This window comes from Hesperophylax consimilis, chromosome 9 (assembly GCF_061612785.1).
Source record: "Hesperophylax consimilis isolate HC1 chromosome 9, BYU_Hcon_1.0, whole genome shotgun sequence".
Classification (NCBI taxonomy): Eukaryota; Metazoa; Arthropoda; class Insecta; order Trichoptera; family Limnephilidae; genus Hesperophylax; species Hesperophylax consimilis.
In genome coordinates, this window is record NC_142844.1 from 12,414,620 (window position 1) to 12,486,708 (window position 72,089).

General features: G+C 34.9%; 3 protein-coding genes, 1 long non-coding RNA gene and 2 other non-coding genes across 6 annotated transcripts; 2 read left to right on the top strand and 4 right to left on the bottom strand.

Annotated features, from left to right (window-relative positions):
• The first annotated feature begins 2,209 nt into the window (after window positions 1-2,209).
• Window positions 2,210-4,513, top strand: LOC149420927 (uncharacterized). Its single transcript, XR_016302601.1, has 3 exons — window positions 2,210-2,636; window positions 3,900-3,985; window positions 4,315-4,513. It is a non-coding gene; the product is annotated as an uncharacterized LOC149420927 (long non-coding RNA).
• Window positions 4,514-18,526: 14,013 nt separating this feature from the next.
• Window positions 18,527-21,538, top strand: LOC149420928 (lysine-specific demethylase 5-like). The gene has a single exon (XM_089635295.1). It carries the CDS (start codon window positions 18,869-18,871, stop codon window positions 21,263-21,265), a length of 2,397 nt encoding a protein of 798 aa, XP_089491421.1. The 5' UTR covers window positions 18,527-18,868; the 3' UTR covers window positions 21,266-21,538.
• A 9,354-nt stretch (window positions 21,539-30,892) lies between these two features.
• Window positions 30,893-47,326, bottom strand: LOC149420929 (synaptic vesicle 2-related protein). Its single transcript, XM_089635296.1, has 13 exons — window positions 46,953-47,326; window positions 46,694-46,853; window positions 46,360-46,456; window positions 44,771-44,895; window positions 42,738-42,801; window positions 42,438-42,563; window positions 42,282-42,353; window positions 40,278-40,417; window positions 38,762-38,919; window positions 38,450-38,561; window positions 37,266-37,350; window positions 32,071-32,160; window positions 30,893-31,991 (listed from the first exon to the last, which is right to left on the bottom strand). Exons 1-13 carry the CDS (start codon window positions 47,080-47,082, stop codon window positions 31,845-31,847), a joined length of 1,506 nt encoding a protein of 501 aa, XP_089491422.1. The 5' UTR covers window positions 47,083-47,326; the 3' UTR covers window positions 30,893-31,844.
• LOC149420930 (5S ribosomal RNA) lies at window positions 34,585-34,703 on the bottom strand. Its single transcript, XR_016302648.1, has one exon. It is a non-coding gene; the product is annotated as a 5S ribosomal RNA (ribosomal RNA).
• On the bottom strand, window positions 35,027-35,145 carry LOC149420931 (5S ribosomal RNA). Its single transcript, XR_016302663.1, has one exon. It is a non-coding gene; the product is annotated as a 5S ribosomal RNA (ribosomal RNA).
• A 13,957-nt stretch (window positions 47,327-61,283) lies between the features above and the next one.
• Window positions 61,284-66,324, bottom strand: LOC149420932 (uncharacterized). Its single transcript, XM_089635298.1, has 3 exons — window positions 66,164-66,324; window positions 64,239-65,354; window positions 61,284-63,746 (listed from the first exon to the last, which is right to left on the bottom strand). Exons 2-3 carry the CDS (start codon window positions 65,346-65,348, stop codon window positions 63,639-63,641), a joined length of 1,218 nt encoding a protein of 405 aa, XP_089491424.1. The 5' UTR covers window positions 65,349-65,354; window positions 66,164-66,324; the 3' UTR covers window positions 61,284-63,638.
• Between the last annotated feature and the right edge of the window lie 5,765 nt (window positions 66,325-72,089).

The window sequence follows — 72,089 nt, forward strand, 5'->3', positions numbered from 1 at the left end:
AGCTCCCCCCAGCAGTGTAGCCAGTGAGCAATTATTTAGTGCAGCTGGTTTAATATATGAAGAACACCGAAACAGACTCAAAGGTGAAAAAGCAGCCAAATTACTTTTTATAAAATATAATTTACCACTGTTTAATTTCGAGTACTAAAAGTACAAAATCCAAATTTAATTAAACAAATCTTAAAAAATAAAATTGTGCTTTTTCTTCATAGTATTAACACTTCCGCTTCCGTTTCCGCTTCCGCTAAGATTTACTTTTGACATCTGTTTCCGTTTCTGCTTCCGTTAAGACACTTCCGTTGCATCACTAATATGAACTACCAATATTTTCTCAATGCATATTTTTTGGCTGCTATCTTTATACGTGATGGCAAGATTCTACCCGAACTTAATTACAATCTAAATAGTATATCTGGTAAACATATCCATTTTTTTTAATATGCGACATCTTTTTTGATTTTGTCATAGTTAAGTCTGTAATGAATATAAAATATTTTTATAGTGGTATAACTTATTGAGTAAAATCTCTAATTGTAATATTTAATAATAAATAATAATGTTAACAACTCTCAAACGAAAAATATGGAATAGAGAAAGATTTGGTTGCATATATGAATTTATCTTCAAGTTTTATCCAAAAAGTATACATCATAAACACATTTAAAAATATATTGTTTTAGAATTTTTTACACATTACTTGAGATTTAAATTATCATGCTGTTTCTTTGCACTATTCTAATTTTTTTTTAATAAATTTTAATCTTCTATATATCTATAGTAAATCAGAGGTTCCCAAATTGGTCTATATGGACCCCCAGGGGTCGATATCGACATGCTGGGGGTCTATGTCTCCTAGAAAAATATTTGTGGTACACGAAATTTAAATGGGGGTCCATACGGGCGGACCCCCATTTACCTCAAGTCAACATTTAGGAGTTCCGTAAATGACACAATAGACGTAACACAAATATAATAGACTGAGAAATTACTTATTTCATATTTGTATTATTATATTTCTTAAAGTTGTAAATTGAGGTATATAAATAGAGTCTACGTTCCTTTTCTCGTCAGAATTAATACAGTGTGTATCGGCAAGTACCCGACAAACTTTAACCAGCTATTCCTCAGCACATTTGGAGTAAAAAATGTTATGGGCGCTTTGCTGTCCGGTAACATTTTTTTTCCATTAAAACCAAAAAATAAATAAAAAATCCACACTCCGTCACTGTCATTTGCATTGTATCTCGTGTTCAACAGCTGTTATTAGCAAGTGTGTCAAAAAGTGTCCTCGCTCTTTCGTACACACTAAATAATAATAGTTAAAAATGAGACGAATGGTGCCGTGCCATTTCGTTGTGATTGTAAAAGCGCGCCAACGTAGGTACGTACGTACATTATTCAACGAAATTCGAACAAAATATTGCCAGACGGGTTTTCAAACTTTGACAAAGGATAAAACATTGGTGACATGTGGTGAAAATATGAATAGTAAATTTTTTATTTAAAAAAAAATGTTACCGGACAGCAAAGTGCCCATAACATTTTTTACTCCAAATGTGCTAAGGAATAGCTGGTTAAAGTTTGTCGGGTACGTGCCGATACACCCTGTATATTCAAGCAAAACATTGCACTTTGGAAGCCGCGAATTTTCCTAGTTCCCCAACTTGTTTTTGAAAAACGTCCAGGGTAATAATGACGTTCAAAATTTAAATGCACTTCACACAGATTTCAAAACTAAGTTTGAGGACATTTTGACCATGGAAATGCAACGTTGAAGAATCGGATATCATGTAACAAAAAGAACTCACCGGAATAAGCACTGACAAAGAACTTAAGGGGCAATTCTGTAGGGCTAGCTACAGAAACAAATTCCCGTTGCTTTCCTGCTTCTTTTTGATTTGCTGTAATACCTCACAAGGGTGCCCCTGTCTGCACAATGTAAATACAGAGCAACTATACCGCCACCCGGTTGTTGGGCAGGCAAGGGAAGGGAATATTTTACTAAAAAAATAAACAATTATCACATGGAACGTTAAGGCGACACAATACCCTGATAACGGGGATTTGCCCCGACGCTCACATTTTAATTATTTCTGATGAGCTTATTACTAAAATCTTAAATGTTTCTAGAGGGATTCGAAGGGATGCAAGTTATTTATATTTAAGATTAATAAAAACAGGACCTTACAATTAAATATATTATGTAAAACGATAAGTACATTTTATTAAATGTAAAATGTTGTAAGATAAGCGGCAAGTACCAGATTTTATTTTTCTAGACGATGAATTAGTAACTTCCCGACGACTCCCTCACAAAAGATTAGAGATTTTATTAATGTATTCATAAGAATTAATTAAAATAAAAACACTCGCGAAAATCCAATTTCTGGCCAGATACACGAAAAACGACCGCCAGTACTTCAAAACTCTCTATTGTGCGTAGTATATTTGTGTGCGGGTTGACAAGGAGTTACTACGTATTGATTCAGACGCCGCGAAAGTTCCGGCCTGTAAGGTTGTGTCACCCGGCCGGTCGCTCCGGTCATTTCTTTTACGTATTTTTTTATTTAATCAAACGATACTTTGAAATCTATTAGTGAAATTTTCTGTTTTTTATAATTTAACTTCTTCCTCAAGTGAGTAAAGGTTTTTTATATAAATAATAAATATAAATAATAACCAATACAAAAGAATACATTGTTAAATGCGTAAATGTGTAGGCACTTGAGAAAAAAGGTGACACTAAAGTATTGTCGTTATGTTATTATATATCATTTCTAGCCCAAGTAGACTTTTTTACTATTAATCTTTTTTTTCACGCGACGCGGCTGTCTGTCCGGTTGTCACAACCAGCGGCACAGAATGTTATAGAGTGCCCCTTCACTAGAATCGTTTTCCTAGTTTTATTTATTTACGCCCTACTGGGCTTTTACATTAATTTCTAATTATACAGTCATGTTAGTTGTAACAATGGAATATCTAATAAATTATGGTAAAATAAAAGGAGTTTTTTTACTAAGGAGTGGTATTCTCTTATATTTCAATAAAGTGTTTGTGAAGAGTTCGTTTCATTACTAATACTCCAGGGCAATTACCGATTCGCGATCGTAATTATTCCGGTAGTCCCAATTTTTTTATATGTTTTATAAACTGGTCCCCTGATGTAAAATCTGAGTTTCCGACCTTGGCACACCTGTGCTCGCGCCGCCATTTTGAAAAAAACCGGCCGAAATCGCTCCAAAATCTAGTTTTTCCAAAATATCTCATTCCCAATGCAAATTTCGGCTAAATTAGCTAAACAATTAAAGTAGAACATAAAATTACTTACTACTTTTGTGTAAACAATTTTCTTCAATCTCTAATAGGTACCGAGGTAGAAAGTCGTAAAGGTGCGTATATTTTTGAAAAAAACAAGTTTTTTGCGCGACTAGCTTTTGTTTTTTGTAAATATCTCGTTTCCAGTACAATTTTGTGAACAAAATTATTGATACTAATTTTGTAGAAAATAAAATTTCATAAAATAAATAGGTATTTAATTTATGTGTTTTAACTCTAATATGTATCCAAGCTCTTATCCACCAAAACCAGTTAAATTACCCAACAACAAATTTTTGAAATTCGAAAGTTTTTTTCCATAAAACAAAAACTCTACATCGAAAGATTTTCTCCATACAGACAATTAGACATATGTCACCTATAAAGTACCTAAAGTCATTCGAATATTAAAAAGAGTCATTAATCTTTTAAGTTTAGATTGTTAGATCATTTGTTGTAGATAGAATTGTGCAATTATCTCCCCAAGTTACTGCACTTACTTACGTTGAAATGATTTTCAAATTTAAGGTAAAATTGAACCAATTTATAATAAATCTCTTGGCTAATATATACTTACGTTTCAGTTAAATATGGGAAAACAGAAGACAAAAGGAGTTTTATCCCGAACAAAATTACGGCACCAAGGAAAATGTTTAACGGAATGGAGAAGGTACTACTTAAATACACACATAAAAATAGATCTTTGGGATACGTTTTTTACAGAACATAATTGTACAATGTCAGCTTAAATAATTTTATATATGTAGATATATACATATATACGCAGTCGATAAACTTCTGAGCATATTGAATTTGGAATATAAGAAGTAAATTAATTTTGATTTCCGGTGACATATTTTTATTTTTACCGAAATGCATTTTTTACACCAAATAAGCTCAGGAATTGTTGGTGAAAGTTTGTCGGGCATGTCTTAATACATCTCTAAATAATTAGGGAATAGAGACAGTATAAATAATTAACAATATTTCTCATTTTAGGAAAAATTCCGCAAGACTTCATCCAGATAATATTGCAAATAATAAAGAAAATACGAGTATTGTGTTAAACACTATACCGACACTCAACATGGTAATTTTTTCACAATTTCTGTAAATATAAAGTAAATAATATTAATTTTATATGATTAAATAAGCGCTCTAAAAAAATTAACAAAAACTGACATTATTTTTCAGCACGGACCAGAGATGAATGAACCTGAAAAGTTTTCACTATTTGCTGGCTCTAGTTCTTATGACACTAACGTGCATGCCGTTTCCAGCCCCTTATAGCTAGGTCTGACGCAGGCATGATGATTGTTGTCAACTGATATGTTCTCACAACAATAATTGTTGAAGAAAAATAAAATTAAGGAATGAAATTTAAAACACTTTACCTCTGTTTCAATTTTTGGCCTGGTTTTGGTGGATTAGAGCTTGGATACGTATTAGAATTAAAACACATAAATTATATACCTATTTATTTTATGAAATTTTATTTTCTACAAAATTAGTATCAATAATTTTTACACAAAATTGTACTGGAAACGAGATATTTACAAAAAATCAAAGCTAGTCGCGCAAAAAACTTGTTTTTTTCAAAAATATACGCACCTTTACGACTTTCTACCTCGGTACCTATTAGAGATTGAAGAAAATTGTTTTCACAAAAGTTGTAGGTAATTTTATGTTTTACTTTAATTATCTAGCTAATTTAGCCAAAATTTGAATTGAGAATGAGATATTTTGGAAAAACTAGATTTTGGCGCGATTACAGCCGGTTTTTTTTTAAATGGTGGCGCGAGCACAGGTGCGCCATGGTCGGAAATTCAGATTTTACATCATGGGATCAGTTTATAAAACATATAAAAAAATTGGGACTACCGGAATAATTACGATCGCAACCCCCTTTTTGGCGCTATGTGTACTGGCCTATAATACGGAATCCCCAAATATATCGACAACATTCTCACATTTATAACCCAGATAACATGTAGGTACGTTTATAATCAACAAATCAATACAAAAACCGACCAATATCATATAACAACAAAGGCAAAGGCATATGGCAACAAAGAAAAAAAGAACAGGTATCCGCTAGTAAGCAGGGTGAAAAAAATCAAAGGCAGAATAAAGAACACAGAAAAATGTGCAATTAATGCTTGCTTCTAGACTCAGCAATATACCACTTCTATCTATATTACAGCAGGTAATTTATACACTTGTATATACCCGTCTATACGTACTTATACGCTCGTGTGTATAATTCCAAAATTTGATTGAAAAGTGAATTAACATAATGTTTCTAATATTGTTTTTATTTAATCACGAAAATACTTAATATATCAATAATCCGATGCCGAAAGGACCGATTTCACCGGAGAAAAATTCTGATTTAAACATATAATTTTATTATGAACGTATTGAAGTCGTAAAAAATTTTCAAATACATATTTCCCATACATATTGTTTTCAATTATATATCCGTAATAGAAATTTTAAACCGTTAAATATTTATGTTATAAACAGAAAGCCTACCTCAAACATTAACGAATTCTTAATGTATCATGAATCTATTTTAAATAACTGTATAGATGATACCCTTATCTTTTGTGATTTCAACATTGACATTCTTCAAAAAAATAATACATCTCTTAAATACATCAACACGCTAGACTCATACAACTGTTTCATATGTAACACATCCTATCCTACACGAGTAACAGATACCTCTACTTCTCTAATAGACCATATCATCTCAAACAGACAAAATATTTCCTCAACTACTGCAAATATAGATGCCTACCTAAGTGATCATAACATTTTGATATTAGATTACCAAAACAGCTTGAAACATCACACTAATAATAGAATACATTCTTTTTCAAACAACACCAAAACCGATAAAAACATGTTAAAAACATATGTAGAATCCCACAACTTTCCACACGAAACCACCAGTAATGCCAATGAAATCTATAATAATTTTAATGAATACATCAAAACAGCAATAAAATCATCCCAACATAAATCTGAGTTACGCATAGGAGACCAACGGAGGGGTAATACTCCATGGTTTGATGCAAAATTAAATGCACTTATCAAACAGCGCAACAATGCGTTTAAAATCTGGAAAAAAAATCAGCAAAGTGATATATTCACAGCACTGAGAAATAAAACAAGAAATCAAGTTACCAACTATAGAAGATATGCTAAAACCAAATACTACACGACTATATTTAAAGAAAACCTGCGTTATCCGCGACAGACATGGAAAATAATAAATGCAATTCTAACAAATAGCTCGACACCCCAGAAAGATGAAATTGAATGTCTTCTCATTAAGAATGAAGAAATAACATGCCTAACACAGATAGCTTCAACTTTTAACAACTTCTTTATATCAGTTGGGGAAAACTTAGCAGCTACAATTGCATCATATCCAGATGATTCTATCACTATAAACACGGATCAAAAAGCAATCCAGTCCTTATACATGGCCAAAACAAATAAAACAGAAGTTCTCAGTATCATCTCTCAACTAAAGTCTAATGCATCTCCAGGTTTAGATGGAATTACACCAGTGTACCTGAACTTTTGCAAAGATATATTAGCTGACCACCTTGTTTTTCTTATTAATCAATCCCTGAATAGTGGAATCTTCCCAGATCAACTAAAGATAGCAAAAATAATTCCGATTTACAAAGATGATTGCAAAAAAAATCCTTCTAATTACCGTCCTATATCCATCCTCTTTGTCGTCTCTAAAGTTTTTGAAAAGGTTATTAAGCTTAGGCTCACTAAATATCTCCTATCAAACAATTTACTCGCATCCCAACAGTATGGATTCAGAAACCAATCTAACACAAAATGTGCTGCCTTCGATTTTGTATACGCCCTCCAAAAGCATATAGACCAGGGTAAGCATGCTGCAGGCTTATTTATAGATTTAAAAAAGGCTTTCGATACGGTTGACCATGGGATACTACTAAAGAAGCTAGAACACCTAGGCATAGTAGGCACTCCCCTGAAGTTACTGTGTAGCTACCTCTCTAACCGACACTGTCAGACCTTTGTTGGAAAGGGGACAAGCAGCATGGGAACGATGAAATGTGGCGTGCCTCAGGGCTCCGTACTTGGACCATTACTATTTTTAATATATATAAATGATATTGCTAAATGGGGACTTAAGGGTACAATACAACTCTATGCAGATGATACAGTGATTCTTTATCACAATAATGATTTAAACGAACTTGAAAAGGAAATGGAAAGTGATGTAGCTTGCCTGGCAAACTGGCTGCGATTAAACAAACTTAGTCTAAACATAAAAAAAACACATTACATACTGTTTGCAAATAAAAAAATGTATGTCTTAATATAAGTCTTGATAATAACCGCCTTGAAAGGGCTGATGTTACAAAATATCTTGGCCTTTTCATTGATTCACAACTCACATGGAATCACCAATTTAAACATGTTCTATCCAAAATTACTCATATAACTGGTGTTTTATATAGACTTCGCGGGTTACTTCCTCCCTCTCTATTAAAATCGATTTACCATGCTATGATTCACTCACATCTAATATATCTCGCCGGAATCTGGGGATTTGCTACAAAAAAAATGATTTCAGAAGTCCAAGTCGTCCAAAATAGAGCCCTGCGAAATATTTTCAGTTTACCTTGGGACACACATGTCAAAGACATCTACAGAAACACCCAAATACTTCATTTTAATACCATTCCCACTTTTGAAATAACGAAAACTATATTAAAAGTAATTCAACACTCGGCACATTCCAACACTACACTCTATTACAATTACGACGTACACCAACACAACACAAGAAATCACAACAAACTACATATACCAAAAATCAAATCAACAAAATATGGACTAAGATCCCTGGAATACATAGCTCACACAAAATATAATCAACTACCCAACGAGATCAAATGTGCAAGTCAATGTAAAAAGACCCAAAGTAACATGCTCAAACTTCATCTTATTAATGACTATCTGAAATAATAATGTTGTGTATGTCCCATCATGTGTCCATTTAATACATACAGCTATATGTTTCATGTAATGCGTATCATTCCCGCAATGAGTTTATTAACTCCTGGGAGTACAATGCTTTATATAATATACTATATTCTGTATTGTATACTTTTAATAAAAAAAATTAAAAAAAAAAAAAAAAATGACGTAAATAAAGTAAAAGTTTTGTTTACACAGGACGAGAAGAAACCCGTTATTCTGGAAGGAAGGAGAATAGAAGACATATTTTTTCTTTAACTGTATTAAATAGAATTTCGCAGCACGACTCTTTTTATGATTGTAATTATCTAACTTAGAGATAGTTGAGCGTATACTTCGAGATGACAAGTTCTGGGAAGAAAAAATGCTTATTAAATTAACTAATTTTTAAATGGATTGCATTCTTGTCGAGCTTATCGATCCTGGAGTCACAAGGTCTATGAATGTTCGTGATCCTCCACATATCTTAGATATTGTATGTAAAGAACGTCAATTTGGAAATCGTCGTTTAGATTTCGACGAAATGCTATTTATTGAATAATTATTTTCGTTTTTTATATAAAATTATTTTTACTATTTCTAACTTATATTATAATAAATGATGGCCTTTATACAAAAAAAAGTTGCATCTTATGCTTTTTACATTACATAATTATTTGTTTTATGTAACTTTTTGTAAACGATAATAATAAATATTGAAAATGACTGATATTTTATTTATCTTGTCAATATATTCAGATATAATTATGATCAGATATTATGAAAATGATTCGTGATTGAATACCGTATTGCTTTGACATCTGTCAATGAAGAACACGTCGGTTACGAGTCATAAGTTACTGCCTACCGTCTAGCAGTATGGTTACAGAAATCTGATAAGAATCATAAAATCATGAGCTCCTTCTGCAATAGGTAACGTTTCTATCGAAATTTGCCTAAAACATGCACATTCAACTTAATATTACTATTCACATAGTTTGAAAGACGCCCATTATTAAGCATTTCATGTTCAAACCTTACTCATGGGTACCATCTAGTGGATTTCATCGCTGCTCTGACTTCGAACTGTTCGTTGTGTCGGGTGTTCCCCATTGCAACGTACTTCATTCCCCTGCACCCCGAAATATTATAATATTTAATTCGAGCGGAGCGCGTGTGAAACTAATTTGCTTCGCCCACTTAAATCGCGTTCACGCCCATAACTGATATTTTTTTAGGATCTTATTTCGTCTTAATAGTTTTAGGAATATTCGGCAGGCAGGGGGTCCACGGAAAAAATAAATATTTGGCAAGTGGTCTACCGGGAAAAAAGTTTGGGAACCTCTGATGTAAATGTTCGTTTGTTCAAAATCTTACTTTCGGACTTCACTTATTTGCGGTCCGAAGTGGACGTGTGGCAGAGTTATCAGGTAAGTACCTTAAGTACGCCAAAAATTCCAAAATTCAAAATAATTTTATGAAACTTAACTTACCAGAGCAATGCAGTCTGTGTTAATTAAAATTTAATGCGATTCTAACAATCCATTCAGCGATAAAAAAAAATGTTTAAAATATTGATTGAGGTTTAGTAGAGAAAGATGACACACCCCATTGTGTGTGCAGATAGATAAACAATAACGTATTGCTTTTACGTCCAACAGATGGTGCTGTTTTAAAAAAAAACATGTTTTTACCTGTCAAGGGTAAATAATAACACACGCATATTCAAATGCAACATTGTGTCAATTTCAAAGCAATCGGTACAAAACTTTCGGAGATTTAAAGCGGCCGCTACACTACTCGCTTCGACGCTTCGACGAAGTCCTCGACGAAGTTAGCCGAAGTTCGAAGTGCGTGCCCACACACTCGTGCAACTTCGCGAGTAGCTCAGTCTCTCGGAGTCCGTGCGGCGTGCACTAGGCAACATGAACGTTCAAGTGGCAGCTGCCGTCGCAATGTGCACTCTCGCTTATTATAACTACGTGCAAATTCATCACAAGAAAATAAAAAAACAACGAAAAAAAAGAAGATGGTGGATGATTGCAATGCACAGGAACAGAACTAGGTTAGTGGAATAAACAAAGTAAGTACTTACAATGAATTTTTAAATTACTTATTTATTTTAATCATTCAATTAGGTATATTTTTGCAGACATACTATGGCGCAACAATTCCTTGAACTCCTTCAAGAACGATCTGGGGAATTCGAAAATTTTCACCGAATGTCATTGCGTGATTTTAATCTTCTACTTTCTAAAGTAGAACCTATTATCTCCAAAAAAGATACGCATTTAAGAGAAGCCATACCTGCTAAAATTCGTTTAGCAATTACTTTAAGATTTTTAGCAACTGGTGACAGTTATAGAAGCCTACACTTTTTATTTAAAATTTCAAGCCAGTTAATTTAAAAAATTGTGGTCGATGTCTGCAAAGCTCTTAACGAGGTTCTCAAGGAGGAAATAAAGGTAACAGTTTAAATTTTAGTATACACATTTATTGAAAATTAAAATAATATTGTAATCCACATGTATTGATTTACAGTAGGCGCCACAGTAAGCTACCCCTCTCTCAACTTTAATCTTTGGTAATAAGAAATATACAACGTACGTGGCGTACATGAAAGTAATGAATGTTTATAACTGTGCTTATTAATAAATAAATTACTTACCGTACTCATTGTTGTTTTACATTTGTACACCCGTCCCAAAAAGCTATCCATATAGTCAAACGCAAACCATACTGGACGATAAACATCGTCCACGCCGGCACCAGATTTGATTGAGGCTTCTCTCTTTCTATGGTAGCCCCGGTAAGTCGCGATGAGCGATTCCTTTTTTTTTCAATTCTCCCACCGAAATTTGTAAAATATCTTGAATGCGCATCCAAGCATCATTAATTTTGTTTTTATCTTTATTTTTTGTTTTTATATTGTTTTTGTTTTTATCTTTATTGAAAGAAGGGTAAATGCAGGTAATTCCGTTAATGGAGGACTGAACGCCGTCGGCGCTAACAAAAAATTGTCCAAAGAAGCGAAGTTAGCAGTCCACAACGGAGTGCTGGTACCTACCCTGATGTATGGAAGTGAGGCATGGAACTGGCAAAGAGAGGATGAAAGTAGATTAAATGCTGTTGAAATGAGATCCCTGAGGCGTATAATAATAATAATAATAATTGGATAATTTGTAAAGCGCCGTTTTTGTGAAAAATCACCTCAAGGGCGTATGTGTTGTAAAACCATGTTTAAAATGTATAAAAAAAATTTTACTTGTTGAAAACACTATCATTATCGATTTGCTTAATAATATTATCATTATTTTAAATTAATAAAAAACTACACTCGGCCTTAAACAGAGTTGGGTTTTTAAGTTCATCTCCATATTTGTGACGTACGCTATGTGGTGTCATTTTAAAAATGGATTTAACTAGACAGGGCTAATCTAGTATAATACATCAATGGCTGCAAGGAATTGAAAAATTCCGTGAGAAAATGAACAGCCCCTTCAATATAGAGCACAGTGTCTACAGAGTAGCATGCTTGCGTCGGTACATCAATCTTCGAGAGAATCAAGTTATTTACCTTCTCTACTTGTTCGTTAGTGGGTGACAGAATTGCTCTCTCTTTGAACCAAGGTATAGTCTTACATCTTATGTCATTAATTTTGGGATAAACATTTTTGACCAATTCTCGAAGGTCATTAACGAAAACGAAAAGGTTTTCACTGTCGAGATTAATTCTCCCATTGTATTGTGGTAACTGCTCATTCCCAAATTTGAGCAACAACTCTGCAAAAAGCCGTTTTCATGTGTGGACAATAAGACTCTCATATTGGTTTTAAGTTCCAATTATTTACTCGTATGAGCCTTGTTTATGAGGTAAATGTTTTTCTGTACTTTTAAATGGAATACTCTATTCACTATATCGTATCTGTATTGTGTAGTTAAATTGATGTTGTTATTTTCCTTGATTTCTGTCCAGCTTGGGTTACTTGTTGCAGTTATAAAGATATAAGATTTCGATTTTTCATGCAAATATCGAGGCGCACCAGTCCTGTGAACGATGAAGGTAGTATAACCAATTGTCCAATTTCGCTGCTGTGTTAATTCGACCGTAAAGCATCCTGGAGATGAATGTAAATCCTGCTCTCAATTTATTTTGGTAGTTACGAATATAAGCTAATCGCTCCGATTCAATTTTTGCGTATTGATCGACCAAGTATTGATTCGTTAACATCCCATATTTAAGTAAGGGTTTAAAATTGTTTTTTATTTATCCGATAGCAATAGTAGTTCATGCATGAAACCGTTTTATTGCGCATAAATTGTTTAAGAAAAGAGTGTAGTGGTTCGGGTGGAGAAAGAATTTCCTCTAATTTTACTTTTCCCTGTGTGCGTGTTGCTTATACCTTCAAATTCGTCCTTCCATTTCAGAACAGAGCAATCAATGTTCACCGACAGCAGACATTGTACATATTGAACCTAGAGGATCATTTTGTATTCAATTGAAGAATCATAATTCATAGCAGCATTAACTTTATTTGAACACAAATTATTAACCCTCATGGACCGGCGATTATTTCGTCTATTTCGATCGGTGAGTAATCGATTTTTTTCTTTGTACGGAAGATTCTCTGGCTCTCTGGGATCCTATGCCTATTCCGATCAAGACTAAGGCGAGACTCACGTTCAACGGACGATTATCTATCTCTTCGTAGGAATTAACTTTTACAGAAATATCCATTCAAAAACCAAATTTCTGAAATCATGTAAAAACCGAGTAAGTTTGTTTTGTATTGGCCATTGAATGATGATGATGATGTTTTTTTACGTAACTCAACACAAGATTCAGGGGATTTTGCGTGATTATACAAGTATAAAAGAAAATCCAAGTTTTTCGGAAATCCAACGTTTTAACGTATATATTTCAGGTAAATAAGTTAATAAGGTAAAGGAAAAATAAATATTCTTCCATGGAAAAATATTGTTCGATGTGAAAAAAGAATGGATTTTCTAAAAAATATATAATTACAAACTTATATATATATACACTTTCATAGAATGAGTATGTATAATAAACATAAACATATGAATATTAGTAGACCTGCCCTAAGTGATTAAAAGCGTATTATCCCCACTCCCCATACCGGTTCCATTGGAGCCGGCTGTGCTCGCGTATGGCCTCAAGTGAAATTTGAAAACGTGACGTCATCATTCTTGTGCGAACTATGGTCGAGGCATCATCGGTTCATTTTACGAAATAACACGGCAAAATGTTGACTTGTGCTATGAAAACTTGTAAAAATAGATGTGAAAAAGAGAATAAACCCAATTGTCGTGTTACATTCCATATATAAGCATTATTTTACTTTATTTTAAGCATATTCACATCGTATAATATGGATCAGTTGTAGAAACACATACTATCACATCGAGAAACGTCTGGACGCGAAACACAAAGCTGGTTGGTTGCTGGGAAGTAAATTATGAACATTTATAAAAGTGTCTTAACTAAATACTTAAACGAAATATTCGACTCTGAAAATAGAAGAATTTTTTTGCCGAATTTGGACTTCGCAAATTTGTTCATAACGTGGCGAGTAATTTGCGCTCCCATGTAAAAATGTCTATTCATTCAAAAGCAGATTTTACTTTTATGAAAGTTCTATGAGGCGGATGTAGCGCTATCTGTTATTCAACAACATAAATAATTTCGTTCTGTTTGAAATATGTTCTGTTCATACAAAAATTCTAAAATCACAATAAAAAAAATTGTAGGTTCGTGATTAAAAAATGGGAGGTTGGGGGTAGAAGGGTGAAAATTTGGGGTTATAGGTATTTTTTGATGCCAAATAAAAAAATACAAAAATTATGGTAATTCTTATTCAAAATAATTTTTGTCAAAAAAGTAGAAACAAACACCCTAATCATCTAACGGTATGAAATATACTTGACGACCTATCCTTATACCTAACAAATATACATAAAAAAAAATTGTAAAAATCGACGGAGCCGTTTCGGAGAAGTGCGACCAAAAACACCGTGACACGAGATTTTTATAAGTATACATAGAACGAATATATATTGATAATATTTTGTGCACGTATTTCCACCTCCGCCGACTTAAAATTATTGTTTCCAGTAGTAATTTAGTTGATATCAAATAATTTTATTGTATATAAATGCGTATTATACTTGCAACGGAATTCGGCATCTTACCAAATTGTTTATATGAATTTCGTAAATGATTTCGATACCCTTCAGTATCTTTCCATATTGTAATGATATCTCTCTCAAAATAGTATTACGTACATCTAATTCAAATTTTCTTAGAATCTATTTTCCAACCAAATATGATGTTTTTGTGCTTTTTCAATTACATGTTCTCAATTAAGTTCCGCAAAATATCAGAAATTATAGATACGCACGCACGAGTAATTTCAGCTGATGCCATCTTGATTATCAATATCGGTTCGAGTTAAACTGAAACGTTTGAATAAAATCTTGTTCAATTTCTGTCGTTCAACTAAAATCGCATGTCTGAACCCGCCAGTACGCATTACTCTGCTCGTTAACCAATACCCGTCCTCTATTGGGTGCCTGTAAACCGTTTAAAGAAACGTTTCCACGCGCCCGCGATTGATCGCCCATAAACCGATGCAAAGAAACAATTTTTTTTAATCTCTTTTCCTTTCAAAGGTTTGGGTTGAGTGCAATCCATCTCTGAAATACAACATAATACACCTAATTTTTTGAACGTAGAAAAAAGGGAGAACCCTTTACCGTAGTGAATTATAACTCGTGAAACAAAAATTTCTTATTTTTATAACGTGTCTTTACGCTGGTAATTCAAAACCGAATGTTTACAATAAAAGCTGGCGATGGGAGTATGCCATCCCCATTTTTTTTACATTAGCTTCACAGAGGAGACCATGAGGAAAAAAAGTCTCTCAGGGCTGAAGTCATCTTTGGAAATGCTGTGTGGAGGGTCTTTTTAGGGAAAGGAAGGAGAGGAAGTTCTGGGAAGGTATGAGGGGTCGGTAGGAATCTGTGGGTCAATGTGTTAAGAAGCCATCCCTATTTTCTCCACAAAGGAGGCCCTGAGTACAGGGGTGGGTAGGAATCTGTGGGTCAGTGTTTCCAGAAGTGACGGACGTATGAATCTATCACTTCCACTGCGGTGCATGGCATTTACGGTTAACATAAACGCCTCTAGTAACCTTTTATTTTGAGAAACCGGAAGGCTTTCGGTTTTTTTTAAAAGAAACTGAAACTGAAATGGTAAGTTCCTATCTACTCATGATGATTTTTGTTATACAAATAATTAGGTACCATAGAAACAGCCTAAAAACATAGATAAATCAAAAACAAAATGATTTTTACGATATTCTACAGTAAAATCAATACATTCTGTGACATAAATAAATGTTCTATGATATTCATCTACGCATACGCATTTGACGTGAGTGGTTTATTTACTTTAACTTTATTTTTCTTGTCAGTGACAGCGTGTGGACAGCGTCTATCGGTGAGTGGTTTATTTATGTTATGGTCTATGCACTAGAACAAAGGCGTCGAATTTAGTGGTTGTCATTTGTCATTGGCTAGAAAATTACGCCAGACACGAGAGTGGTATATTTATGCCAGACACGAATTTGACCATTTGACTATCTACATGCACCTACATGGGTACAAATCATAGATATACTACGTGCAATACGCGTGCATTATTAACAAACTTCGATTTACAACATTTACAAAATATGTTTTACTTTTTAAGTTTATATAACATATAACTCAATGTGTGAGGTAGATTTTACGAAAATTGAACTTTCCGGATGCCGAATAAGATTTTATAAATTTTAAAATATAAATCAATAACAGTGTTTGTACCTAGGTAGGTACCTGTTGGGGAGAAATAATAACAATAGGTAATGATAAATTATATAGTGAGTCATTCATTCTTATTAATTTGCTCATCTACAATGGCGTAGTTGCCTTTGGACCATAGGTACGTAGGAACATTATTTGCAAAAGAAATAAAATGTGATTTATCCAAAAAACACTCACCTTTTAGATAATGTTATGTACCCTATAATATTAATGTTCCCTACTTTTATATCGTACCTACTTGTATTATCCTATAATATTTTCATCACCGAGAAAGATCATAAAACACGTTAGTAGAGTATTTTCACCATTATGAGATCTTCTGTTATAGGATGGTTCATATTAACCTCGCTCAAAAATACATTATTTTTGAAGGGTACCAATTTCGAACACTGACTAAATTTATAGCCGTCCAGATGAAGAACGGCTGTGGTAATGCATAATAGTCGCCCTAAACATCCATATTCAAATTTACGTTTCGTGATGCTGCAAAACCTTATATTGACGACAAAACTTTCTCAATCGGATTAAACTAATATCGTTTCCATTAATATGCGTCTATTGTTTTCTGTGTTTTTCAATTTAAAACCAAGTTGTCTTATGACCTTCCTTAAATGACTTCCAGAAATAGAAATATTCAAATATGTTTTAATACTTCGTGAACTTTTTTACTCTTATATTTTATATGAACGTTGTGAATTACTTGTCGAAATCTTCAAAATTAGTTTTCATACTTAAACGTGGAAACACTTTTTTTTGGGAGAATTCAGAATAATTCTAGTCCATCTTTTTTTTCGCATCTAACGTTTTTATTGATATCTCAGATACGCTAGTCACTTTTAATCAGGTGTAAGTTTTTGAAATGTTCCATCTCATTAGTAATAACTTCCGTTGGTTTGTCGTTACAAAGGAATACTAAGTCCAAGTTTTGCCGTGATAAAATTAACGAAAAATATAACTTTGAGAACATCCTATAGTTTTGGTCGAAATGTGTTTGTTTGAACACGTGCACTGCCTGAACCAAAGAGTATGGATACTCCTCCATTGATCCTAGTTCCATGGCCTGAACGCATCGTCCAGCCAATGATGTGCCTCGAACGGATACTCACACAACTACGCGTTCGTTTAAGACACGGCCTCCGTACAAGTATTAGTAGGATCTCATAATGCTAAAACTAATCTACCTACCTATGTTAGGTTCCCAAGAATAACCATATTCTTAAACTATATCATCATAATATTATTATAAGAACCGAACATAAGTACATTCGAACATACTATAATATAAAGCGGACGCGTGTGTATGATAATTATTACATGATGTTATGGTAATAATACTCGTGAAAGTACAAAGTAGTTACTCAAAAAACAATAAAAAATGGACTTTTAGGTCCCTAATCTGCTTGATGCCAACGTTTTTGTTTTTAAATTCAATTGTTGGGTTGGTAATGTCCCAAAGCGATTTTTTCGCAGAATCCAGGATTGGTTAAAAGATACTCAACGTCATTCCCTTTTCCTTGGTCTGGTCGGGGACCCATTGCTTCAGACTACAACAATAAAACACTAAAATATTATTCCTAAAACTCATTTTTCTAACCGATAACAAAATGTTCGTACATCAACATCAACCGTGTTATGTTTCAAGTAACCTTTTAATTATGTGTTCTTCAAAAATAATAATTGAATGATTTGTATAGCGCCGTTTTTATGAAAAAAATAGTCTCAAGGGCGCCTTATTAGTATTACGTAGGTACTACGATTGACAAACCCTGGGCCCGTTGATGTATCCCCCCTGAACCCCCATCTCGGTGTGTGCGCGGTCCTTTATAAATTATTTCATGAAACGAATGTGGAGTCAGCTGAAATAATAATGCAAAATAGCAACATGCATGGGGAAAGTATATATACTATTATGAAGTTGACATATTAAAGGAACTATTAAAACCACGGAATAAGATGACGTAACTCAAGCTGATACTTTTGTTACTATCGAAAGTAGTGTTTTTGATGTGTACTATAACCTTTTAACCATAAATAAACCACTATTTTAACATTAATTTTTGTTCCCAAAAAAGGTTCGTGACAGATTACTACAAAAATGTATTTCGGGAATTAAATTGACACTTATAACTCCTATAATACGATAACGATATTCAAAATATTGTTTAATGAAATGCTTAATTTAAATAATCATGTTGTGCTTATAAAATGCTCGTTTTTCAATTTTTTTTTACACTTCATCACAACATTATTGGACCACTAACTCAAAAGTTTTAGAGCCACTGTCAGTGTTGTGTAAAATTGATTTCAAGATGGCCGCGGTGTAGTGTGAAATTATAAATAAATAATCTTATATAGTTAAAAAGTTTACCCACGCAAATTGTGGTCACAAAAATAAAAGTCGATCGTACATTTTACACTTACATACACTTTTGTGAAGATAGTTAAAGGGATTTTTATGTGTGTTTCAGAACTGCGTGCTGCCATTTTAATGTGACAGGAAATCACGTAGCTTTCTCGGTTGTTCTGCGTCCCTGGATCGGTGAATCGGATCAGTGCTGTTAAAAGTATGTACGCGATCAGCTGTCGACAAATAGTTTAGTGATGTGCGCGAGGAATATATAATTATTTTCCATTTCTGCGATCTAAAATGGATTGGAAATCGGTTGAAAGAAGTATTTACGCGTGTCGAAATGAGTTTGACTTTGTTCCACCTCCCGAAGCTCCAGTATTTGAGCCCACGATAGAAGAGTTTTCCGACCCTCTTGGCTACATCAATAAAATACGCCCGATTGCAGAGAAAACGGGTATTTGTAAGATCAAGCCCCCTAAGTATTGGTCACCACCGTTTTCCTTGGACGTTGATAAACTTAAATTTACTCCAAGAATACAAAAATTAAACGAGCTTGAAGCCGTTACCAGGCTCAAATTAAATTTTCTGGACAAAATTAATAGGTTTTGGGAACTACAAGGCCATCCATTGAAAATACCATCTTTCGAGGGAAAAAAGATAGATTTGTTTAGTTTATACCATATAATAAAGCTAGAAGGAGGTATAGCTCAATGTACAGCTAATAAGGGATGGAGAAAGGTATCTTCTTTGTTGGGTTACAATCATGGACCTCTCTCCTTGTCCTTTTTAAAGAATACTTACGAACACATTCTTTTACCCTTCCACGAGTTTTGCTCTGAAGAAAAAAATATAAAAACTGAGGAGGATAAAAAATTAAAACTCGAAGTTGATATTGACAAAGAAAAATTAAGTGCAGTCGTTGCAATTGACGCGGTGGCGATTGACGCAGCTGCTTACAATCCTTGTTCCAGAAAGTATGTAAAGAATTCGAAGACAGAAACTGAATCCAAGGAAGATTTAAGTCGAGAGCTGAAACGGCTACAGACCTATGGCGCCGGACCCAAGATGCCCGGGTGTAATGTCATCCCTTCCATAACCGATGATAATTTGGGCAAATTTCGTAAGAGAACTAAAATTGAAATAGATCCACTGGCGATATATCACTGCGCTGTATGCAAGAATGACAATAGAGATAATGAATTGCTCGTCTGTAATGGTTGTTCGGAGACTTACCACACATTCTGCTTGAAACCTCCGCTGAAGAGTATTCCCGATGGAGATTGGCGTTGTCTAAGCTGTATCGCTGAAGAATTAAAAAAGCCAGATGAGGCGTTTGGATTTGCGCAGGCTGAAAGACAATACACTCTGCAAGAATTTGGGGAAATGGCCGATACATTCAAAAAGGATTACTTTAAAATGGATAGTCACTCTGTGTCCACGGTGCTGGCAGAAAGAGAATTCTGGAAAATAGTCTCCTGTACAGATGCTGATGTGATGGTTGAATACGGTGCAGATCTACACTCCATGGATCACGGTTCCGGATTCCCTACTAAATCATCCATCAATCTATATCCCGGTGACCAAGAATATGTAGACTCCGGATGGAATCTGAATAATCTGCCCATTCTGAACGGCTCTGTATTGAGGTTTATAAACACAGATATCTCAGGAATGACTGTTCCTTGGATGTACGTCGGTATGTGTTTCTCGGCTTTCTGCTGGCATAATGAAGATCATTGGAGCTACTCCATCAACTTCCTTCACTGGGGGGAGCCCAAAACATGGTACGGAGTTCCGGGTAGCAGCGCTGAAATGTTGGAGAAAACTATGAAGAGTGCCACACCGGAATTGTTTCTATCACAACCTGATCTCTTGCACCAGCTTGTCACCATAATGAACCCAAATATCCTTATGGATGCCGGAGTACCTATCTACAGGACTGATCAGAATGCCGGAGAGTTTGTGGTCACTTTTCCCAGGTCTTACCATACAGGATTCAATCAAGGATATAATTTTGCAGAGGCGGTGAACTTTGCCCCACCAGATTGGCTGCCTATGGGACGAGAATGTGTTTTACACTATAAAAGTTGGAAACGACTATGTGTGTTTTCGCATGATGAGTTGATTTGCCGGATGGCTTTGGACGGTGACAAGTTGGATTTAGCCGTGGTGATACCCGCTTTCAAAGAATTGTCTTCAATGGTGGAGGGTGAGAAGCGGCAGCGAGGGATGCTGGCCAACCGCGGAGTGAAGAAGTCCATTCGCAAGGCTTTTGAACATCTATCAGACGATGACCGTCAGTGCGTGGTTTGTAAAACTACCTTCTTCCTGTCGGCTCTGGCTTGCGAGGCCTGCCCCAAGATGATGGTATGCTTGGATCATGCCACGGACATGTGTAAATGCAGTTCAGACAATTTGGTTCTGTTGTATAGATATAATTTAGACGAACTTCACATTATGTTGGAAACTCTCAAGCTAAGACTGCAGAGTTTTGATAAGTGGATGACTGCAGTGAAATCAATTCTCTCTGCGACACTGTCGCGTAGAGGCCGCTCCGAAAAGTTGAAGCAGTTGGTTTGTGAGGCGGAGGAACTCAAAATACCTAAGTGTAAATTATATCAAAAATTATTAGATGAACATTGTAAGGTCAGTAATTATGAAACTGTAATAATAGAATTGGATGATGATGAGTAAGAATCGTCTCCTCGCCTTCTGGGGTATAATATAACCTTAAGTACAAATTTCTGATTCAAACAGTATTAGCCGTTAGATCCCCTACAATCCTTATTTTTGCTTAAGCTTGCAAATCTTAGTAATAAATATTTGTATTACTTATAATATGTTTTCACATGATAATTTACCATTTACAATAACTAATTTTCATACAATAGGATAAATAATAAATATTATTATTACCAGAATCCATCTACCATTTTTTAACTATATTAACATTCCTATTTAATATTTACAAACACAATTTGAATAAATGATGCAACATGATTTGCATACCATGTATTTTATTAATATAAAAAAAATTTGAATTTGAAAAAATGCAATCCTATTATTATTTGTTCTTATCTAAATGTTCAAAACATAATTTCAATTCATATTAAATCTAAACATATACCTACATTTTGCAAAGAAACATTATTTGAAAGAACAGCTATTTCTACTAATCTTTTAACTTACAACTTGGAATGTAATACATATTTGGCTTATTAATATAATGCCATTTTAGTGAAATATCACCTCATTATCACAATGTTCATGGTTATTTATTCCATATAGTCAGGTGATCTACCTGTAGTACATGTTTAGTTGAGATTTTAGTGTCAGATTTCAATAATTCCCAGATTTCTTTCTATAGCTTGTCAGCCCCACCGATCGATATATAATTAATGAATGTATTTTTTGGAATAAATATAAACTTTTATGTATGGCTCTAAAAAGAAACACATCCGATTTGAAAGTGTTCATATGATTAGGAGTATGTGGCAAATAAATATAATCTTTGTTTACTTGATTAACCCTTTTACTCTCAGACTGCCGATTGTGCTAAAATGCTCAGACGACCGATTCATTGGTGAACCACACAGTCGAGTCGATTATTTTTTTATTAAAATTAAACATAAGAAGTATTTAGTAGAATTCTCTTTTTTTTAACAATATTTAGACAGTTAATAATAAAAAAGAACACAAGATTCTTGATCCAAAAGTCAGACCATTTGGACGTAAATTTAAAAATTTCGAAATTCGAAATATCGGTTCAAATTCAAAATGAAATGGAATGGCATTACATAATGTCAGGCAGTGTAAGAGAGATAAGAGTATGCAACTATGATTGGCTGTCTCGATCTAAAGTCCCTAGTATAATGTGTAAAGTGGTATTATGGTTGAAAGGTCCTAATATAGTGATGAAATTGGTTTTCTATTTTAAGGTGTGTGTGTGCATATTATCTAAATATTATAAATACATCTAATAAATCTTTGAGAGTAAAAGGGTTAATAGTCCTCCATAAAATGTTAAAGCATGGCAATTTAATAACATGAACTTATTGGGTTTTGCATTCAAAGGACTACAAATTCTTAACCTAAAATATAAACATGCAACTGTATTGCAGGTATAAATGTATACGAAAATTAATTTTTCTTGTAAAATACAGTGCGGCCCAAGTTCTCCCTGAAATTAATCTTTAAAAAGTTGTGTCAAGCACGGGGTTACAGATATAATCGGGCAAACTCATATGAGAGTCATAATTTTAAGGTGTGATTGAAACGTTAAATTTATTTTGATTGCAGCAACCCACGGGAAACTAACTGCATTTTAACCGTTTGAGTGCCAATCGTCGATTTCCGTCGATTGCGTCAGACGTGTTCTGATTCGCGTGTACGTCGGTACGTAAAATTCTCATTTTTTCGAAACGCCTGGACTTCGGGATCCTCCTCCGCGTGATTCTAAACCTCAATTTATCTTTAATAAAACACCGAAAAAATCATCGAAATCCTTGAAAATTCAAAGAATTTATGGGGTTTTAAAAAAATATATTGTTTTATAAAAAATAATGTTTTTTTGGTGGCATTTTACAAGCAACTGTATGAATTTTTTTGGCTCTCAAACGGTTAAAATTGAGTTCCTTTTTCAAATAAACACTAGAATTTAATATGAATTTGATCTCAATCACTGTTTTGCAGAATATAATATGAGAGTGGTTTGTTGCTGTTTATAACTGAAAATGATTTTTTGTGTATATAAAAAAAAAAATGTAAGTGAAAAAAATATTATGATTTTCAAAGTTTACAAAATGAGCATGTATGATTTTTTGTTGTGTGTTCTTTAAAGGCTTGCCATATTTCTTTAAGACACCATATTAAAATTATTACCAGTTTCTGGGGTATTCCTTGGAATCGACCAACCCGGTTAACTTTTTTTGTTGTTTGTTTTTGGGGTGTTATGCCGTGTTGCGCTAACTCCTTCTTTAGCCGACAATTTAACAAAAATGCTTTTGGCCGTGAGAATCTAAAAACTTACCTAACCCGGTTAACTGTTTATTTTATTCGCTGTCCAATTTATCAAACCATATTATGTATTTCTTTGAATACAATGCTTTCTTCTAGATATTGAGTTTATCTGTTTAAAAATGCACGGGAAATGGCTGGTGTAGGTCTAGATACTCAAAAGCTGAGGCAAAATCAAATGCTTCTAAAATTCCAAACTTATGCAATAGTTAATTTAAATTAATGATTTCACCTCACAACTATTCAATAGAAAATTATGACTTTAAATTGATACGATTGATTAGGCGTTCAAATTGATAGACCAGATAATCGAGGAAAAGAGAACAAACCAAGTTGGCGCGGAGCGAGGATGCGGCTTGACCTTCTCCCTTTCTGTGATTTGTTAATAAATGAATCGGACATTATTCAGGCAACTCGCATTGTAATAATTACTATTTAGTCCTCGAAAATAAAATCTGCATACGAATTACTAGTCCTTTTTACAATGGTGCGCAAATTGCAGGTTGTGTAAAAAATTTTACTACAAAACCCAAATCGGGTAAACAAAAGTTCGGGCTTGTTTCCAAAATTGAATATTTTGTTAAACTATTTAGTTAGACACATTGTTATAATTTTCCCACCTGTTGCCAGGCGGTTTGGTTAAAAACGAAAATTCAGATTCTGCGCAGAAAATTCCCACAATGGTCGGCGCTTCAGATCGTTGCCTTACTTTAGCGAACTTTACTTTTCTGCGCTGGGTCTGGTTATTTCAATGTGCGCTCTTCGGCGGCCTACTTGCCGATAACACTCTTGAGCCCTCATGGTGCCAAAAATATGGTCATGCACTCTGACTCCAACTCGTTGAAATGATACCCAGATTTCATATTAGGACAAGCCTATCAATTTGGATGTCTATGGTATTTACGAAACTTTGATGTATTTTTACTTTAACTCTAATTCCTATGTATTTTAGGATTACTAATAATTATTGAAACATTATAATTCCCTTATAAATTGTTATTATAAACTGACCTGACAGCCTGACTTTGCTAGTTTAAGAATGTTATAGAATAGTATGAATTGAGATTTTATATGTAACATGTATAAACAAATCATGTTTTGAAATATACAAATATTTTTCCTAGCATTCCGACACCAAAATTTATATCAAATATCTTAACAAATCTCGCTTAAAAGAAATGGCTGCGCCTCCTTTTTCTAACAAAAGTAAAAAATTTATTTGAGGCCAAAATACTTGACCAAACTGAATAATTCTTTTTTTTTTTTTTTTAATCAAAAGTATAGCAAATATCTAAATGTGTAAAGTTGCCTCTAAAATTGTGAAAATCTATTTCATCAATGGCCTTTATGTTGTAGTTTGAAACACAAATAAATATAGTAGCATATATCCTTCACAATCCCCTTGAATAAAAAAAATATTATTCACTTTGGTCGGGCATTTTGGCCTCAAATCTAAATTTAAGTTTTGTATGAAAAAGGCCGCTCAGCCGTTCCTCAAATACTGGAGGATATCTCAATCTCATTGCTAATGACCTTAATAATAATAATGGACATGTGGAGGGCTAAAAGAGAATCACCATAATATAAAGTAGCAAAATGACTGCTTCTGGCAATCTGTACTTACAGACAAGAAGACAGTGTAACATTTTTCAATTAACGCCCGCCGTCCCATGGGACGGTAAGGAATCAACATAAACTGAGTGCTGTAAGACCCTGTGCAGAAAGTCCCATTACACTACTTTAGCAAATTTTATTTTTCGTAACACTTGTTTTTATGTTGATTCCTTACCGACCCATGAGACTAAAGCCTAAGTTATCAACATAATGTATGTGCATCCATTGGAAATAAAATATATTTATAGATGTACAGCAAATGAAGAATAATTAATTAATTACCAGAAAACTATAATAACTTCTGGAGTGTTAAATTGTCATTTGTGTCATTCTAATAGATATTTCTTCAAAATATTATTTTGCTTGTAACTTTATTAGGTCTCCAAAATACATAAATATTATCACCTAATTATACTTAGATATTGCGAGTGGACCGCTTTCTGAAAATGTGAAACTTTGCATCACAATGCTTTTCTTTTGGACAAAGGCACGAGGTTCCAGAAAAAAGGGACGGTCCAGTTCAAAATGGTACATTTGAATTTTTTTATTCTGTTTTATCATTCTCCTACAATAATTTTGAGGTTATATCAACCCAGCGATGATAAGGCACCCTTTTAATTGAATTACAATTTTCTTCTAGTCAAATCGCAAATGAAAGTGGCAAATTGAAATTAAAATTATATCTCTTCATTTTGAACAAGAATGTACATTATATTCATATTTTTTTATTTTATCTGTATCTGGCTTGTAAACAAAACATAACTTTTTATTTCATTCATTATTCCACATTCAATTTATTGTAGTTTAGCTAAAATTCATAACCTTGCCAATTCTTTAGAATTTTCTTGCACTGAATAATGGGTAGGAATTATTCTACAATGTAAAACTCATGTATTTTTAATTTATTGTCCATTTGCCAACAAAGCACCCAAAACATAGATAAGACATATCTGATTGTGATTATCAAATAATAGCTTTGCATCTAATTTTTAAAGCAGCATATCCTAAAATATTAATTATTTAGATTGGACGCCGCCGATCATATGGATATTGTCCTGGTTGTGAAAGATCACACGGACTTACCTTTTTTTATACTGTATGTAGCTAAAATAATAATTATAGTTGAGACCTAATGCTGCGTATAAACAGGACAAAACTTCCGCTAGCCAAGCCACGAATTATGGGAAAGGAACTAAGTTAACCGCAAGCGGCGTTTGCTTTGTTCCTTTCCCGTAATTAGTGGCTCGGCTTGGGGAAATTTAGTCCTGTTTATAGGGTTGTTTTTTTCATTGACAAAATGTTTGCCATTCTTTCCTTTCATGTTAAGCTGTTAAAATATTTATAAACGCATCAAACATACTTGCGTTGCAAACATTCCAATACCAAAAAGATCATCACCTCATTTTATATTGCCTTCCATTGTCATAGGGATAAATGCAAAATCCAAGTGTCATAATAGCAGTTAGTTCAAAAAATATGGAACGCAAAGCAGAAAAGTGTGAATATATGAGAATAAATTAAATGTAAACAGGTAATATTTTAGTATTAGTGTGAATTTTTGTATGTGATATTTATTCCAAATTTTTATGTTATTTGTAACCGTCTAATCTTTAAGATTGATCCTTCTTATTTTATAATTTACTGTTTTATGACAGGAATATTTGTATGATCACAAAATATGCAATTATGCGAGGAACAAAAGTATTCCTGCTATATGACTCTTTATAATATAGCCTATTTAGTCTGCTTCTAAAATATGGAGACTGAAAGATAATTATTTTGTTTAAGGGCGATTTGCACTACAGGTCATTTGGTTTTATATTTATTCAATGCATAACCAGGCGAATGTTTCATATCTACCGACTTTGTTTATTTTGTCACTGCAGTCAAATAATAGAAAACGTGTTGATATAATAATACAGGCTTGTATGTATTTGGGAAGCATAAAATTATGTACAAGAATATCAGAACATAAAATGCTTCAACTTTGCCTTTAGTGTGAACTGTCCATTTTTATTTCAAATTACTGTGTTATTGTAGCTATATTTCATAGCATATTGTTTAATGGTTGTTCAAAACTTTGCAAACGGCTATGCATTATTAAAAATATAAAACACCGAGATAGGTACCTACCCAATTTTTTTTACCTACAATTTGAAATAAACATTGCATAATTTTTCGAAGAAAACTTCTTCTAACTGCTTTTCACTTTGTGATGGCATTATTTATTTTTTATTAAAACACAAATAACATTGTTTACATCACTTTATTTCGATACAAAATCTCAACATGTTTCATGAACCAAGTTCACTTCATCAGGAGCACAAGTATATTAAGTACATGTTGAGATTTTGTATCGAAATAAAGTGATGTAAACAATGTTATTTGTGTTTTAATAAAAAATAAACATTACATACCTATTTAGAAAATAAAATATTCTTATAATGATAACATTAATAATGCTATTTATGTTCAATAAAAATTGTACACGATTTTCCTTTCTTTAAAAGTAGAAAATGCCATTTTAGTATGTAATAGGTTATTTCTGTTTTATTTGTAATTTGTAAAGACTATTTTCACTAGAATAGATTTAGTATTTTTGAAAATGGCTGATTCACAGTATCCGTTATCATTATCTTCACAATCATGTCACATTATGTTGTTTCCACTGTATAAAATATTACAGAGAGGATTATCATTAAATAGTGAGTATTGTATTTTCAAGTATTATTTGTTACCTCTATAATAATTAGATTTTTTCCTCAGTCAAAGGCGTAAAATGTAAATATTGTCATTTATTTTTCGTCAATAACAGAAATAATGGCAATTTTTGTTTGTCTCTCAAATTAATGAAAATCCTCTCTATTCTTTAAATGTATAACATCTTCTTTCGGGTTTGATGTAAAATTTCTTCATATGTAGCAATTTAATAATGTCGATGGGGAAGTGGAAGTATGTGATTCAAAGTCTATTTTATAGATAATAACAAATTTGTGCGTATATGTATGTATAAATGTAAGTTGTAATAAATGAAAATTCTACACACAAATTAAATTGTTTTTCCTTATTTTATTTTCTTTTTAGTTGGTTCAAAATCGACAGCCATTCTTATACCTGGGTTAAAGTGTAGTATTGCCGCCATTAAGATATTTTCACTGTTCCCAGATATTAGGATAACATATGGACATGTCGGAAGAGTCCCACAAGTCGCAGACGGAAGTAGCTCTATCTTTTGTCCCAGTACGTAAATCCAAATGATAAGGTAGGTGTCGATGGTACTTTTTAAAAAATTTTTTTTTTAATATTAACTCCACATAGGAAGCCCTGAAGAAAATAATTTCCCTCAGGGCCTATGTCATCTTTGGGGATGCTGTGTGGAGGGTCTTTTTGTGGAGAGGAAGAGTGAACATGGGTCTTGAAGAGTCCCATATTGTAGGAGGGAGGAAACACAGAGGTCGGCAGTTCATTCCACAGCCGAGCTGTTGAACTTAAGAACGAATCGTAGAAGCGACCCGTTCTCATGTGACAAATGTCAACCGTGTACAAATGTTGGGCGCGCGTTTGGCGTGTATCCCGACTACGCACCGGTGCCGAAGGGATCAATGACGCTAGTTCCTCAGAGCATCTTCCATTTCCATTGTAATACCGATAGAACAAGGACAGCATACCTACCTGACGCCTGTGCTCTAAAGATTGTAGTCTGTTTGTTAAGATTGGGGAATCTATCAAACGGACCGCCCGTTTTTGCACAGAGTCAAGGGTTTTTTTCAGGTATTTAGGGGCTCCGGACCAGAGATGGCTGCCAAATTCGACAGTAGGGCGCACTTGCGATTTGTATAGGGTCAGCAGTTGTGTACTATTAAAGTATCTGCGGGCCCTGTACAGTACGCCCAGCTAAGCCCAGGTACTTGTTGTACTGAATAAATATAATTGTTTTTTAGACTTGATTTCTTGATACCAATAAAAATAACTTGGAGCGGTGATTTTTTACAAAAACGGCATTGCATAGATCATCCAATTGTTACTATTTATTTTATAGATTGTTTACCAAAAATGGTTTTGTTATTTTCGGAAACTTCAAAAATAATTTCAATATAATAATATAATGTACCTAACAGTCTCAGATCTCAAAACATATTGCGCAGAACAGGAGTTGGAACTTGGAATGATACAATACGATACGGCGCCGATAATCGTTATCAAATATACCGATACTGGTGATACTAAATATTTTGTAATAAATCAGTCATATCAATATCAGAACATAATTTGGTAAGCATCAAACATACTTGTCCCTTTCGCTCCCATAGGACGTAGGACCTGTGGCAAGGAAGCATCGGTTCTCCCATCCTAACTCTCAGAAAGTATGTTTGTCTCTTTCACTCCGGTAGGACCCATGGTGTGTGGCATTTAGCAGTGGAGCATCGGCTCTCCCCCTTCCACACTTGGAACGTATTCGATAACTCTAATATCTGTGGATTCCATATCGATATATCCGATATCTGGCGGTATGGTGATATTTTCACTGTTGCAAATATATTAGGCCCAGGCCTATTAATACTGTAAACTTAAATAATATCTAGCTGCAGTGTGATAAAAGACATTGAATTATTCTGGAAATATATATAAAAAAACATTGAAACGTACATCAAAATGTTGACTATAAATGTAAGCATAATAATATATGTTGCTGCGAATAAGTGAAACTTTTAGATTTTATTATTCTAAAATTTGAATCTAAAACCTACTTACCAAAAGGCAGAAATCATAACCATTAAACCCGCAGAGTGCAGAGGCAGACGAAATGAAACAAAAAAATACAAGAAAGAAATATTGTATTTAATTACTTGGAAGCTTTTAAAAAAAATGCATACAAACAGTGTATATTCTAAGAAAATAATATTTCCCCCATGGGAAAAATTCTACCATTCATTTGGCACAAGTTAATTGAGAAAAAAGTCTTAGGATGGGTTTTTTCACAAAATATGAACAAATCAACAAATTTAAAAGTGGATTTTCACGATCAGTGAAGGTTCTATTCAAATTCTGTTCTTATATCATTATTGGTCAGTTGTTTCACAAAACTGAAATATTAACAGAAATTTAATAGAAGCTTTACAAAACTTGAAAATCAACTTTGAAATTTGATAAATTATTCAAATTATGTGAAACAACCCATCCTAAGGACGAGTTGACGGGATCTCATCCTAATTCATGAAATTTAAATGATCATTTTCGGGTTCTGTGAAACTCCTATTCAAGTTCTGTTATTATATCATTATAGGCTAGTAGCTTGACAGAACTGAAATAGTAACGAAACTTTAAAAAATCTTTCACAGAACTTAAAAATTTTAAGAATTGTTCAAATTCTCTTAAACAACCCGTCCTTAGTTATAGAACATAAACAGCTTAAATAAATAAAATTTATTTTAAGCGAAGTCCAATACTACAGAAAAACCATTTATAAAAATGTTGAGGGGGACAAAAAACTATCTAGGGGTATGAATTCTTGCTTGATTATATGTACTGGGGATGGTTCATTAGGAGTATTGACGTTAACCGAGTACAAGCAGTCTGTTAATCGATTTCAAAATTTAAAAGCCCAATCAATGCAGCTTGTGCTGCTCAACTAAAGCACAAAAAAATTTATTTTGAAATGATTAGTTCTTCGACGGTATTGAACTTAGAATATTTTAAATAAATTTGGAGTAAAATTAATTATTTACTACTTACATATTATATTAATATCTTGTATATTATTAATACTTTCAAAATGAAATAAGATTTTTGTTTTTATTAAAAACTGCAAAAAGCTGCACAGAGAACCTTAAAACTGAGCATTTTCTGTTATATTTATTTTGCAATATTTGATAAATACTGAAGTTTTTCAATTAAAAAAGTCAATTTATGTAAAAATAAAGTCTAATTTAATAAAATGCAAATTCACAACCATCAATGCTAGAAGCGTACAACAAATAAATAGCGAGTCAATATTCAATTGTATAAAAATATAAGAAATTATTATCACACTTATTCAAAAATATCAATTATAAATACATTTTTGAGACCAACCCTCATATAATTTATAATAATTATAATTATAATAATTTTTATTCTAGGATGTGGGGAGGTTACAATCCCACACATCCCATATAGATAATCATATCATTGAATATTTTTAAAGACATTTGTTATTCGTTTTCAAGTAAATAAATTAAGTAGCAAATTAAGCAATATAATTAAAATAAAATACTGATGATAACGTAAATGAAATAATTCCTTCATGAACACAAATCTACGCACCCTGCGCAAAATACTCTATCATATATTTATACCTGCCATTATTTATGTTAAAAATATCTAGTGGTTAATAGTTATTTTACGCAGGGTATGTCAAAACCTTAAACAATAATTATCATGAATCAGTGCTTGAAAAATAACAAATGATCAAATTCAATCAGCTCAGAAAAAATGCTGAAAATCTGACACAATTGATATAATGGTTCAAATTAGAGCACTGTTATAAAATACGTCAAAAACTTAAAAATGGTTGTCATTAACAAGAATATAAAAATATTAATCTTAAAACATAAATTAATGTGTTTGGCTTTTAAGTAACAAATATGTAGTTAAAACAGTTGTATTAGGTACTAGTGGGTGTTCGTGTAATTGTGTCTCTCATTTCTTGCCCCTTTGTTTCAAAGGGCAGGGCCAGCGATGCTACGGCAGCTAGAAGGGCCGCCACGGCATAAACCTCAGTCGCGAGGCCTATGGATGACTTCAGTAATACCTGCCAAAATATAATTAACGAGTTACTGACTGCCTGACAGGTGAGTATATTTTTTATACATATATTTTTATTATTTTACCTGTGCCACATACGGAGTTATCATGGCTCCCAACCTTGCCACCGCACTGCATGCTCCTACTGCAGTCGCCCTTAAAGGCGTTGGGTAAACCTGAACGAAACATAGGTGTATTATTAGAATTGCGTCAATAGTAAAAAGTAAAATACCTACATACATTTCGAAGTGCCCGGATACATTTGCGAACCAAACTACCGAGCTGAACCTCAACTTGTGAGAAAGGAACAAAGCAACCGCAAATGGCACGAAACGCCGCTTGCTGTTGCTTCGTTCCTTTCCCGTAATTCGTGGCTGGGCTCGCGTCTCGGTTCACAAATGTATACGTACTATTATGTTTGTGATAAACAATTCAAGATTTTTTTACATAGTACATTAGACTGCGTCAAAATAAGTAAAGATTATTATTTCGAACCGCTGGAGAGTGGAAAAGTTGCCTCTTATAGTCATCAATAGTGGCGTTTCCAGAAAAGTGGCGTTGTGATCACATGTCACTTATTTATTTTTTGTATGAAACGAAACTTCTTGCCCCGCATAGTCATTGAATTATCCTTTCTTTTAAATTTCACAGTGGCAACACTAATACTTTCAGAGTTACGAAATTTCAAAATTCTGTGACGTTATTAATATTTTACTTATGAATATTTTCCCGGGTTTTCGAAAATTTGTAGGTACCTACTGAACTAAAAACATTTCTATATATTTTATATAAAAATTATATGTAAAATTTTACTTGTTCTTTTCTTCTTCTATTAGTATGTTGAGTATGGTATATTATTTTGATATAATATAACATCTGACATAACCGACTTGGTTTCAATAATAGTTATTTAATAATAATTATTTACTATTATTTTTACTGCACGTTTCAAGATCATATTATAAAACATGGTTTCCTTATTCATTTGACATGAAAAACAAAAGAATTGATTCATTTTTAGCTGGCTTTTTTTTTGTTTAACTTGGCCATTTTTGAGTAGTGAAGTTAAGTTAGAAAATGTTGTCTTTTGTACCCGCAGAGGTTTGTAGGTCAGTAACTTACATTTCAAGCAGACTACACTTGTTTTTTTTAATCAATCAAAAGAAGAAAAATGAATCTACATAAAAATGAAAAAAAATTATACACATACCTAAAATGAGTTGATGAGATTCAAAGGTATTTGACGTAAAGATGATAAAAAATAAATTTGTATATTTATCTATGACAAACAATTGTTATCTTTGTGACACTCACATAGACTTTTTTAACATTAGCTCCACACAGGAGGCTCTGAGGAAAATAATTTCCCTCAGGGCCTATGTCATCTTTGAGGATGTTGGAGGGTCTTTTTAGGGAAAGGAAGGAGAGGAAGTTCTGGGAAGGAAAAAGGTAAGAGGGGTGGGTAGAAATCTGGGGGTCAGAGTCATGTGTTCAGGAGTGACGATCGTAAGGATCCATCCTTCCCGTTGCGGTGCAAAATGATGAGTCGAGAAAGTTCGGCTGGATAGGTCAAAAGGTCTACCTCAGCCATTTTATCCCGATCCGGCCTGCCACGCAGTAGGTGGGCAAATGCATCTGCCGCCAACACCTAGACAAACCTCAACCCATGAATCCGGGCACCCCTGCTAAGTCACCAAACGTAGCGAACCACTTAGGGTGACTTATGGGTGTTTTTTGCAGGTGTGTTGGCTATCCAATAAATGATTTCCAGTGCGGCGGTACCCGCCTCTCAAATTGTAAATAATGTAATGACGGTAATTTATTCTGACAATGGGGCAATCCTGACTATTTAAATGTATTTAAAGCAATTGGATATTAACAAGAAAAATAACACCATTTTTGAAGTGAAACTTCTTTAGCCGCGTCATGCAATTTCGAGAACCGGAGTAAAACCAACTCATGACCGAAACGAAAATGCGGGACCGATTAAAGTTCATTTGATCTAGTGAAAGTTTTGAAGTAAGATATAAATGTTTTTTAGGTAATCTCGACAACTGGCGTTGGTGGTGTAATGGTCAGCGTAGTTGCATTCCAAGCAGTTGATCCGAGTTCGATTCTCGGCCATCGCATATTAATTTTTTTTTTTGGTTGAATGTTAATTTTATAACTCATTGTTTGTAGTCATTGTTCTTTGAAATTTTTAAATTTTTAATCCATTGTAATTTTAAACATTATTTATTTTTCATATTATTTTTTTCGTCATTTAAATTATATTTTGTACTGGGGTGACATCTATCGGCAGAATATTTTTTAATTTTAAATTATATAGTTTATGGGGGTGACATCTATCGGCAGAATATAAATATATATTTTTTAATCTATTTAATTATATTGATTACGGGGGTGACATCTATCGGCAGAATCTTTTAATGTTTTTTGTTTTTAACGCCTTTTTTTTTTTCAATGGTTGACCATAATATCAATCCACTAAGTAATATTTTAGGCCTGTAGCATACTTGAAAAGTTAAAGAATGATATAAGATTGTTTATGATGTTAACGATAAAAAAATAAAAAAAACATAAAATTACCATAAAAAATGGGCCAACGGCACGCGGTGTTCCCAAGCGGTCACCCATCCAAGTACTGACCGCGCCCAATGTTGCTTAACTTTGGTGATCGGACGAGAACCGATGTGTTCAACATGGTATGGTCGTTGGCAAACGCTAAACAATATTAATTTCTATTCTACCTGCCAATAAATATATGAAAATTAGTATAAAAAAGCCCTAATAATACTGAAAACATTAGCAAGGTGTGTGCGACGTTGATAAAAATAATCATTACATACGCGCTTGAAAAAGATCGTAATTACATCCATAATTTTGAAGGAATTTTTTTTTTCAATGGTTGACCATAATATCAATCCACTAAGTAATATTTTAGGCCTGTAGCATACTTGAAAAGTTAAAGAATTTTATGATATTATTAATGATAGTAAAGATAAAAAAATAAAAAAAAACATGAAATTACCATAAAAAATGGGCCAACGGCACGCGGTGTTCCCAAGCGGTCACCCATCCAAGTACTGACCGCGCCCAATGTTGCTTAACTTCGGTGATCGGACGAGAACCGGTGTGTTCAACATGGTATGGTCGTTGGCAAACGCTAAACAATATTAATTTCTACTCTACCTGCCAATAAATATATGAAAATTAGTATAAAAAAGCCCTAATAATACTGAAAACATTAGCAAGGTGTATGCGACGTTGATAAAAATAATCATTACATACGCGCTTGAAAAAGATCGTAATTACATCCATAACTTTGCAGGAATTTTTTGAAGTGAAACTTCTTTACGCGCGTCATGCAATTTCGAGGACCGGAGTAAAACCGACTCATGACCGTGACGAAAAAACGGGATCATTTCGCTATAGGAGCCTAGCTAATATTATATACCTAGTTTAGGTCACTCTCCGAACTCAGCTTCGCGGTCTAGAGGCAGAGCGCACGACTGTGGTCGTGAAGAACCGAGGTTCGATCCCCGCTTTAACTAATTTTTTTTTTCTTTTTTTATAACTTTTAATTTTTTTTATCACATGCTACTTATAAATATGTCAATAGACAGAAAAAAAGAGAGAATGAAATGAAAAGAGAGAGAGAGAAGAATATTAGAAGTTTCACTTCTGTCTTGCGTAGGCTTGACACACCCATTTTTTTTTTATGGTTGCGGTCGCGCATCCTACTCAAAGTTTATAGAAATTGATTAAATTGAAATTTTTTATTAATACTAGGATTTAGTGGTTCACTGTTATTTCTACAGTTTCTTTTCAATTAAATAGTAATGGTGTAACGGATGTTGTTGGACATATTTTACTTTTTCTGTAAAATAACTTTTATAAAATGTGCCCCTGGCAAATTCCTCACTCCACTGCTCATTTCATAGGCGTTTTGGCCAAAATGGCCCAAAATCCTAGACTCTGAAAAGCTTCGATACCGCATCTCCCGCGTATTCTGGGCGATCGGATCGTTCGGTAGCTTTGTCTATGCAATTTCACATAACAAATTATAATTTTTACAAATATGTTTCAAATGCTTGTATAACTTGTACATCTCCTCAGCGGTAATGAAATAAAAAAACTATTTGGGATATGCTACCACTGGGGAGATATTAAATATGCATTTTTTACAAATTTAATATAACTATTTTTGCTATAAATTTTACATATTTCTTCTACAAAAATCCAAGAGCCTCGTAACATAGTGAATCTTACCCTTTTCGGAGCGCTATGTTACGGGGAACCCCGGAAAAATACTAACATAACCTTATTTACACATTTAATCGCTTGAAGATCAAATTTACAAACATTTCTTATTATTTGTCGTATCTTGGCAAACTAAAAATCTAGTTGATACACTTTGTACTAACTGTCATGTAATAAAACAATGTAAATGTAATACAGGCGAGCCTGCAAAAGCAAGTTGCAAATTCAAAATGAATGTGCAACATTTTGCAGCGGCTTATGTAGCGGGGGTAAAAACCCCCACCCCTTTTTGGCCGACAGCCGCATATCGCATGCTCGTCGGCCAAATTAAATATAAACTGCAATCAGCTAATAAAAAATCAGTTCATCTTTACAAACAACAAGTGTTTTACTACCTTCAACAAAGTGACTCTTGACCACCACCTGCCTCACCTCGCCTAGTCTCCGCTCCAAATCTTCTGGTGTTTACCTCCTCAAGATCAGCCGGCCCTGTTAGGCAACGCCAGAAGCGAGCAGAGACAAAGCACACCCAGTGCCCAACATTCACCAAGCGCCGGGTGCGGGAGGCAGTCCCTCTACAACTAATCATCACTATTGACCGTAAAGGAGCATCCTTATCGGCTGAAGACACAGTTTGGACCCGGCATCAAATTTATAGTCTTGTGCGGATTAACGTCCAGTACAAATGATGTTTCAATTTACCTAACTTTATTGAACTATAACATAAACATAACAAACTGTAATGTGTGGATTGTAGAATTTTAAGTAATATTAAAAAAAAAAGTTAAAAAATGCGAGACTGGAATATGTCAACTGAATTTTTTTTTCTCCTTATCATAAGAGGCAACTTTTCTGCACTCTAGCGATTCTAAACAAATATCTTACCTTTTTCGACACAGTCCAGTGTACATACTGTCAATTTATTCAAGTGTGTTCAAAATTCAGTAAAACAAAACATGTATAAAATTTAATATGAAATAAATTAAAAAGTAAAATAATGTTTAGAATGCTTAATTACCTCAGGAGTATACACATATGCAGCTTGAAATAATCCCGCTATTATTCCTCGTGCCAGAAACAGAATGCATGTAAGGAATGTTCGACTGAAAACAAATAAAACAAATTTTGTAATATAATAACAGCAATATGTATTGTTTAGCCCTCAGGCCGCAGGAAACAACTAAAGTAATTTCATTTCGCTCGCTTCTCACACAGGATCTGACCTAAGTCATTTCTAGGTTTGAGTTTTTGCTGTCGAAATTCATATGTAAAAAAATCCTCATTAAAAAATCTCTAGAGACATCTCTAAAAATGTGTTCAATAATTTTATTTGTTTATCTTGCGCAAGGATTTAAAGCAACCGAGATAGTTTTTCTCTTTCAGCTCATTTTAAATCTCCCGCGTCGGTACAAACGGCATTATTCGGTAATAATGATTGGATTATTTATATAGCGCCGTTTTCGTGAGAAAATCACCTCAAGGGCGCTACAGGTATGCAGGCGCAATATACAAATAATGTGATATCAGTAGAAAACTTGCGACGCTTCAAGTTTTAAGACTAATTAACTTTAACTAATTATTGTGTACAGAAAACTGAATTTTAAAATTATTAATATCATTGTTAGGAGGAAAAAATGTAATGTATTAAAGTTTAAAAAGAAAAACATTTGTAAGATTGCATTATAGTATAAATAAGTTCTTGAATAAATCCTTATAAATGCTCATGTTATCGACGCACAGATCAAACATCGGATACAAAATTCAAACACAAACACGCCCAAGTACTTCTCATTACCGCCTGATCGGTATTTATATTCAGTAATGTTTTATCTGTGAAGAAATGGATGCGTTATTTGAGCAAGTTTTAAACAAATAAGGATTGTGTGAAATATTTAATTACAGTTTTAAAAGTATTACTGGTTGGCGAGATGAAAAATGCGCCGCGTGGAGTTGATATCACTCATACATTTGAACAATGGCTGAAAATTAGTGGCAATAACTCAGAGACCAACAACGATACAAAGTGCCTATTTGCCGAGAACATACGCTGGGAAATAAATATACTTCAAACACACTGTTCACTATGTAAACAAGTGATGAAAATATTTTCATTGTAAAAGTCCTTTATGGTATATTCAGAGTTGTTGTAATTAGTGAGGTGAACAAATAAAAAAAACCAAAATGTATAAAAAAAGAACTTACTTGTGTGTGGAGATGATTAGAAAACTAATGCAAATAGCGAAGATGATGAATTGAAAAGCCATTGTTTTCTTTCTTCCAAATCGTTCAATTATGTAAATGGTTGCGAAGATTCCTAAAAAAAAAAAAATTCCAATTAGTGTCTGGAAAGCATGTATAAAATTATCATTATGATATATAAAAACAATTATTGTTCACTTTTGTTTAAAAATAAGTGAAATTAAAATTGTTTCAATATATCAATACATATACATAATGGAATTCCACGATGAATTGTTAGTATCAAAAATAAATTCATTATTGATAATAATTTACCAGGAAATTCGGCGAGAGTTGTCCATAAGAGGTCCATATAGTCGGTAGTTTGAAGTGGTCTGCAATCTGCTGCACAATCTCCGTCATGGTCAATAGATGTTTCAAATAGTTCTGTGGTCATCAGCACTAAACCATAGTAGCAAAATGCACATGTCATCCTGAAAACAATTTAATAATTAATAATATATACCTTCTCCAGTCCATTTTATTTATTTTTTATCAATATTGACCTATACCAGTATGTATGTACATTGGATAATATGTATACAGGGAGCATCGGCACTGACCCGACAAACTTTAACCAGCTATTCCTTAGCACATTTGGAGTAAAAAATGTTATGGGCACTTTGCTGTCCGGTAGCATTTTTTTTTCAATTAAAAACAAAAAAATTAAAAATTTCCACACTACATCACTGTCATTGGCATTGCTTTTCGTGTTCAACAGCTGTTATAAGCAAGTATGTCGAAAAGCGTCTTCGCTCTTTCGCACACACTAAATAATAATAGTTAAAAATGAGACGAATGGTGCCGTGCCATTTCGTTGTGATTGTAAAAGCGCGCCAATATAGGTACACACGTACATTATTCAACGGAATTCGAATAAAATATTGCCAGACGGGTTTTCAAACTTTGACAAAGGATAAAACAGTGGTGACATGTGGTGAAAATATGAATAATAAATTTTTTATAAAAAAAAAACGTTACCGGACAGCAAAATGCACATAAGATTTTTTACTCCAAATATGCTAAGGAATAGCTGGTTAAAGTTTGTCGGGTACGTGCCGATACACCCTGTATACTAGCAGACTACATGTCCAAAAAAATTAGTTTCTAATTTTCTCTTGTTTAGTAAAACTTGCAAGTAGCAAGAAGTTCTTATGATGTAATACACGCAACTGATTTAACACCGAATTAGATAACGCAAAAGATACAGAATAACCGCCCTGGACGAAACTATTCGAGAAAAATTTGAAGCCAGTGAGGGGGAAGATGTATGAAAAATGTCAAAACCTACTCAAACGTTTTAATGACATCCCATTCCGTCTCATCAAATACCCAAAAAATTTCACGAGACGTTATAATTGCATTAACAATACAAAAATACAAATAAATAAGTTCGTTATATACCACTTTACATACAAATCATTTCAAAAGTTTGTCATAAAAGATGGTTGCCAGGCAATTTCTCCTCACCCTAGATTTGGCTTCAATGGCGTTTATATAAAATCGAACGAATGCTCTATCCAGGGCATATTAAGTCCATGCTTTTTTCAAAGTTTCTTCAGGCAGGGAGGTACCATATTATTGAAAAGCTCTGACAAAGTTAGTCACCTAGTAAAAGTAAACCATCTAGTCAAAGTAAGACTCGCTTGAATAATAAAGAGGGTGCAGCTGATTTTTTAGACAACAAAATTACTAACAAATTAACAGATAGATGAAATTCCAAAAAGAGATATGTAATTTAATAATGTTGTTGGATATTCACCGGCTATATTATGTATGAGTAAGAACTTGCCAAATAAACCACAGTAGAAGAGAGGTATTTCTGAGAGGAGGTGACAGGAGGGGGCCTAGTCGTCCCCGTTGTCCCAAGCTGGTTGTATCGTCACACACCAATCTTCCTGTTAGCATGGTCCGCCCATTGTCTTTTGCAACCTTGGAAATTTAATATTACAACATAAAAAATAATCATTTCGGTGGTGTGTTTCTGTGCCTGTGTGTAACTCCGGTTCAATGAAATTTAGAACTGGGATTTGCTTTGATTTTCAAAATTGCAATGATTGCGGGAACGATTCAGAGAAGCGACAATGTACGTTAAAAGGGATCGAAATGACAATCGAGTCTCCTTCAACCAAAGCAATCTTCCCAATAAGCTTTCCATTGATACGTTTGATGTAACTATAAGTGACCAACTCAGGCACGGAGGTTCCATTAGGAGGAAGCCAGAGTCAAGCTAGCCTCTCAGAATCTGGGTGTACTGTACAGGGCCAGCAGATAATAATAGTACACAACTGCTGACCCTGTACAAATCGGAAGTGCGCCCCACTGTTGAATTTGGCAGCCACCTCTGGTCCGGAGCCCCAAAATATCTGAAAAAAACCCTTGACTCTGTGCAGAAACGGGCGGTCCGTTTCATAGATTCCCGTATCTTAACAGGCGGATTGGAACTTTAGAGCACAGGTATCAGGTAGCTATGCTGTCCTTGTTCTACAAGTATTACAATGGAAGATGTTCCGAGGAACTAGGGTCATTGATCCTTTTGGCATCGGCGCATAATCAGGAAACACGCAAAATGCGCGCCCAACATCTGTACATGGTTGACATTTTTCGCATGAGAACGGATCGCTTCTACGACTCGTTCTTGAGTTCAACAGCTCGGCTGTGGAGGGATTTGCCGGGCTCTGTGTTTCCTCCCTCTTACAAAGATAAAACTGGTCTCTTCAAGACCCATGTTTACTCCTACCTCTCCTCAAAAAGACCCTCCACACAGCATCTCCAGAGATGAAATAGGCCCGAAAGGAAATTATTTTCCTCAGGGCCTTCTGTGTGGGAGTTAATGTAAAAAAAAAAGTGATGAAGTAGGTACTGACAAAAATTATTTTATTGATTAATAATTCTATGTTTGAAATGTGTAGTTCTTTAGTTTAAATTTTTCAAGTTAACTAACGGTGTTCATTCGTGAAGTGGTATAGATTTCGTGGCGTGTAAGTTACAAATGATGGATACTGTGAATGGTTTACATAATATAATATATATTATAGTGTTTCGTGAACACCTCACTGGAAGAACCACTCCTGAGGTGTTCACATGTTTTATTTGATCATTGGCATTATGCATTATGCAATCCATCATTAGTTTTCCCTATTATTTGTTGATAGTTGCTTACGAATGCTTCTAAATACAAAAAAGTTATTGACTTAATCAATAACTTTTTTTTCAAATAAATGATTGCAAATTACTTGACTTCTCTAGTTGTAAGAACATGTTTGCAAATTCATAAATATAATCAATTTTTGAATTTAACTGATTTCTGGTGGGTTGCAAGTCATAGATTGAGAACCTCACGGAGTGTTCTATTTTTAAAACATGTAAAACACTTGACGGCCGACATAGTCCAGTGGTAACGCATTGGACTGCCATTCCGAAGGTCGCGGGTTCGAACCCGGCATGCGCAAATAAATTTTATTTGATTAATTTGTGTTATTTCACAATTAATTAATTAAAATAATATATAGTATATTTGCGGCACGTTCTAGAGTGGAAGATACTACCAGTATCGCCCTGGTGTAAGACCACCATTCAGAATTGAAACGTTGCTCCAAATGGCTTTAGCCGTGTTTAGTGACTAGATCTGAATAGCCAGGTACTTCCCCACCTTCCTCTTTCCCTTCCCCACTTACCTTCAGCCTCACAACATCCCCAATTGGGGATGCCATAGTCTCACTGGCTCCAGACGGGAGCAGTTGGGACTCTTGTGAGGTATTCACTATAAAAAAAAAAAAAAAGTATAATTTATTACCTGTTCAAGTGTAGCAAGTGCTAGCTCAGGTTTTCCCGCCATTACGTGATATCTCGCAGATTCAGGAAGCCACTGAAACAGTTGAGTAACAGATTATATAGGATTAAGGTAGAATCTGTTTTCGTAACAGGTAATACAAAAATAATTACAACTTACCGGGCAAATACAGGCGAAGATTAGTAATGGAATAGTCGACAAGGCTAGAAGCCAATGGATTCCCAAGGTCGGCATCACAAATAAGGCTAGGGCCACTTCGAGGCACGCTCCCAAAGCCCAGAAACACTGGAAATATTGAAGAAAATTATATTAAAATACACCACCTTGCATTTACTCACACCTTAATGGTTCATTATATAATGTTGATTAAGATTTTTTGATTGCCAAGATTTAGAATTGTAATTTATTAATTTTAATAAAATTGTACATATAACACAAATCACTATAAATAATACTTACATCAAGTAAAACAACACATTTTGCACGCTGTTTAGTTGGCAGGAATTCTGCATAAAGCGTAACACTACAAAACAAACACAGGTGGTACAAAATTTGCAAATGAAATAAAAAAAACACAAAATGAACAAAATTGCAAATGAAATGAAAAAGACACAAAACTGCCAAAACAGAACACCAGAAAAAATAATCCTTTTTAACCCCTCAGATTAATTTGTTCGCTTCTGCGAACAAACAGCTATTATCCGTAGAGTCAATTTGTTCGCTTTTGGGAACAGTTCACGTGACTCCCTTACCTGTCATGGTGACCTACGACCTAAACGTTGTTAGTAAGAAAAAAACCAATCTTTATATTCAATTCTAGAAGTTATCCATAGAAGAATTAAAATGTACACCTCTATAAAACCAAAGGTTACAACCGCAAATTGAGAAAAAATTATAAAACTGAATCTTTTATTAATTATTTTTGTATGAAATGACAAAACCGTGAGGTCGCATTAATGTTTATAATAATTTGTCTAATAAAATATGTGTTTTTTTTTCTTTATCAGTAATTTTAGTTTGTTTTAGTTTAGGTGAGCCATTTGAAATTTTTTTTTATGTTTATTTAAAAAAATTTAATATTTCAAAAATTATATATGTACTAGTGGACCCCGCAATGCTTCGCTATAGCTAATGTCTTTCTCGGGCGTCTCCGACTTCTTCCACCATTCACTACTGTATACCACAATGTTACTGTCAAAAACTACATTAGAATGACTTTAATTCGACTCCGTATATCATTCCGGTGCAGAGAAATCGCGTTAAGTATTCCTCGGGTGTCCTCGACTTCTCCTACCATTTCTATGGTAGGAGAAGTCGAGGAGTCGAGAAGTCGTTTCCATCTTAAACACTCCTGGCACTAATAAGTACAAACTTTGAAATTTTTAGCAATATTGGTTGACTTCTTTTAGAGTTTCATATCCAGGCAGAATGTTTATATATTAACCTCTCGGACAAAGACTATTATTTACTTTGTGTTCCTTTGCGATCTGTCAAAACGTGAAAATTTTTGTGATATTTACGAGTTTTGTTAAAAGCTTCATAACTCACGTTTTGGGAAACGTAGCCTCATTCTAAAAGATGTTTTGGAAAGATTATGAAATTCACTATCGTATTGTATTGTTATACGTAAATATTTGCGTTTCTAAATATACATTTTCTGAAAACGTCAAAAATATGTAATAATCGCTGACCATTATTTCAAAGCTGTGAAAAATGTACTTTTTTCTGAGTATCATAAAGAAATAACACTTTATATATTGAAGAAATATAATTAAAAACTATTAGTCACCTCAAAATATTAACCGTCCAAACTAAAATATTTTTAATAAATTATTTAGAAACGCAATAAATTATGAACGAACAAGATGACAGATCCAATCGACTTAGATAATGCACCTCTACATTCCATAGATATTCTTGAATACAGACGCGTAGCGTTATTCATTATCGATACTCTGTTTTTTAAATCATGGCAATCCGTATACTAGTGATGGAAATAAATCGATTTTTGTAAAATCTCGCGCGTTTACGTGAAAAGACGTTCTAATGTCTTGACCGCTATTATCATATTTACGTCTTTTGACGTTCTAATGTTCTGAGTGGTTAAGATTTCTAATAATAAAATTTGAAAGCGTATTTTCGAATGTGTTCAGAAATTTCTCATTAATTTTAATTTTATTGAGAAGCGGAAATACACACAATTTCCCCGACATTCTGAAAGCACGTTTAAGAAATATAACGGTCAATATACCAGAGGCGTGAGAGGTTAATAATACACAAATAAAATAAATAATGATTTGCAAAAAAACATTGAGTTGAAAAATATGCTTGACGTGCATAAATGAAAAGATATAATACATCACATAACTAGAATAATTATGATGAGACAAGTAAATGTATGATATGAAAAGATAAAACAATCAGGTGTGGCCCAAAAAAGAGAAAAACAAAACCAATGTTTGCATTGAATTAGAACATTTGTATGTACTTACGATTGCGGGACACAGCCAATGGCAAAACCAACAAGCCCTCTAAGGAACAGCAACCAGAGAAAGTTTGGAGCGATCGAGCTGAGTATACCATAGTAGAATAGTAATACTCCACACATTGACAAAGCCTACAAATAATAATAAGATACTGTAGTATATCTAGGCAATGACATTACAATACATCTAGTCATGTCGTAGGTCTCACAAAATGTGGCAAGTAACGAACACTTATATTTCCAGTAAACTCTTAATTCAAATGTTATTCATGAATGACAAAGATAGAAATTCCAATAATATGTGCGTGAACGAAATAGATACAAGACGGTGCGTCGTTTTCGTATTTAAAAGATGCGTCGAATAGTACATCCTAAATCACGGGTGTGGATGAGATGACGTGCGTATTTGGCTATACTAAGACGAATACGGAACGTTATGTGGATGACCTACTGCCAGTAGGCTGTCCTTATGTGTTGCTACGTTTACTTATTATAATTGGATAATTTGTAAAGCACGGTTCTTGTGAAAAATCACCTCAAGGGCGCGTCTCATTTCCTCTAATGGCGCTTAAAATCTTCAGGGAACAAATCGAAATATTGTATTATTATTTAAAATGACAAGTATTTATAAATGAAGTGTTATTTCTTGACACTCATTTATGCAATTTGGTTAGAGATCCAAAGTATGACAATTACCGTATTTTTCTTTTTATTTATTTATTTTATTTTTGAATAATTTTATTGTAAACCTCAAATTGTAATATTTAACTATTGAAGACAATACTAGGGATTTATAAACTAAAATTTGAAAGAGAGAAAGATACAGTCGCATCTGGGACTTGAACTTGGGACCTTCGCCTTGCCGGGGTGCTGCTCTGCCAATGGTGCTAATGGGACCCTTTCCTTCGTCATATTTAAATGTATCATACTTCGAATAAGAACATAAATGTACATAAAGATAGCAGACAATGAAAATGTGCAGCAGCTCTATGTTTCTTTTTGTTCTCTTGTTCGAAGTATGATACAGTTAATTATGACCCAAGGAAATATGGTCCCATTAGTGCAGTTGGTAGAGCAGCACCCCGGCAAGGTCAAGGTCCTGGGTTCAAGTTCCAGATGCCACCGTATCTTTATCTGTTTATAATTTTCGTTTAAAAATCGCTAAAATTATCTTCAATAAATAAACCGTATCTTTCGCTTGCAATTTTTGAGATATCTACGACGTGTCTCTAGTTTGTAATGTCAGGATCTCGGTAGCAATTTTAAGTTAATGGTCGAGATATTGTCTCATTTTTAAATTACACAAGCAAACTAATATTAAAAATATTGATAAATAGAGACAGTCTGCAATGCTAAGCACTAAAGCTGTAGCCCCACTGTGACACCTCACATGTGTCACTTTATTCCTTAAACAGTAGTCCAGTCCCTTCAATAAAGTTCACTTGGGTTGTCGTTGGGTGTTTGGCAATCTCCTGGCTCTACAACGAGTCTCACCAGGCATGAGGGCCTTCTTTCCACCAAGGCGGGAAATTGGCACCACAGATGGATTAGAATAATTTCCAGTGGCTTTATTTAAGGATTATTATAAATAATTACCGTTTTCCTTCCGTATCTGTCGCTAAGATTACCCCAGAATGTTGAACTCAGCATCATTCCCAAGAAGACAACGGTTGTTGTCAGGGCTTGCTGATATCTGAGGAGAATTTTTTTATTGATACATAATAAATTATGCAGAATGCGTGCGAATATGTATTTGATATATTTTTAACAAAATGATGGAAAACTTTGAAAGAAATTTGAACAAAATAAAGCATTTTTGCGAGGAAACCATTCTGTTAGTGTTAGGAGCTGTCTGTCTTTAATATATTAATTAAACCTAACTACGGTATCAGATTTGTTTGTTGTTATCATTTGTAGAGAAAGTACATACTTCGTAACATTCCATTCACAATGCAGCGCCGGAGATAGAATACTAAGAATAGTCATCTCCATAGAGTCAGCCATCCAACATAGCCCAGTACAGAGAGACAGTTTGACTTGGAACCAACCAAAACCCAGAGCATTCACCGCTTGTGTTACCGTAAATGTATCTGAAAATGCACAAAATATTATAGCAGACCATTACATTGAGTTAGTGATTTTTTCATTAATAAATAGAACAGTGAGAAGAAAAATGGCTATTATATTACCATCTGGTACAACAGAAACAGTAGCCATTTCAATTTCCTGCACAGGCCCCATTGCTGGTAGAGGGGCCCTTCCTTTCTGGGTAGTTTCTCCACCTTCATCGAGATCTTGGTATCCTTTTGACCGCCGCATTTTTACTAACTAGAACAGAACTTATATGACACAAATAATCAGTCCGCTAACAATTGGAAACTTTGAGCGCCTCCGTATCACGAATTTAGGATCAAATACATTTAATAAAGCATTAAAATGAAATTAATTGTAATTAATTCATATGGGCTAAAAATGAAGTAACATGTTACTCCATTTAAATGATAAACTTGGGTCGAAGACCCTGCATGTAGGCTGTCATGGTTCGAAAATTTCAAACGTCACAATATTCATAACAGTAAATGTCAAAGTAGTGCTGCTTGCCATACTAGAAATCCTTTCTATTTTGTCTATGCTAAGAAGTAAGTACTCACAGAAACAGTGTTTTTTCCCCATTGACTTAATAAGGCATTAACTTTTTAGGTTCATGTTTTTCTCCAACGATTTTGGGTTTTCTAGGGATACTAGTCCTAGACCCAGTGGCGGACTAAGGTAGGGGCGGAGGGAGCGGCCCGCCCCGGGCCCCCTATTCTGGGGGCTCCCAAACGCCTCCATGTTCCCTCCTTGATCAAATCCTAAACAAGGCTTTAAGGCACAAGGACACTATAAAAAAAATTAACTTTTTTAAATTTAATTTTTTGAATGATGCACTTGTTAAGAATGCTCTCACAAAATTTTTTAAAGACATTCGAAAAATTGACGGAGATAGATCATTTTATGTGAAACCGTTTGAAACATTTTGCATATTTATTTATTTATTTATTAACGGATATCGTACAAATTACAAAATAATAACACGAATACAGTACAATGAAAAATACAGGAGTAGACAAAGGTACATGAAAGCAAAGATATAATATAAGAAAATAAAGTGAAAAGTCAAATCAAGTCAAGACTACGCCGTGGGCCAGGACCACGGGGCCCTTATAATATTCCGTCACTTGTTTAGCGACCGGCAAAAATCATTCTGACTTATCCCAAAAAAGTTAAGGTTTTGACTTGAGTTGACCAGTCTACACATTCTGGACAATGGTGAATAATATCCAAAATTTGTCAAATGATGGTTGAGGAAGATCAGTTCATTATTTCTGAGTCTGTGCGAGGGGATATCGAAGGGAATGAGTTGCAGTAGAGTAGGTGAATCAATAATACCATTTATAATTTTGAAGAAGCAAATGAGGTCATTTCTTTCCCGACGGACTTCCAAAGGAGAGAGGTTTAAAGAGTTAGTTCAATTTCATAATATGAGTATTTGCCTTTTTCTAATTCTAGCCTCCTAGCAATCCCTCTTGAGAATCGATGTTGAACAGATTCAATGCGTCGAATGTGGACAGCATAAAAAGGAGACCAGATAACTCCTTAATATTATATTATTATTACAGATATTCAGAGATGTGCAAAATGGGTACCCAAAACCATTTGAAATGCAAAATGGAAATGGGTCAAAACTTTTCCATTTGAAAATGCAAAATGGTTTTTAGAAAAGCATTTCAAATGCAAAATGTAAAATACCTATTTTCAAAATGCATTGAAAATGCAAAATGGTTTCTCAGGTCAAACAATCAAAATAATTATAGAATTTTTAAAATTTTTTATCATTTAATAATGGACATCAATGTAGAACAAACATATTACATGATGGTAAATCCAAAAACACCACGACTAGATTATGAAAACACAAAAAATTTGCGCGGGACTAACTTTGCCAACGTAAAAACATAGAAACTGCTATCTAACATTTAATATTACAGCGTCATGGCCCCATGTTCAGTATTTGAATCAGTATTTTTTGTAATGGTATCACTCAAATGCCACTTGACAAATGTAAATTATCTCTCATAGCGAGGTTGAGGACCGACTGATATTTGGGGCTTATGAAAAACAGATGAGTGGAGATAGTAGGAAGAATATTGCAAAAAGCATTTAAAATGGAAAATGCATTGAGAAAAGCATTTAAAATGCAAAATGCAAAATGGTTTTTAGAAATGCATTTAAAATGCAAAATGGAAAATACCCATTTTGCATTTTGCATTTCCATTTGAAATGGATTTATTTGAAATAAAGCACATCTCTGCAGATATTATCCTTCAGCAAAACTTTGAATGCGTTTTTCTAGAAACTTTTTTTACACGTTTTTCAACCTGGTTGACAACATGTTAAACAAACTATACATCCGATTTGCATGCACCATTTACCTTTAGCTATTAGCTTTAGCCATTCAAGACGTCTCTGTCCTGGGCTATTTCATTGCTCTGCAGATTTGCTCGGAATGGCAGTCCAATGCGTTACCACTGGACTATGCCGGCCGTCAAGGTATATATTAATAAAAGTATTATTAAATTGAAGTTAATGTTTTTTGAAACGCCATTCGTCAAAGAGTCGCATGTGGTTCGCGAGCCGCAATTTGCTACCACTGGCATCCACCACGCCAACATTTCAAATTATGGAGAGAGGGAAGGCGGTTTTTGTATGTTTATTTTTATTTGAACCAGCAAATTTCATAATTATTCGGAAGATTGGAGTCGAGTTCAATTTGAACAGAATAAATGTTTAAAAAAAATGTTAAGCGTTCACACTTGCTCTATTCTACGGTCGATTTTAACAACATAAATAGAAAATAGAACAAAAGTGGAAGTTGATTCACCTTTTACATTGGTTTCTATTTTTAGCGGGTGTTCTATGACACAGAAAGCCTGTTCTCACAGGTAGGTAAATATTTATCGCTTTTCTAGATTTAAAAAAAGGTTCAGATTAGTTCCGGAGGCTTAAAGAGAATTCGGGAGGAGGGTTTGGGTACCGCCGCCCCGGAAACCATTTATTGGATAATCAGCACTCCTGCCATAGTTCCTCCTAGTTTTTTTGGTACGTTTGGTGACTTAGCAGGCGTGCCCGGGTTCGTAGGGTGATGTTTGTCTAGGTCTTGGCGGCGAATGCGTTTGCCGTAGTGGGCCGGATCGCGAAAGATTGGTTAGGGAGACCCTTTGTCCTCTCCAGCCGGAATATCTCGACCCATCGCCTTGCACCGCAGAGGGAGGGATGGATTCATATGTCCGTCACTCCTGGACACATTGACCCCCAGATTCATCCCCACCCCATATTCCTTTAGGCTTCCCAAAACTTTTTTCTTTCCCTTAATAGACCCTCCACACAGCATCCCCAAATAAGACATAGGCACTGAGGATTTTTTTCCTCAGGGCCTCCAATTTGGAGCTAACGTAAAACAAGTTCCAATTTTGAAAAAATCACGTACGTACAGAATTTTTACTTCACAACATCGCAAGGCTTCCTTTAAATTAAAATTTTTCCATTGGTCAATGTCATTGCAGACGGTTTTTTGGGAATCATTCCGATGTAAACAGACCGATTGCCATATTTAAAGCAAAGCCGCAATGTAGGGATTCTGCAGAGTCTGTTTTGTGGGTATTTCAATGGAGCCTGCTTGATCACCTTTGCATAGATGAACGTGCGCGAAACACGGCCGACGCGATTTTCACCTGGTGATACCCGTTCACATTTGATCTTAGTTCATGAGAACGGGTCGTTTCTTCGACTCGTTTTGGTGTATGTAAGTCGGCTCGTATGTGGAACGAGCTACCGGAAACTCTTATATCTCCTTAATTTAATACTGACCTCTTCAAAACCTGCATATATCCCTTCCTACAGCCCCTTCCTTAACCCGTCCCACAACATTGCCCAACCGTTGGCGATATAGCTCCCCCGTCTATACACTGTATAGACAGAGGCACTCTTGTGAGATGTCGATTACTCATACGATGAACTGGAAGTAAAATTAAATCTTTCTCCTTTAGAAAAAACGTTGGAAGGAATTTGATCTCATCTGCATTTTCAAAATTATTAACAGTATGATTGACTCACATACTTTGTAGCAACTCATCCCTTTCAATATCCCTTCGCGTAGACTCAGAAATAATTATTTGCTTTGTCCAGAATGTCTAATGTCCAGAATGGCAACTTAAGTAATATTTTATATTGATGTGTCAAAAGCCGTGAAATCCATCAAAACTTTATTTCTGACTTGACTTGACATTATCTTTATTGTTTATGTGCCCTATTTTTGTCATAGAAGTATTTTTTTAATTATCCTGTATTGTAACATTTCTCCTTGTATTAACTTCGTGTAATTTGTTATGTGTTAAAATTGGACATGGTCCGTTAATAAATAAATGTCACATAAAATAAAAAAAAATACATAATTACGTGTTCAAATTTCAATTTCATAATAGTTTAAAAAACAGTTTTTGTGACTACTGTAACCAAAGATATTAGAAGAACGAGATGTGCTATGAGCAGTTCATACTGTGTGGAATTGTTTTGCCCAGTGTCACCGGTTTTGTTCACCAATACTACTGCACACCTTCGCTTACACTAAGGTATCCGCACTAATACATAGAACAGATTTCTGTGCGTACACGTCCCGATAGTATTCAAAGTACCCTAATTAGGTAGTACTCCGCCTACGGTCCGGCGGCCAACATAGCATATCTCGTTCTTCTAATATCTTTGACTGTAACATTAGATAATGGAAGTTTTTCCATTTGGAAGGCGGGTCTGGGTAACGCCGGCCCGAGAACCATTTATTGGATAACCAATACCCCTGACATAGGTCACCCCAAGTGTGATTTAGCAGGGGTGCCCGGATTTATGGGGTGTCTAGGTGTTGGCGGCAGATGCATTTACCCACCTAATGCGTGGCGTACCGGATCATGAGAGGCTGGTTTGGGGAGAGCATTTGACTTCTCCCACTGGTCTCTCTTGACCCATCGTCTTGTGCCGCAGCGGGAGGGATAGATCATTCGTCCGTCACTCCTGGGTATCGATTCTCAAATCCAGGCCGCTCGCAATCGCCGTAGAAAGTAATATATTGATCGACGTTCTTATTCTTGAGTCTCGTCGAAGGTACACATTTACATATTCTAAGCGCCAAAACTCATCCAGCGAGTGGGTCGAACCACTCGTTGTTCGAGTAGAATGAGTTGAGGCACAGGGTCACACTAATCCCTAGATTCCTACCCACTCCTCATACCCCTTTCCTTCCAGATCTTCCTCTCCTTGCTTTCCTTAAAAATACCCTCCACCCAATGATGACATAGTCCCTCAGGGAAATTATTTTCCTCCGGGCATTCTATGTGGGATTAATGTAAAAAAAAGTTACGTAATCTAAGAATTAAGCCCTCGATGTATGACTTTTACGATGTGTTTTGGAATCCTAAAAAAATTGATTATAATATTTGTATTTTAGACAAATTTTACCAGCGTGAATTTAAGGACGTAACTGGAAGATAACAGGTTTGGCGCGCGCTTTCTTTTTATTGGTTTTTAAGTCTTGTCCAGTATTCTATAATACTTCATAAAATAACAGGCCCCTCTTGATTTCGAAGTAATTTTTGACTGTTGATCGAATGAAAAAGCACAGAGTAATATAATATTGCACAATTACTGCAAAATCTGTTGATAATGTAAAAATTATGTAATAAAAAAATAGTACCTACAACAAAGAATTTTGATGATTAGATACTCATTCAGTCTACGATATCAGATATAGATGATAGTTATATTATGGTACGTATACATTTGCCAACTTAAACGCGAATTGAGTCACGAATTACGCGAAAGGAGCGGCATTTCGCGCCATTTGCGGTTGCTTCGTTCCTTTTCCATAAGTTGCGGTTCAGTTCGGCAGTTCGGCTCGCGTGTGTATGCGTATCATAATCACGTCCTTACCGATATAAACATCATAATATACTATGACAAATATATCCGTTTAAGTGTGACTATACAGTAATGTATGCGTTTTATTTAGGTTGGGAACAAATGTATTTTGCTGAAGATTCTTTACCTGTGTAGGTAAATGTGTGTTTTGGAGGGGTGTTTGTTTGTTGGGAAGAGTTGTTATTCTAGAGCTGAGGGCTATCAGCAGGGTTGTACACTGTGTCCAGTGTGTTTTTTCCAAGTTTTATAATTATTTTCTGGTTTTATAAAGTATATCAGTGGTTTACGCATTTCATCTTAATTTTGAAGGTTGCTGCTTTAACTTTAAAATTTCACCTGTCCCAAGAAAAAATAAATGCTTGCGGGTTTATTTTAAAACAAAAAAAACTATATATTATAACTTTCCATTGCAGTTAGGGATAAGGTTACTCTTTCAAAAATACGTTTTGGAGGTAACTGTTTCAGAATGCAGACAGCCTTAATGAGTTTTTTTCAGTAAATACAGTATTGACCCGGTGAAAGATCACCATCATAAATATAAACGTTACACGTCACTTGAAATGACTTTAGCCGTGTTTGGTGACTAGATCTGATCAAGGAACTTCAGAATCGCCGTTTTCGACACATTTTCTCATCCCCCATCCCTTCAGTTTTAAAACGTACCCCTATTTAGGATGACATAACGCCTTTGTTGCAGTGGATCCGGGCAGTCGGAAGCAGTCGAGGTTAATAAGCAGTAATCACATTGCATTTCACCACCCCTGTAATATATGCATATAACACTAGCTGATGTGTACCTGACTTAGCTCGGGGTTATGGTTTGATATAATGTTTTGAGATTGTAAATTCTAGAAATAATATTATTGTTAAAAACTAACTAACTAACCATCACGCCGTTTCCCCGCAGGGGTAGGCAGAGAGGAAAGACCGCCAAACAACTCGGTCTTGGCACACACTCCTTGCTTCATTCACACTCATACATCGTCTCATACATACTCTTCTATTATTCTAACTCTTGACATGGCCCGATTCAAGTATCTGATTCACTTGGTCGTGCCATGTCTTCCTCGGGCGTCCCCGTCTTCTGCTACCATTCACATTTGCATCATATATTATTCTTACACTCCTTTCTTCGCTCAATCGCTCTACATGCCCAAACCATCTAAGCTTCCCTTTCTTGATCTTACTCACTAGGCTTACATCAGCCTTGAACCATTTGCGGATCTCCACATTTATCACACGATCATACATGGTTTTACAACACATATTAAAATATTATTGTTAAGAAGTGAAAAGTTATTTTTATAGTATTTTATTCACTTCATCGTGCCAAACCTTCCTCAGGCGTGCCCGACTTCTTATATCATTCACTTCCACGTCATAGATTTTCCTACTTCTTCTACCATTACTTCATACATTTTCCTTTACCCTCCTTCTTCATACTGGTATGTGCTGTGCCTAATTATTTTACCATAAACAAGTTTTTGATTCTCTTCATCGTCCCGTGTGTTTCACTTTTTCTGCCATTCTCTCCTACGTCGTAATTCAATAGCCTTATAAGTTAAATACACTCCCCAAATACACACAATCATGCACTTGTTCCAAGTACTTATTTATAAGTTGTCCACTAACATAGATTAAAAAAAAAAAAAATGAAGTCGCAAAATTTCGAAATTTAAAAATAAATCATCATACTTACCGCGATCGTAGCATGAGTGGTTTATTTATGCATGGATCTCTAAATTTGTATTTGTTGTGACTGATGAGAAATGAAGACAGTGTTCTAATTTTATTCCCAGTACATTTTTTAAACTTTAACCCAATCTTTTACTGCCTCCGATTATCTCGGAGATCGAGTTGATGTATACCGTATTGTTTCTGCTAAAGAATTATATTTTATCGTCTTTAATTCGACCATGCATCTCTTTCAAATGCAAAGATGATGCATAACAATGAAGCAAACATACATTGTCACATCGCGTCGTTACATACAAACATAGAAAAATATGTCCAATCGAAATTAATAAAAAAATGTTATCAAATCAATCCTTGATACAAGATATTTCAACTAACCCAACCATATTATTCCAATAACCAAAACCCCAAAGGCCCGTATACGGTTTACTTGCCTAAAATCTTCAGTAATATAAATACCCTATAATATTAATAATACGTCCAGTAAAATATTGGCAATATCAACAACTCTGGCCGCTAGAGGCGCTGGTGTACCATATTGACGTTGATATTCCTTTCAATGGCGGCAAATTGGGCGTACTGTACAGGGCCCGCAGATACTTTAATAATACACAACTGCTGACCCTGTACAAATCGCAAGTGCGCCCTACTGTCGAATTTGGCAGCCATCTCTGGTCCGGAGCCCCAAAATACATGAAAAAAACCCTTGACTCTGTGCAAAAACGGGCGGTCCGTTTGATAGATTCCCCAATCTTAACAAACGGACTGCAATCTTCAGAGCACAGGCGTCAGGTAGGTATGCTGTCCTTGTTCTATCGGTATTACAATGGAAGATGCTCTGAGGAACTAGCGTCATTGATCCCTTCGGCACCGGTGCGTAGTCGGGATACACGCCAAACGCGCGCCCAACATTTGTACACGGTTGACATTTGTCACATGAGAACGGGTCGCTTCTACGACTCGTTCTTAAGTTCAACAGCTCGACTGTGGAACGAACTGCCGGCCTCTGTGTTTCCTCCCTCCTACAACATGGGACTCTTCAAGACCCATGTTCACTCCTTCCTCTCCACAAAAAGACCCTCCACACAGCATCCCCAAAGATGACATAGGCCCTGAGGGAAATTATTTTCTTCAGGGCCTCCTGGGTGGAGTTAATATATAAAAAAATGAATTTATCTAGTACTTATTGGCGGTGTTTGTTATGTTATCAAAGACAAAGTTAATAGCCGATTTAATATTTTTTATGTACAAGCAAAAAAAGCCGTAAGGTGAGAAATATGACCGAAGGAGATAGGGTCTAATTAGCTCAGTTGGTAGAGCGGTGCCCCGGTAACTCAAGTATCCTGGGTCCTAGATGTAACCGTATCTTTTTCTGATTTTTCTGTTTCAAATATTCGTTTAGGAATTGCTAATATTGTCTTCAATAGTTAAATATATTCTATTGGTCACCAAAATGCAGCTGCCTATTATGGTGATTTAACAAAATCCCACCCTCACTCAAAACTCATAACAATATTATAACATTAAAATCTCTAATAAAAAGCTGGATACAAAACATTCAGTCAGATCAGAAATAGAAAATATACTGATACCAAATATATACTGAAACTGAAACCACTCAATTGCACTAAAAAACAACATGAAATATATTTATAATAATTTCAGTAAAAGCACTACATAAAGTATTCATAATTAATTCATATTGTCCATACTACTAACTTTGAATAATATGTTAATGAAATCCCCAGCATTGAAGATCCCAGTGAGGATATCATTATCTCCCAAAAAAGGAAGATAATAAAACATTTATTATCGTTATAATGAATCAATTCAATGTAAATGTCTTGTAATTTAATATCACGTATTTCATAAATAATATATAAATCCTATCCCCTGATTTTCTTTTCTGGAAAATCAAAACAAAATTCTGTGACACCCCTATTAGTCAGGCCAGGGTAAGAGCAGAGTAGGTTCCTACTTCCTTCGAGAAGTGCCTGAATGTAGGCCATGCAGGTTGCACGCCCCCTCCCCTTCGCAATCCCCCCCACCTCCGATTATTGATCTATTTTTAATGGGTCGTCCAGAACAGAGGGGACATCGCTCCCGATGCTACCTGCTGCCTGCTACACATTACCTGGCTTATTTCACAACCAGTTGAGACACGAATAATGGAGTCTTCTTTCAGCCCGTGATATTTATGCCGATGAACGGATTTACAAAAATGAATTCATTAAATATAAATTATAAATCATTTGAAACAATGTACATGGTGTAACAGCATGCACCCGAAGGATAAATGCTGTTTATGGCGAAGCTTAATTCAAAATCACTATTTTGATTAATGTTTATAACGAATTGGTGTACATTATGAATACCAAAAGATATGCTTTAGATAAATTGAAGGTTTTCCTATCGTTTCGTTTGAGAAGAATACAAATAAAAAATAAAAAATTACTAAATAAAAAATATAAATTCAAACTACTAACAAATATTTTTTTCAATAGAAATCTATGAACGCGTAAAGGAAACAACTTAAAAAAATACAGTATTATAGCCAAGATTATCTGTGACAGTTTAACTTGATAAATTTTTTTGCTTTCTTATGAAATTATTTACAAAATAAATAAAAACCAGATTTAAGATGGAAATCGAACGTTTCTAGACTCCGTTTGTCAGGCGATTTTAATGCCTATTACCTACGATATAAGGTATACCAAGAATATACACATTTTTGGCTTGTAGCTTCCTCTTAACCGGCGATTAAGAGGAACCTCGCCACTGAGTAGTTGTGTACAGTCTAGCGGGTACGTGATTCCAGTAGCACAATAACATACGAGACAGAGCGCGTATCATATATGCGATCAGTGGCGACGTGTGATAGAAAATAATTTTCGTTTTCAGTCGAAAATAAATTTAGTATTTATGATACTTTCAGTTTGTGGAAGCGCTGGTATATCTTCATTTTGAAAGTAAAAATGTATTTCAGCTACAACGATTTCATTAATGTCGTAATTTTCATTCTTACCACTTTATCACTCTACCTCTCTGAAACGTCACTGAACCTATATTTTACATTAACTCCACAATGGAGGCCCTGCAGAGAATAATTTACATCAGAGCCTATGTCATTTTTGGGGATGCTGTGTGGAGGGTCTTATAAGGAATAAAGGAGAGGAGTTTCTGGTAAGTAAAATGAGGGCAGAATATGAGGGCTAGGTAAGAATCTAGAGGTAAAGTGAGACCAGGAGTGACAAACCCACTGCGGAACAAGGCGACGGGTTGAGAGAGTCCAGCTAGAGAGGTGAAAGAGTCTCCCTCAACCGGTGTCTTCCAATCACGCAGCTGGTGCTATGATTAGTGTAAGTACTATGATTTTGATCGTGATTTCATTTTGGTGTATTTATTACACATTTTGCGTTAAAACCTTACAAAGGCCCGGTGTACCAGTTGATTTTAAGTTCGGCTTGGTTGGAATGTCGAACTTAGCGCTGCTTGGAACATAACCCGTACATATGTCGTAAGCCTAGATAACAGTAATATTACAAGCATTGTCAATGATTTTACGGGGAATGTGTTTCTTTTTTCTTTGTAAAACCAAACAACGTGACAAAACACAAGTCAACGTGAGTGGTAAATCTATCCTGTCTAATATCATCCCTAGATCTCAATCTTTCAAAATGCCAACGGCAGCGGTTTTTTTTTTGGCGGGTGTAATTTACTAGTTGATTTTTGATTAAGTTTATGAAGTTCCCCGCTTCAATCAACATGGTACCATATGCGAGAAAACAATTCTCTTTTATCTCGAATTATCATAGACAACGAAGAGATAGAGGAAATCAAATACTTGGGCATTATAATAGAAATAGACAATCAACTCAAATTTAACTCTAAATTTTAATTATTAGGTAAAAAAATGGCAAAAAGTTAATTTGATAAGAAGAATAAGAAATAAATTAGATGTAAATACATGTAAATTAGTTTTTAATAGTATAGTGGCATCTCACTTGCTCTAGTTTCCTTTTCTTGTGAAATCAAAAACAGATAAAGAAATTGCAAATAATTAAAAATAGAGGAATTCGAGCAGTATTGAACTGTAGTAGATATTCTAAGATATTTAATATGGAGAAAAAACTAGGCATGTTAAGTGTGAGACAGCGTATAATTTACAATACCTTAATATTTATATTTAAGCTCAAAAATAAGATGCTACCGAAATACATGTTTAAGAATGTATATTTTAATTTAGAAATATATGGCTACCCCACGAAAAACTGTGGAGATTTTAGATTTCTGAAAACAAATTTGTTGGGAACCTAAAATAATCTCTATATTATAGGATTTTAGATTTTCAATGAACAGATGTTAAAGAAGCTAAAAGCCTTGCAGTTTTTCGTGCGTTATTCCTAAAGGCTATAAAGAATAAGTTTTAGATGTAGTGTAAAGTGTGGTAAGTTTTTAGATTAAAGTGTGTCTAAATGTCAAAGAAATAAGAAATAAAAATTGGAATTACAGAACAAAATGCATTCATTGTAGTGCGGATCATTTTAGCTTCGGAAATCCGGGCGTTTATAAAGGTAGAAATACATCGATGCGCGCATTATTACGTTTCCAGGTGCACACTTGTTTTACACACGCAACGCGTGTGACCACGTGACAGGTTAAAGGTGACAGGTCTTTAATTCTTAATTACGTGGTTCGCAGGTGCCTCAGTTGATTTGACGTTTTTTTTGTTTATGTTTATGTATTTATATTGTCAGCAGACGCAATTCGTAGCTTTATTATATCTTGCGATTCAGAGAGCAAATTTGAGGACGATTTACTTAGTTTGTTATGTTATTCAGCCAACAGTCAAAACAAACAACCATAAAAAAACCAAACATAATAGTAGATGCATATAAAATCCCACTCATAGATGAGAAGTCAACTCGTTGGAGGCGTGACGCCACTCCCCCATCTTTACAAGTCCAACGCCGATGTGGACATCCCAGATCAGCCCAGCAATGGATGTGTGGGTTTGCGTTGCGTGTGAAAAGTGTTTTTCTAAAGCATCTATTTCCATAGAAAATGTATGGATTGTAATTATTCCATATATCTTAATGCGTTGCTTACGTAGCGTACGTCAACCCAGTGTGTTTCTACCTTTAATATTTTGTACATCATAATAAGGTTACTAAACTGCATCACTACTGCATGGGTACGATGATACAACGTATGTTTTTTAAGGAATATGTGCTAAAATATAGTTTTATTGCTGTGATCCATCATAGAAAAATGGAGCCGGAGATTAGTTAGTCCAGCTGAAGAAATACAATAATAATATGTTATCTAGATTTTCATAATTAATTTGTTTTTCGATTTTTTTGGTAACCTGCGTGGTATATATTTTGTTGTGAGGATATTTTCACTTCCTATTCACAGAAAAATATATCCAAAATCACAAGTAAAGTTGGGTAATGAATCGAATACACCCTAAACACGAGTAATTGTCAATTTGGGAGGTGTTAATTAACATCAATCTTTCTCTATCTTTTGATGTAAAAAGAAATATGTACATATTAATCAGAACCCCGTTGGGTGGCTTTGTGAAGCACTAAAAATAATACGAATATGTTTTGAAAGGGAGTATGCAAATAAGAATGTTAGACGTAGCGCGCCAACGTAAAAAAAATAATTAAAAGGCTTCCATGGTCGGGGGGCAAGGCTCCCGAGTCTCTCGTCTAGCAAAAGCTTGATCAAATCGCACCTGCGCAAGTAAATTTTATTTGATTGATTTGTGTTATTTCACAATATAATCATTTAAAATAATAAAAACTATATTTGCGGTACCTACGCGGTATAAGCTATATTGTAAGACCAAAGTAAAACCACTATTGAAACGTTACTTGAAATGGATTTGGGAGTATTTAGTGACAAGATTAGAATAATCAGGTAGATACTACCTAACCTTCCTCCCCTCATCTGCTTCTCCTCACCTTAGGCCTCACAACATACCCCAATCGGGGGTGTCATAGTCTCACTGGCTCCAGGCGTTTGGGAGCAGTTGAGACTCTTGTGCGTTGTTCACATTTAAAACTTTAATAGAATTTGTTACGCTTGTGTTTCTTTTGGGTTGATACTCCTTTCGGCGATGTATGAGTATTTCACCTATATAAGATTTGGAATCCAGACGTTTCAGGATACAACAAAATAGATCTGCTCACAATACAGGATCAGATATTACGATGTATTTAAAAAAAGTATTCCAACATTCCTTCTGTTGACGTACTGGACCTCAAGTGACCAGCTCAAGCGCGGGGCTCTTTCGAAGACAGATTTAAGCGTTCATCATACTAGATACTAAAGCTCGCAAATCCCATTTTCCACTGAAGAATTTTGTAACACCTATCTGGAAAAATCGATTGATTTTGTCTAGGAACAGAAAATCCATTAGATATATTTAATTATCTTAAACGAATGGATTGCAGTATTTGAGATAAATACAGTCGGCGGTAGTGCACAGCTTGTTCTACTTGTATTTCGATAGAAGCTGCTTCGACGAGCAAACGCCGCTGATACCTTCTGAACCGGTGCACACCCTGCGCCCAAAATCTGTCGGTATGTGATCGTTTTTACGACTCGTTCTTATCTTCTTGTTCTCAAATCAACTCCTTTCTTTCTCAAATAGAGGGAAATCTCAGGGCCTTCTGTTTGGAGTTGGCAAAGAATATTTGAAAGGGAGTAAGGAGTGTGTCAATTTAATGAAAATAATCTTTTATATTCAATCATCGTCCTTTTATTTTACAATCAGTCAATATAATGATTCCATATTCCATACAAAGAAATCAATCTACGTCTTATAAAATTCAATCATTATTATTAAGTGGATGGAAATCACGGCAATAAAAAAGTAACACAAAATTTCTACAAAATGTTATCTACTTATACAAAACATTTTGACAAAAATAAAATCTATCGGGTAAAATAGTTACATTCTGAGAATATCGGAAAATGGTATCGTAATGTCACTAAAACATTATCTTGTCATAGTTCTATACATGGATGCATTTTATGTATAGACATTTTATTTAAAAATACAATGTTCTATTCTAATACAGTTATCAAAATATATAATAGTATTATATACATACATTCAGTAGATATTCATTTCCAAATTTACATAATTAGTGGGGATATGTAAAGATTTGAGAGTGTGCTGACGACGCGACGTTCTTGATCGGAAGTTCTAACGATTATATATTAGGGTATATTTCCACAGTGAAGTTCGTAGTTTGCCACGGGATGCTAAATTCTCACAGAAAACTCAAACAAATCATACGGGAACTTTATAAATGCTAGACAAGAATTGACAATTACATTTTAGGCAGAGAAAAATTGCAATATTTGTAAAGCTGAAATATCACTGAAATTCTAACCAGAATTTCTTCGTATTAATAAACAATTAGCGAGCTCCGAAGATGAGCATATACCTGCGGGTTGGCACTTTGTACACAAATCAAACTTTTTACACATTTTTAGAAGCTAATGTGAAAAATATATTATATTACTCACTTTATGTCCATTCATCATTTGCAAAGTTTCTGTAATAATGTAAAACTAAAATATTTGTAAAATATACAAAATCTCACGTACAAAATTTTTTGTGCTATTTTCTACAAAAATAAACATAATATTCGAGGGTTATATTGTCATTGACATTTTTGTACACTATTTCTCGAACATTACTTATAATAATACTGTCAAGTGAACTATTTTATAAAGGAAAAGCATTAGACATACTTCATCCATTTTACATGCTTTTGTTTATGAATAATTCTTATAAAATAATATTTTCCACCTATTTGCCAACCCATAGTTATAGTAAGTGCTCATGAAGTTTTTATGTGCATTGCACTGATTTAAAAAAAGTAAAATTTAAAAGTGAAATTAAATATTTAAATTATAAGATCTGTATATTTTTTGACTCGATTCAATGAATGTGGCAGCGCGCTGTAAATAATTATGAATGGTAAAATCACACCATTTTGCCATAAGTTTTAAATTTTTACTTAGAAGCTCGAAAAATTCAAAATTAGCAAGGAAGAGAAGATATTTAAATTGAAATATAGTATGTTCTCAATAATTGATATTTTCAGTATTAATTGAGAGATTTACAATAGATAATTGTAACATTGACATAATAAGGCAATGAATACATTTCAGGACTATCGCTTTAGAAAGAAAAACAAAGTTTTTACAATCAATTATAAATTTAATAATTATTTATTGTAATTTCTTGTACTTTAAGACAGTGAAATACTTAAGTCATCCTAAAGATTCTGTCTTTAAAATATAATTCACAGTAAGCAAACAACGATTTTTCTTCATTTAGCATTTTCATATAAGTATTATTAGTGTATTCAAATTCTAATTATAAATGCATGTTAATACTTCTAATTTATGAAAAAATATGTATGATTACTAAAAAAAGTATATTTTTTTAACCACTTTACCTAGCTAGTAGGTAGGTATATTTATTATTTTCTAAAATACAAGTTCTAGTTTGAATTTAAATGTTCAAATATAGAAACGAAAATATACATAAAATCCTATCGAAAGGTTCCATCAGCTATTCAATGATTTAATATGTATTAACACCAACACCGTTACCGTCTATCTACTGTCTTATCGTTTATCGATTAAATGTCTATTTCATATATCTATTTACATACTCCATTGAGCGTCTATAGCTGCCTGAGAAGGGGTCTCGCATTAGTGTGTTCACTAGAATGCCATAATACGGAATATATAATAATATTACATTAACAATGATAATAATAGCATATTCTAATGGGCCGCGTCCCCCGAACAAACTCGTAACTTCTCAACAAACAAAACATATTGTGAGCAACGGAACATAACAGCGGTGAAGACAAAACATTTCAACATTTCTTAAAAAATCTTTTGCTTAGAAAATTTTCTATAAAACATGAAAAATTTAATTGAGAAAAACTTTCAACACAAAATTAACAAAACAGTAAGTCCTTTTTTATACAATAATATACACAATCAGTCTCAAAAATGAAGAAATGTACAAAATTTTTCAGATATATTTTTAGGTCGAGTAATCAAGTATCGTATTTATCAAATATCCGGTATTTGGTAGTCGTTGGAAGATTGGGATATCGAATGGTGATCTACGCCGTACTTCTCCTTTTCATCTTCAGCCCCTTCAACTCACCGACCAGGTCTTCCTCCGTCGAGATGAACCGCTTCTGAAGCCGCCCCTTAGGAAGATCAGAGTTCTGCGAAACAAAGAAACTACGGATTAGACTCTATTCGTGTCTAAACTGAAGAGTTTTGTTTTCCAATTAAATTGTTCGGATGTATATATTTAACGGAGAAAAGTTCGGTGAAGCTCCGCAGGTGTCTGAGAGGCGTGAGAGAACATGGCGGCCGCTCAATGGGACTATGCTATACAGCTATATATCAGCAAGTAGGGTTGGGGGCTGGGGCTGGGGGCTGGAGATCTATTTATAGTCCCGCCCGGGGATGGGACGATCGAAGTCAGCACATGCATATGGATACCTACTGTAAACTCCACAACTCCGGTACCCCCCTTCAATGGAGCCGGGGTAATTCATGAATATGAAACGCTACCGACTAATATTTATAAAACATATCAAATATCTTGTTGAATTTCATTGAGAAAACCGTTTTTATATCATCTGCTCAATTTTATTAGAGAAACAGCAAGTAGATAAACTGTTAATGAATAAGATATGCGATTAACTTACGGGTTTGAAAGACTCCTCCATGCTGAGAAGCCGCTTGATGGTGTCGTACACCGAGGGGCTCCTCTTGATGTGGGGGGGCACGTTGGCAGCCAGCAGGTGGAGGACGGGCTCGGGGAAGGGGTGGCGGGCGGGAGTGGCCGGCCTCAGCAAAACCTCTTCCTTCTGTCCTCCCTTCGCGGCTGGTGCAGAGGTCGTCGTGGTGGTCAAAAGCGTAGGTTTGGGCGTCATTATCCTCTTGATGGTTTCCACTTTGGAAATCTTAGGGCTCCTCTTGCTTCCCCAGTTGATCCATCCCTCGTCGTTTTGGTAGTCGTCGGAGAACTGAGACTCCTCATCGAGCCTCAGAGTATTGGGGGTTGAAATTTCTTGATACCAAGATGGCTGCGCACGGCGTGCGGTGTCGCCGTTCCCGGTGGCCGCGTACACACTGGTTTTGGGGACGTGATACAAGGGCTTTCCGGCGAGAGCTTTCAGCTCCCTGACATCTTCGTCTTCAAAGTCTCTGGTATTACGGTCTCCGTAGTACTCTGGAACTCTGTGTTCGTCGTACTCGTTGCCTTCGTGGAGAGAATTCTGGTTTTGCTTCTCATCGCTTCCGATGTTGCTTTTGTCTAAAGCTTCGTCGTACATCTGAGACATGATGAGGTTCTGAAGGAAAGCGGCGTTTACGTCATCGTAGTCTGTTCTCCAGCTGGGAGTTGAGTCACCCTCGAACCAGGTCTCCTGTCCCACGGGGAGCGCGTCAGCTCTGGCGCCACCCACCCGGGTAGGATCCTCGTGGACGGTCTCCTCAGCGGGGTTGTAAGCCTCTTCGTTGCCGTAGTAGCCGTAAGGGGTGTAGTAGTAAGGGTAGGCCGAGCGGTACATGTCGGCTTCGTTGTAGGGGCTGCTGACGGGGTAGTACGGATAGTGGACCACGGGCATGGGTTGGTAGTAGAGCTCGTCCGCGTACGTGTCCGTGTAGGGGTACGGCCTGGCGGGACGGTAGTACAGGGGCGAAGGCGCGGGGGCGGCGGCTGGCCGGCCGTAGCGCGTGGTGCCGTATACCGGCAGGCTGAGCCCCGGAGCGCACAGGAGCCCTGCGAGCATCATAGCGCCAAACCAAAACATCTTGTTCTGTTAACAAAAACACTTTGTTAATTTTTGAAATGCGCATACAAACTCAATATACAAAAACTAAACAAAATTTCATCTCGAGTTCACAAAATCATGTTACAAAATTAATTAAAGACTATTACATGTATTTTTCGAGGTGGTATTGAACCACCTGATGAAAATAGAATTTAATGACCCAATGAAAATAGGTCGATAAGCTTGACCTGATTCCAACAGGTCCCCGCGCCTGGGAAACATTTACAAAGTTCCGGCGCTAAAAATTATTCGACATGATTGATGTGCCTGTACCAACAAGTAATAATACAAAAAAATGTTTACCTTTTAAAAATACTCATTATCTTTTTTAAGAATAACAGCGGGAAATAAAATGAAATTACTGAGAAAAGTATCAATAAGTGATTGGGGACATAAACAAATATTTAAAATAATAAATCCATCTACAGAAATGTGTGTGCACAATGGAAAAAAAATACGAAATATTCGTGCACAATATCTTTTTCTCATAAATTTTTAGACAAAATGTTTTAATCAATAGAAGATATTCATATATTATATCAATTCCGAATATTTGGTCAGAGATGAATGGAACTAGGCCGAGCCTGGACAAAGTAGGAATTCTATTTTTGGCCGATCAATAATAGCGCAAGTATAAAAAGCCCAGACCTCTGTGGCGCCAATGCAACAGGTGTTTGCCTGGTAAGGGTGAATATCTATAAATATATCGCGACCAGAAACCGACCGATTGAGATAATAGATAGATCTATTTCGCAAATGTTAACGGTTAAATAATAAAATAAAGTGTTACTTACATATAAATTGATAATCCTCAAAAGCACTCAACAATTTTTTAAATCACTTAGTTTTTTTTTTAATTAATCTTACTTTTCAGTAATGAAATTAATTTCACAATTTAATATTTCACTTGTTCTAGGCCTTGTTTGTAGGCTCTTGTCAGCACCACACCGTGATAGAGTTGTGGGTAGAATGCCGCCAGTCTGCGTTCGCCCTGTATTTATAGAGGCACAGCCTCGGCCGCCCACTCGAATGAATGAAACGGGTGCGCGCGCCCCGCCCGCTATCCAGCTTCCCGATTGGCCGGGAAAATCTCTAACCACCCTGTGATTGGTCCGCTTTTCGGAAAGTATTGATCCACACATCCATCTACAGGTTGTGTGGGCTGCGGAAATATTCCGTAAATATTAACGAGCGACGAATGACGCAAGAGCGAGCGAGCGCGGACTACCCCGGAGAGGGACGCAGCGAGGCGTGGGGGAGGAGAGCGGGGCCCCCCACCCCGGTGCGATTCATTCACAAATCTACCCTTCTAGTTATGTGGAAAGTTGCTTTAAATCTTCCCACGTCTTTGACATTATTCTTCTTCGTGACAATAGTTCTATTCGAGATATTTATTGAATTCTCGATGGGATCATTTCCATGGCGCTATTTTTAGAACATTATCGAACGAGTGAAGATTTTCCCACCCCTTTTAAAATATATATTATTGAAACAAAGAATTACAGAAACAATAACATTATTGAGTACATTAATGAAATAATGTCTAATGAACCAAAATGTTTTCTCATAAGTATTCGCTATCAAAAATTTAAGCATATATATTTGATAAAAAAATATTTGACTTGTTTGATTTGACCCAACGTAGGCAAAAAGTAGTAGGCGTAATGTGTTTAAATCCTCAGCTGGCTAAGTCCTCCATCACAACACAAGCATCATTTTCCGCTTACTGTGGTGGTAGTAGGAGATATTTAAATATTATCAGGTTATTCGTAACTTGGAAATGTTTGTCTTTCTTTAAACAAATATATATGTAAATGTATTCTAAATTAATTGTTATAATTACTATACATTATCACCGAATACCGCGAAAAGTTCGGAATTTCCATACCCTTTACACGGAACTACATATTATGATGAATAGCCCACTTTTCCTTGCTGAATGACTTCATACGTTCCATATGAGTTTTCCACGAAGTTTATACCGCATTTAACTGGAATTCATTAATACATTCTGATAAAATCTGATTACTACTGCTTTGTCTTAACAGTATTCAACACGGAATGCTTTATATAATTTAGATTAAACGTGAAATTTTGAAATCTATTAATATTAAAGGGATTTCTGAAGGCACTGGACTAGATCATTTCTTTATCTGCCCTCTTTGTTAATTCAAATTGTGTAAATTCCATAAATGAAAGATAAATAATATGTAATAAGTATATCCACTTAATCTCTCGAACGATGAGCTCTGGCATCATGAAATTGTACAAATATTTCTTTATGGAATTTTATGATGAACACAACCATTTTAATATTTTTTTGTAATTTACACCCAGAGCTTTCAACTATCGGTTTAAAATTAAGATAATAAACACTTCGAAAATATAGTAAAAATTAATTATTATTTTTTGGTAAACTAATGTTTAAGACAAGATTTTTTATGCATAGCACAAAGGGTAACAATTATTTTTTTGTAAGCAATAATTATTAGCCTGAAACACTTTGAAAAATCTCCTGATAAAAGATACATGACGCCAACGGGACCGTTGGATGAGTGTTTCAGGCTAATAATTATTGCTTATAAAAATATAGTACAAAGGTTAAAGTCGGATTCCGGGGACAATTGGTGTTCTACACAATTAAATATAGCGCAAAAGCTACGTAAAAGTCGGGTTCAGGAGCTAACTGGCGTTCTACACACTTAAATATAATGCAAAAACTAGGTGAAAGTCGGGTTCCAGGGCCAACTGGTGTTCTACACACTTAAATATAGTTCAAAAGCTTGGTGAAAGTCGGGTTCCGGGGCCAACTGGTGTTCTACACACTTAAATATTCTGCAAAAACTAGGTGGAAGTCGGGTTCCGGGGCCAACGGATGTTCTACATAGTTAAATATAATATAGCAAAAGCTAGGTGAAAGTCGGGTTCCGGGGCCAACTGGTGTTCTACACACTTAAATATACTGCAAAAACTAGGTGGAAGTCGGGTTCCGGGGCCAACGGATGTTCTACATAGTTAAATATAATATAGCAAAAGCTAGGTGAAAGTCGGGTTCCGGGGCCAATTTGTGTTCAACACACTTAAAAGAGCCTTAAAAAAGTATCCGTTTCTTCCCATGATTTTCAAAAAGTTGATTATATTTGCGTAACATGTAACATAATATGAAAATTGTTTAAAATATTAATTTCCTCTAATTAGTTTGTTTGTACAAGCATTTAACGAATCCGGATACTGATTTAAAAAGACTATTAACACGTATTAAAAATATCTTCCGCTCTCCGACGGCGCGCTTCGAACTTATTGAACGCAGAGCGGATAGGTAAGAGCTTTGAACATTTTTATAGTTATTCGGAAGATGTTATTAAAAAGGTCATGACTATGCAGTTTTGTGTCGAAGTTGATGTCGACAGTCATAAATAATAGGGGTAGTTACCCACTGGACAGTGCTGACGATACCCGCAGTCCAGCGTTCAACACCCAGGTCTGGCAATGGGCCAATATCTAGTATTCGTTGCTGGAGACTCTCCAGAGAGAGTAAGTGAAAACTCAAGCGATTGAATATGGAAATTTAATCATTTGCAAGATGGAATAGCAGGATAGTTGTGGCTGGTGTATGATTCGTTTATCGAACCGTCTGAGTGACTGGGAGAAGTTGTGATTTGGCAGGAATAACTACTACATGGGTTAGTGTAGGTCTCAATGAATGATGCTGTAAAGGGAAGTGCCAAATACAGATGAAACATAAAAAGAGTTTATTGTTCCCAAATATTTGGATAGAGTCCAAAACACCCAAACAACCGAAAAATATATTTTTTGATCCAAAGGTGTAGAAAATGTCTAGTAGGAGGACTTTATTTTCTTGTATTATATCTGCCTTATGTCTTTGCTTTCATTAACCTTTGTCAACTCCTGTATTTTTCATTTTACTGTATTCGTGTTATTATTTTGTAATTTGGACGATGTCCGTTAATAAATAAATAAATAAATAGTTTTTCATAATTTAAGAATCAACTTTGGCATTTTTTGTGAGTTAAAGAGGTGGTTTTGGGTTGAAATTTTAATTTAAATCGGTGGTTTTTTAATTTAAATTTCCGCCAGATCAATGATTTTTTTTATATTACATATATGAAATAATTTTTCATAACATAAATAATTGCCTCTCCCTAAAGTTGCTGCTAATTGCATTATTTAATGACCTATATTTTTCAAATACAAATAAAAAATAGCACATATCCGAATTACACCTTTTGAGAGTGGTCAAGGGGTAAGGCTGTCGACTAGCAGCCCGGAGGTCGCAGGTTCAAATCCCGTCGTGGCAAGTAAATTTTATTTGAATACTTTCTGTTACTTCACAAATTACTCATTTAAAACAATATCAGCGCCATTGGGGTGATTTTTCACAAAAACGGCGATACACAGGGTGTATCGGCACTAACCCGACAAACTTTAACCAGCTATTCCTATTTGGAGTAAAAAATGTTATGGGCAATTTGCTGTCCGGTAGCATTTTTTTTTCAATTAAAAACAAAAAAAATAAAATTTCCACACTACATCACTGTCATTGGCATTGCGTTTCGTGTTCAACAGCTGTTATAAGCAAGTATGTCAAAAAGCGTCTTCGCTCTTTCGCACACACTAAATAATAATAGTTAAAAATGAGACGAATGGTGCCGTGCCATTTCGTTGTGATTGTAAGTGTGCGCCAATATAGGTACACACGTGCATTATTCAACGGAATTCGAATAAAATATTTGCCAGATGGGTTTTCAAACTTTGACAAAGGATAAAACAGTGGTGACATATGGTGAAAATATGAATAGTAAATTTTTTATTAAAAAAAAACGTTACCGGACAGCAAAGTGCACATAAGATTTTTTGCTCCAAATATGCAAATATTCACTGACGGCCGGCATAGTCCAGTGGTAACGCATTGGACTGCCATTCCGAAGGTCGCGGGTTCGAACCCGGCGTGCGCAAATAAATTTTATTTGATTAATTTGTGTTATTTCACAATTAATTAATTAAAATAATATATAGTATATTTGCGGCACGTTCCAGAGTGGAAGATACTACCAGTATCGCCCTGGTGTAAGACCACCATTCAGAATTGAAACGTTGCTCCAAATGGCTTTAGCCGTGTTTAGTGACTAGATCTGAATAGCCAGGTACTTCCCCACCTTCCTCTTTCCCTTCCCCACTTACCTTCAGCCTCACAACATCCCCCAATCGGGGATGCCATAGTCTCACTGGCTCCAGACGGGAGCAGTTGGGACTCTTGTGAGGTATTCACTATAAAAAAAAAAAAAAATGCTAAGGAATAGATGGTTAAAGTTTGTCGGGTACGTGCCGATACACCCTGTATAAATAAGCCAAATATTATTAAATATTTATATGGTATATTTACCACTCAGTATTGAAACGTCGATTGAAATGGATTTGGGCATATTTGGTGACAAGATCTGAATGGCCAGGTACTTCCTCACCTTCCTTATCCCATCTCCTTCCTCTTCTTACTACTTTAAGCCTCACAACATCTATATTGGGGGAGTTTGATGACTGGATAGTGTGGAGGCAAATACCATAAGACATAAGAAGCTGGAGAGAAAGCAGCAAGTGTGCCCAACACTCTCCAAAGGCTTTAGCGCCGATGATGTATGGATGTATAGTATGTTTTGTTCCTTTCAATGATGTAGGTCATCAACCAAACTTATTTATGTACATCGATGATGTACATGTGAATACTATAGGTACTTCATTTATTATTATCAAGGTTAATTAGTGGAACTCACAAACATAACAAAGAAACACTCGTCGAATTATCACGTCGTGATAAGGTAAGAAGTCGTTGCAGACTAGTTTCCGCAGGCGGCGATTCGTACAATAATTGCGCGGAACAAAAGTACAGGTTTGAATCCTGACTCTCTGGCAATAACAGAAGAAAGCCAGCGTGAACCAATGACGTTACAAAACACCATTGTAATTTTAAGATTTTTGCGTATTCAAAATAATATTATTATTCAATGTATAAATTTAAATTAATAAATAAATTAATTTGTAATCTTCTCCATAATGTATTGGTGAATAACCGTTTTACGGAGAACATGAAAAATAAATAAATAAATAATAAATAAAAAAGTGGGTGTGTCAAGCCTACGCAAGACAGAAGTGAAACTTCTAGTATTCCTCTCTCTCTATTTTCATTTCATCATCTCTATTTTCTCTCTTAGGTTAGTTTGAAAATTAGAGGTTAAATAATTCAACGACGAAGCATGGATTTGCTTTTTCTAATATTTTCTTATAGATGAATGACGTTCGATTAATGTATAGTTCCAAAAATTTTCAATTTATTCACAAGTATACAATATTACATAAATAACAATATTACAATTAAAAATTACAAAGAAATTACAATGACAATTTACCAATCATGTGCCATTTTCATTGTCAATTTCATGAATATCATTTCCTAATGTCGTGATAATTGGGTTATGGTAACTAAAGTGCGAGATATATACATGAGCACTTAAATCCTTAATTAATCGTGCAAAAACTGCATCGATTGTTGTCCCGTGTCGGGAGAGAACGTTCGTGAGCGGCTCCCCCACCTCAACAAGCGCATATGGTGAGAGAGGGACAGTGAACGGTGAGCGGTGGTGGGGGTACCCGCATTTTCGTGTCGATCCTGACTCGGTTTTACTCCGTCCCAGAAAATTCATTACG

Bases quoted from the DNA above. Each gene is read 5' to 3' on its own strand.
- LOC149420929 (XM_089635296.1), bottom strand. From the start codon at position 47,082: ATGCGGCGGTCAAAAGGATACCAAGATCTCGATGAAGGTGGAGAAACT. The intron at 42,564-42,737 runs GTAAGTATTATT...CAATATTTCCAG, and splicing joins AATGTGTTGTTTTACTTGAT to TGTTTCTGGGCTTTGGGAGC. The intron at 38,920-40,277 runs GCAAGTTCTTAC...AATTGTTTTCAG, and splicing joins CTTCTACTGTGGTTTATTTG to GATGACATGTGCATTTTGCT.
- LOC149420928 (XM_089635295.1), top strand. From the start codon at position 18,869: ATGGATTGGAAATCGGTTGAAAGAAGTATTTACGCGTGTCGAAATGAG.
- LOC149420932 (XM_089635298.1), bottom strand. From the start codon at position 65,348: ATGTTTTGGTTTGGCGCTATGATGCTCGCAGGGCTCCTGTGCGCTCCG. The intron at 63,747-64,238 runs GTAAGTTAATCG...TTTGTTTCGCAG, and splicing joins TGGAGGAGTCTTTCAAACCC to AACTCTGATCTTCCTAAGGG.